This window comes from Salvelinus sp. IW2-2015, linkage group LG36, assembly GCF_002910315.2.
Source record: "Salvelinus sp. IW2-2015 linkage group LG36, ASM291031v2, whole genome shotgun sequence".
In the NCBI taxonomy this organism is placed as follows: domain Eukaryota; kingdom Metazoa; phylum Chordata; class Actinopteri; order Salmoniformes; family Salmonidae; genus Salvelinus; species Salvelinus sp. IW2-2015.
Genome location: NC_036875.1, coordinates 33991762 through 34058497, shown reverse-complemented (window position 1 = coordinate 34058497; position 66736 = coordinate 33991762). Strand labels below are relative to the sequence as shown.

The 66736-nt window shown below is 44.0% G+C and overlaps 1 protein-coding gene and 1 pseudogene across 2 annotated transcripts; both read left to right on the top strand.

The window, feature by feature from the left end:
* The first annotated feature begins 25658 nt into the window (after positions 1 to 25658).
* LOC111959636 (ETS translocation variant 5) lies at positions 25659 to 38515 on the top strand. 2 transcript variants are annotated; one of them, XM_023981357.2, is made up of 13 exons: positions 25659 to 25795; positions 27681 to 27813; positions 28320 to 28413; positions 28590 to 28637; positions 29567 to 29617; positions 31618 to 31741; positions 31876 to 32175; positions 33501 to 33805; positions 35675 to 35737; positions 36201 to 36269; positions 37122 to 37291; positions 37506 to 37607; positions 37804 to 38515. In XM_023981357.2, the coding sequence occupies exons 2-13, from the start codon at positions 27766 to 27768 to the stop codon at positions 38020 to 38022; spliced, it is 1593 nt and encodes a 530-aa protein (XP_023837125.1). In that variant the 5' UTR covers positions 25659 to 25795; positions 27681 to 27765; the 3' UTR covers positions 38023 to 38515. The 2 variants fall into 2 exon arrangements, with proteins under 2 accessions (XP_023837125.1, XP_023837124.1); XM_023981356.2 differs by having other exon boundaries at positions 37506 to 37613.
* Positions 38516 to 53320: 14805 nt separating this feature from the next.
* LOC139023783 (uncharacterized) lies at positions 53321 to 61326 on the top strand (annotated as a pseudogene).
* The last annotated feature ends 5410 nt before the right edge of the window (positions 61327 to 66736 follow it).

The window sequence follows — 66736 nt, the reverse complement described above, 5'->3', positions numbered from 1 at the left end:
ACCCCCTCTAAGCCATGCTCCTTACCCTCAGGTCCTTCCCACCCACCCCCTCTAAGCCATGCTCCTTACCCTCAGGTCTTTGGGCCCACACACATGCACGCAGCGGTTGTCTCAGCCCACCATAAAATTCAGCTTTGTTTTGCTTATGCCTGAGATGATTGTTTCGAAGTCTGATGAGGCCTAGAGCTTTAAGATACCCAAACTTAACATGTTTACTTTCCACTTACACCCTTCGAAAGAGTTATGAAGACTTAATGTTTATTCTTAAGCAACCCCATACTGTGCCCTCACCTTCAGTTAATCCCTAAAATACAGGCACTTGCACTGAGAACCCCAAACTATCTAATAAAATCTAATGCAAAGAATGCTGGGCTATTTCTTTGTCATGAGGAGTGTATGCATGAACATATGGAGAGCCCTCTCCTCTCTCCGGTGTGTAATTGCTTATTTACAGGCCCCTACAGAGACACTGAGACCGGTGTTTGAGCAGAAAGGGAGAGAAGAGCTCTCTCTGGCTGTGTCCAAAATGGCACCCTATTCCCTGTATAGTGCACTACTTTTGACCAGAGCCCAGTTACCTGTAAGTGCCCCGTGGTGTTACCCATGGTGTTACCTGTGGTGTTACCCGTGGTAAGGACTCTGACGATTCAAAAATCTATGCTTCAAGATTGTTTTGGTCACGAGGACTGGGATATGTACTGGGTTGCCTCTGAGAACAACATTGACGTATACATTGACTCGGTGACTGAGTACATCAGGAAGTGCATAGAGGATCTTTTTCCCATTGTGACGATTAGAAACCGTGGATAGATGGCAGCATTCACGCAAAACTGAAAGCGCGAACCATCACATGTAACTACGGCAAGGTGACTGGAAACATGGACAAGTACAAACAGTCCAGCTATGCCCTCCATAAGGCAATCAAACAGGCAAAACGTCAGTACAGAGACAAATTGTAGTCGCAATTCAACGGCTCAGACACGAGACGTATGTGGCAGGGACTCCAGACAATCATGGATTATAAAGGGAAAACCAGTCACGTCGTAGACACCAACGCCTTGCTCCTGGACAAGATAAAAACCTTCGCCCAGCTGGCATCGCTAGCTACATCCCCAGAGCATGTGCAGACCAGCTGGCTGGAGTGTTTGTGTTTATGGACATACAGTATTCAATCTCTCCCTATTGCAGTCTGTTTGTCCCCACTTGCTTCAAGATGTCCACCACTTTTCCTGTACCCAAGAAAGCGAAGGTAGCTGAACTATATGACTATCGCCCCTTACCACTCACTTCTGTCATCATGAAGTGCTTTGAGAGGCTAGTTAAGGATCATATCACCTCCACCTAACTCGCCGCCCTAGACCCACTACAATTTGCATACCGCCCCAACAGATCCACGGATGACGCAATCGCCATCACACTACACACTGCCCTATCCCATCCGGACAAGAGAAATACCTCTGTAAGAATGCTGTTCATCGACTACAGCTCAGCCTTCAACACCTTAGTGCCCTCCAAGCTTATCACTCAGCTCGGGCCCTGGGTCTGAACCCCGCCCTGTGCAACTGGGTCCTGGACTTCCTGACGGGACGACCCCAGGGGGTGAAGATAGGCAACAACACCTACACTACGCTGATCCTCAACACCAGGGCCCCACAGTGGTGTGGGCTCCGCCCCCTCCTGTACTCCCTGTTCACCCATGACTGAGTGGCCACGCACGTCTCCAACTCAATCATTAAGTTTGTAGACGACACAACAGTGGTAGGCCTGATTACCATCAACGACAAGACAGCCTACAGGGAGGAGGTGAGAGCCCTGGCCGCGTGGTGCCAGGAAAATAATATCTCCTTCAACGTCAACAAAAAAAAACAGCAGTGAAAAGCTTCAAGTTTCTCAACTTGCAACCTGAAATGGTCCATCCACACAGACAGTGTGGTGAAGAAGGCGCAACAGCGCCTCTTCAACCTCAGGACGATGAAGAAATTTGGCTTGGCCCCTAAGACCCTCACAAACTTCTACATATGCACCATTGAGAGCATTCTGTCGGGCTGTATCACCGCCTGGTCAGCCCAACGCATCACTGGGGGCACACTGCATGCCCTCCAGGACATCTATAGCACCCGGTGTCACAGGAAGGCCAAGAATATCATCAAGGACCTCAGCCATCCGAAACACAGACTTTTCACCCCGCCACAATCTAGATAGCGGACACAGTACAGATGCAACAAAGCTGGGACCAAAGTACTGAAAAACAGCTTTTATCTCCAGGCCATTACTGTTAAATAGTCACCACTAGCCGGCCTTCGCCCAGTACCCTGCCCTGAACTTTGGTCACTGTTACTAGCCGTCTACCACACGGTACCCCATGACTTTTTCCACATTTTGTTACGTTACATCGTTATTCTAAAAATATATATATATATTTTTAACACAACAATCCTCACACAATACCCCATAATGACAAAGCGAAAACAGGGTTTTAGAAAATTTTGCAAATGTATAAAAAAAACTGAAATACCTTATTTCCATGAGTATTCAAACCCTTTGCTATGAGACTCGAAATTGAGCTCAGGTGCATCCTGTTTCCATTGACCATACTTGAGATGTTTCTACAACTTGATTGGAGTCCACTGGTGGTAAATTCAATTGATTGGACATGATTTGGAAAGGCTCACACCTGTCTATATAAGGTCCCACAGTTGCCAGTGCATGTCAGAGCAAAAACCAAGCCATGAGGTCAAAGAAGTTGCTCCGAGATAGGATTGTGTCGAGGCACAGATCTAGAGGTGTGTTGGGTCATTGTCCTGTTGAAAAACAACAAGCGCAAACCACTAAGCGCAAACCAGGTGGGATGGCGTATCGCTGCAGAATGCTGTGGTAGCCATGCTGGTTAAGTGTGCCTTGAATTCTAAATAAATCACTGATAATGTCACTAGCAAAGTACCCACACCTCACACCTCCTCCTCCATGCTTCACGGTGGGAACGACACATGCAGAGATCATCCGTTCACCTACACACCGTCTAACAAAGACACGGCGGTTGGAACCAAAAATCTCACATTTGGACTCATCCGACCAAAGGACAGATTTTCCCTGGTCTAAAGTCCATTGCTAGTGTCTGTTGGCCCAAGCAAGTCTCTTCTTATTATTGGTGTCCTTTAGTAGTGGTTTCTTTGCTGCAATTCGACCATGAAGGCCTGATTCACACAGTCTCCTCTGAACGTATGATGTTTAGATGTGTCTGCTACTTGAACTCTGTGAAGCATTTATTTGGGCTGCATTTTCTGAGGCTGGTAACTCTAATGGACTTATCCTCTGCAGCAGAGGTAACTCTGGGTCTTCCTTTCCTGTGGCGGTCCTCATGAGAGCCAGTTTCATCATAGCGCTTGATGGTTTTTGCGACTGCACTTAAAGAAAATGTCAAAGTTCTTGAAATGTTCCGTATTGACTGACCTTCATGTCTTAAAGTAATGATGGACTGTTGATTCACTTTGCTTATTTGAGCTGCTCTTGCCAGAATATGGACTTGGTCTTTTACCAAATGGGGCTATCTTCTGTATACCACCCCTACCTTGTCACAACACAGCTGATTGGCTCAAACGCATTAAGAAGGAAAAAAAAATCCACAAATTCACTTTTAACAAGGCACACCTGTTAATCCAGGTGACTACCTCATGAAGCTGGTTGAGAGAATGCCAAGAGTGTGCAAAGCTGTCATCAAGGTAAAGGGTGGCTACTTGAAGAATCTCAAATATAAAATATATTTTGATTTGTTAAACACTTTTTTGGTTACTACATGATTCCATATGTGTTATTTCACAGTTTTGATGTCTTCACTATTATTTGACAGTGTAGAAAATAGTAAAAATAAAGAAAAACCCTTGAATGAGTAGGTGTGTCCAAACTTTTGACCGGTACTGAATATTTTTATATTCCGCACTCTGACATTTCTTAATTCCATTGTTAACATTCTGGGGATTTGCGTGTATTGTTTTGTATTGTTAGGTATTACTGCAATGTTGGAGATACGAACATAAGCATTTCACTACACCCGTGATAACATCTGCAGAATATGTGTAAGCGACCAATAACATTTCAGTTAATTTAATTGGTATGTTACTGTATAAAAAGGTACACCATTAAACTAAAGTAACTTACAGGTTACTGGCTACCAGGAAGTTACCTTAAAAGAAAGTTACAATTTTTACAGTGTAATTATACAACTGGAAGCCCCACAGAGACAAAGCCTTTGGCTGGGAGTCTTTTCTTCACCACACCACGCTGAGATAATAAGGTAGCAATTATCTCTCTGTGAAGTGTCCCAAATGGCACCCTATTCCCTATGCCCATAGGGCTCTGGTCAAGAGTAGTGCACTATATAGCGAATAGGGTGTCACTTGGTACGCAAACTTTGTGAAGCTATTAATAGCAAGGCAAGACAAGTCGCATCTCGTCTAGCGTCGCGGGGAGCATCAGTTGCCCTCAGCACTGATTTTGCCAGTTTTTCATTATCTTGGAAATAGCACATTGACAGTCAGGCATTCCCTTTGGTACGACCGCCAAGAAGACATTCAATGATTAAGATATGAGAGTGGTACTACAGGGGTACTACAGTATAATGATCCAGCTGTGACGGGACCTAGTTTGCTGGAGTGGGGAATGAGAGATGGGCCTAACAAGGGACCCTGTAGGAAGGACCGGGTGACTTTAGTGAAGGCTATTTCTCAAGAGCAGCTTCCATACTTTCATTACTTTATTGTATGAATGTTACTGTGTTGTACCTATATTTTGCCTCATTGTGGGCTATTAACAAACACAAACAGATCCCTGGTATACCAGCAGGAGTTAACGGGACATCACCTTGTGTCTGTGTGTGAGAAGACGAAGAGCTGGATTAGTTCATAAGGAGCAGAGATCTGCTATCCTAGTGGTTTGTTTGTGTCACGCTGACCCAGTCCCTGCTGACACCAGTAAGGTTGGCCCAGGACAGGGAACAGGAAATAATGCTGCTCACTGCAGGCCTCCTCCAGACGGACGCTCTCCGACACAGAGGTCCTTCAGGAGTGGGTTGTATTTGTACACACGCAGGACGCATAACTGTGGCATGCCATGTGGCACGTGTCACTGTGTGTGTTGCATTTATTTAAGGAAAGAATAGAAATAGAAACACAATATGCCCCCGCTACCTCCAACCCCGGTACACACACACACACCTCCCACCACATCCGCACCAACAGAGAGACAGGACATACAGATCAAATCAAATCAAATCAAGCTTTGTTAATACAGCAAATTTCAGACATGGAATGCAACGCAATGTGCTTTACAGCAAAAAAACTATTAAAATCAAGGAAAATTAAAGCTGAAATATTTACTACAGTACACAACAAACAGAAGATAAAAACAGGAGAATGCAACAAACTGAACAACTAAAAAACACCCTAAGGAAAAGCAAAGCTAAAAATATGTGTTTTAAGATCTCTTTTAAATATGTCCACAGTTTCGGCCCACTCAGGTTCTCTGGCAGGCTATTCCAGATGCTGGGGGCATCATAACTAAAGGCTGCCTCCATGCCTCTTGGTCCTAGGCTTTGGGATAGTTAAAAGGCCAGTGCCAGAGGACCTGAGGGACCTACTGGGTACATAACTTAAAAGCATGTCTGACATGTATTGTGGTGCACAATTGTGGATTGAAATAAAAACCAATAGAAGAATCTTAAAACTTATTCTAAAGCTCACAGACAGCTAGTGCAGAGATCTTAAAACCGGTGTAATGTGTGCTCTCCGTCTGGTCTTGCTCAGTACCCACGCTGCAGCATTCTGTATGTTTTGCAGTTGACCAATGGCTTTCTTGGGTAAACCAGACAGGAGAGCATGACAGGAGTCACGCCTGCTTGTAATAAAAGCATGGATGAGTCTCTCTGTATCAGCCTGAGAGAGAAACGGCCACACCGTGGCAATGTTTCTCAGGTGGTAAAAATATATTTTGGGCACATTCCGAATGTGTGATTCAAAATTCAGGTCAGAATCTAAAATAACACTTAGGTTTTTTACTTGGTGTTTTATCTTTATTGCCCGTGAATTAAAATTTTGCGGCTAGATTCTCTCTCTGTGCTTTAGCTCTAACAATAAGTATCTCGGTCTTGTCTTGATTTAGCTGAAGCAAGTTGTGAGCCATCCAAGTATTTAAATCACTAATTCAGTGTAATAGTTTATCCATGGAGCTAAAATCGTCTCGTAACACCGAAATGTAAAGCTGTGTGTCGTCTGCGTAGCAGTGAAAATCAATGCTGTGCTTTCTGATAACGCTGCCAAAGGGGTAACACAAACTCATCAAAAAAAGAAACGTCCTTTTTTCAGGACCCTGTCTTTCAAAGATAATTAATAAAAATCCAAATAACTTCACAGATCTTCATTGTAAAGGGTTTAACACTGTTTCCCATGCATGTTCAACGAACCATAAACAATTAATAAACATGCACCTGTGGAACGGTTGTTAAGACACTAACACCTTACAGACGGTAGGCAATTAAGGTCACAGTTATGAAAACTTAAGACACTAAAGAGGCCTTTCTACCGACTCTGAAAAACACCAAAAGAAAGATGCCCAGGGTCCCTGCTCATCTGCTTTAGCGTGCCTTAGGCATGCTGCAAGGAGGCATGAGGACTGCAGATGTGGCCAGGGCAATAAATTGCAATGTTCGTACTGTGAGACGCCTAAGACAGCGCTACAGGGAGACAGGATGGACAGCTGATCGTCCTCGCAGTGGCAGACCACATGTAACAACACCTGCACAGGATCGGTACATCTGAACATCACACCTGCAGGACAGGTACAGGATGGCAACAACAACTGCCTGAGTTACACCAGGAACGCACAATCCCTCCATCAGTGCTCAGACTGTCCGCAATAGGCTGAGAGAGGCTGGACTGAGGGCTTGTAGGCCTGTTGTAAGGCAGGTCCTTACCAGACATCACCGGCAACAACGTTGCCTATGGGCACAAACCCACCGTCGCTGGACCAGATAGGACTGGCAAAAAGTGCTCTTCACTGACAAGTCGCGGTTTTGTCTCACCAGAGGTGATGAGCGGATTTGCGTTTATCGTCGAACGAATGAGCGTTACACCGAGGCCTGTACTCTCGATTTGGAGGCGGAAGGTCCGTCATGGTCTTGGGCGGTGTGTCACAGCATCATCGGACAAAGCTTGTTGCAATCTGAACGCTGTACATTACAGGGAAGGCATCCTCCTCCCTCAATTGGTAGCCTTACTGCAGGCTCATCTTGACATGACCCTCCAGCATGACAATGCCACCAGCCATACTGCTCGTTCTGTGCGTGATTTCCTGCAAGACAGGAATGTCAGTGTTCTGCCATGGCCAGCGAAGAGCCCGGATCTCAATCCCATTGAGCACGTCTGGGACCTGTTGGATCGGAGGGTGAGGGCTTGGGCCATTCCCCCAGAAATGTCCAGGAACTTGCAGGTGCCTTGGTGGAAGAGTGGGGTAACATCTCACAGCAAGAACTGGCAAATCTGGTGCAGTCCATGAGGAGGAGATGCACTGCAGTACTTAATGCAGCTGGTGGCCACACCAGAAACTGACTGTTACTTATGATTTTGATCCCCCCCTTTGTTCAGGGACACATTATTCCATTTCTGTTAGTCACATGTCTGTGGAACTTGTTCAGTTTATGTCTCAGTTGTTGAATCTTGTTATGTTCATACAAATATTTACACATGTTAAGTTTGCTGAAAATAAATTCAGTTGACAGTGAGACAACTTTATTTTTTTTGCTGAGTTTATATAAACTGAACAGTACCGGACCCAAAATCGAACCTTGTGGAACGTCACATGTGATGTGTATTTTCTCTGAATTATGTTCACCAAAAGTGACAAAAAAACTCTTGACCGATTAAATAGGTCCTAAACCAATTTAGAACTGGACCGGAGAGGCCAACCCATGTTTAACATTTTTTTTTATATCACCTGTATTTAACCAGGTAGGCCAGTTGAAAACAAATTCTCATTTACAACTGTGACCTGGCCAAGATAAACCAAAGCAGTGCGACAAAAACAACAACACAGAGTTACACATGGGATAAACAAACGTACAGTCAATAACACAATAGATAAATCTATATACAGTGTGTGCAAATGTAGTAGGATTCGGGAGGTAAGGCAATAAAAAGGCCATAGTGGGGAAATAATTACAATTTAGCATTAACACTGGAGTGATCGATGTGCAGATGATGATGTGCATGTAGATATACTGGGGAGCAAAATAGCAAAAATAAATAACAATATGGGGATGAGGTAGTTGGGTGAGCTATTTACAGATGGGCTGTGTACAGGTGCAGTAATCGGTAAGCTGCTCTGACAGCTGATGCTTAAAGTTAGTGAGGGAGATTTTTGCAATTTGTTCCAGTCATTGGCAGCAGAGAACTGGAAGGAAAGGTGGCCAAAGGAGGAGTTGGCTTTGGGGGTGACCAGTGAAATATACCTGCTGGAGTGCGTGCTATGGGTGCGTGTTGCTATGGTGACCAGTGAGCTGAGATAAGGCAGGGCTTTACCTAGTAAAGACTTATAGATGACCTGGAGCCAGTGGGTCTGGTGACGAATATGAAGCAAGGGCCAGCCAACGAGAGCATACAGGTCGCAGTGGTGGGAAGTATATGGGGCTTTGGTGACAAAACGGATGGCACTGTGATAGACTACATCTAATTTGCTGAGTAGAGTGTTGGAGGCTTTTTTGTAAATGGCATCGCCGAAGTCAAGGATCGGTAGGATAGTCCGTTTTACATGGGTATGTTTGGCAGCATGAGTGAAGGAGGCTTTGTTGCGAAATAGGAAGCCGATTCTAGATTTAATTTTGGATTGGAGATGCTTAATGTGAGTCTGGAAGGAGAGTTTACAGTCTAACAAGACACCTAGATATTTATAGCATTCCACATATTCTAAGTCAGAACCGTCCAGAGTAGTGATGCTAATCGGGCGGACAAGTGTGGGCAGTGATCGGTTGAAGAGCATGCATCTAGTTTTACTAGCATTTAAGAGCAGATGGAGGCCACGGAGGGAGTGTTGTATGGTGTTGAAGCTCGTCTGGAGGTTTCTTAGGGCTAGGGGGCAGTGTTCGGAAGTTCAGATGACTGACGTCAGGCCCAGAATCTAGAATATGCATATAATTGATAGCATTGGATAGAAAACACTCTGAAGTTTCTAAAACTGTTAAAATCATGTCTGTGAGTATAACAGAACTGATATGGCGAGGAAAATCCAAGGAAAATCCTGAGAACCCGAGGAAAATCCATCCGGAATTTTTTTCTTGAGGTCACAGGCCATTTCAATGCTAGCCTATGGGATATACAAATAAAAAGGACCCAGATTGCAGTTCCTATGGCTTCCACTAGATGTCAACAGTCTTTAGAAAGGGTTTCAGGCTTGTTCCTTGAAAGATTAACAAGTACTTGTAGTTTTTCCAAGGTGTCCCTCATTAGAAAAGTAGTCTTGTTGCGCACTCTTCGTTATTTATCTTCCCTATTGAACATACTATTCTCCGTCTTAAATTGTATCATTTATTTAGATATTAGAGTACCTGAGGATTAATTAGAAACATCGTTTGACTTGTTTGGATGAACTTTACCAGTAACTCTTTGGATTTGTTTGTATGCATGTTGAACAAGTGGATTACTGAAATCAATGGCGCCACATAAACTGACTTTTTGGGATATAAAGAAGGACTTTATCAAACAAAACAACCACTCATTGTGTAGCTGGGACCCTTGGGATTGCAAAAAGAGGAAGATCTTCAAAGGTAAGTGATTTATTTAATCGCTATTTGTGATTTTTGTTACGCCTGTGCTGGTTTGAAAAAGTATTTTGATATGGGGTGCTGTCCTCAGATATTCGTATGGTATGCTTTTGCCGTAAAGCCTTTTTGAAACCTGACAACGCGGTTGGATTAACAAGAAGTTAAGCTTTTAAATGATGTAGGACACTTGTATGTTCATGAATGTTTAATATTACTATTTTGTCATTTGAATTTGGCGCGCTCCAACTTCACCGGATGTTGTCGATTTTGATCCCGGTAACGGGATCGGATCCCTTTAACACAGTATCCAAAGAATGGCCAGAAGTATACAGAATGTTGTCGTCTGCGTAGAGGTGGATCAGAGAATCACCAGCAGCAAGAGCGACATCATTGATATATACAGAGAAAAGAGTCGGCCCGAGAATTTTACCCTGTGGCACCCCCATAGAGACTGCCAGAGGTCCGGACAACAGGCCCTCCATTTTGACACACTGATCTCTATCTGAGAAGTAGTTGGTGAACCAGGCGAGGCAGTCATTTGAGAAACCAAGGCTATTGAGTCTGCCGTTAAGAATGTTGTGATTGACAGAGTCGAAAGCCTTGGCCAGGTCGATGAAGACGGCTGCACAGTACTGTCTTTTATCGATGGCGGTTATGATATCCTTTAGGACCTTGAGCGTGGCTGAGGTGCACCCATTACAACCTCGGAAACCAGATTGCATAGCGGAGAAGGTACGGTGGGATTCAAAATGGTCGGTGATTTGTCTTTCGAAGACTTTAGAAAGGCAGGATAGCTATAGGTCTGTAACAGTTTGGGTCTAGAGTGTATCCCCCTTTGAAGAGGGGGATGACCGTGGCAGCTTTCCAATCTTTAGGGATCTCAGACAATACGAAAGAGAGGTTGAACAGGCTAGTAATAGGAGTTGCAACAATTGCGGCGGATAATTTTAGAGAGAGAGGGTCCAGATTGTCTAGCCCAGCTGATTTGTAAGGGTCCGGATTTTGCAGCTCTTTCAGAACATCAGCTATCTGGATTTGGGTGAAGGAGAAGCAGGGGGGGGGGACTTTGGAATGTTGCTGCGGGGGGTGCAGAGCTGTTTTGCCAGGGTAGCGGTAGCCAGGTGGAAAGCATGGCCAGCCGTAGAAAAATTATTATCGAAATTCTCGATTATCGTAGATTTATCGATGGTGACAGTGATTCCGAGCCTCATTGCAGTGGGCAGCTGGGAGGAGGTGCTCTTATTCTCCATGGACTTTACAGTGTCCATAAAACGTTTTTGAATTTGTACTACATGATGCAAATTTCTGTTTGAAAAAGCTAGCCTTTGCTTTCCTCACTGACTGTGTATATTGGTTCCTAACATCCCTGAAAAGTTTCATATCGCGGGGGCTATTCGATGCTAATGCAGTACGCCACAGGATGTTTTTGTGCTGATCAAGGGCAGTCAAGTCTGGAGTGAACCAAGGGCTATATCTGTTCTTAGTTCTACATTTTTTAAATGGGGCATGCTTATTTAAGATGGTGAGGAAAGCACTTTTAAAGAATAACCAGGCATCCTCTCCTGACGGGATGAGGTCAATATCCTTCCAGGATACCCGGGTCAGGTCAATTAGAAAGGCCTGCTCGCTAAAGTGTTTTAGGGAGCATTTGACAGTGATGAGGGGTGGTACTTTGACCGCGGACCCATTACAGACGCAGGCAATGAGGCAGTGATCGCTGAGATCCTGGTTGAAGACAGCAGAGGTGTATTTAGAGGGCAAGTTGGTCAGGATGATATCTGTGAGGGTGTTAATCATATCCCATTTTAGGTCACCTAACAGTACGAACTCTGAAGATAAATGGGGGGCAATCAATTCACATATGGTGTCCAGGGCACAGCTGGGGGCTGAGGGGGGTCTATAACAAGCGGCAACAGTGAGAGACTTATTTCTGGAAAGGTGGATTTTTAAAAGTAGACGCTCGAATTGTTTGGGTACAGACCTGGATACCATGACAGAACTCTGCAGTTCTATCTTGATGGAAAATGTTGTATTTGGGGATGGAAATTTCAGAATATTTGGTGGCCTTCTTAACTTCTTATGGCTGCAGGGGGCGTATTGAGTAACTGGAAAGAGGTGCCCATTTTCAAACAGCCTCGTACTCAATTCTTGCTCGTACAATATGCATATTATTATTACTATTGGATAGAAAACACTCTCTAGTTTCTAAAACCGTTTGAATTATTTCTCTAAGTGAAACAGAACTATTTTTACTGCCCATTTCCTATCCGGAAGTGAGATTTCCAAAAGCGAGGTCTCTCTTCAAGAGCTTGTCTATAAAAGGGCATGTCACTTATGACTGTAGAAACACGTCATACACCTTCCCCTGGGTGTCATGCGGAAGTGAGAGCAGAAATGACTTGATTATCTCGTTCTGGGATTGAATACAACCTCTTGGAGTGAGAGGTACGCCATTATTTCTTTTTTGGAAGGCGCGAAGTTGGACCTGGAATCGCCTCCTGGAAAACCGTCGTTATAGGTGAATATGATCTCCGGCTTCGATTTTATTTGATACATGTCACAATATCATCCTAAAGTATGTTTTTTCAATATAGTTTAATTATATTATTGAAATTTATTCGGGACTTTAGACGTGATGCTTTGGAGGAATTTGTTCAAGAAGGAGAGGTTAGCGCCGCACGGCCAGTGTGCTTGCTAATTCAAGAGGGAAATAGTTCGTTCTGGATTCAAACAAAGACGGTTCTGAAGAAAGGACCCCTTGTACAACATTCTGATGGAAGATCAACAAAGATAAGGACCCAATTTGGGATGCGATTTCATATATCTGTCGAACTGTGCTATCGCTACCGTTTGTCTTGAATCAATGCTGCTGTGTGTTAGCTATTGTAGTAAGCTAATATAACGATATATTGTGTTTTCGCTGTAAAACACTTCAAAAATCGGAAATATTGGATCTTTGTCTTTCATTAGCTATCCACCATATATTTTTCTGAAATGTTTTATGATGAGTAATTAGGTAGTTGACGTTGGTGTCTGTATTTACTCTGGCTACTCCCGTGCTATTTCTGACTGTAGCTATGATGGTAGCAGTAATGTAAAACTGATTTATAGCTCAAATATGCACATTTTTCAAACAAAACATAGATTTATTGTGTAACATGTTATAGGACTGTCATCTGAGGTAGTTTTTTCTAGGTTATTTAGGTTAGTTCTAGGTTAGTTAGGTTGGCTTTGTGCATGCTACCTGCATGCTACCGGTGCTGTGAAAAATGTCTGTCCTCTTTTCTATTTGGTGGTGAGCTAACATAAATATACGTGGTGTTTTTGCTGTAATACATTTAAAAAATCGGACATGTTGGCTGGATTCACAAGATGTTTATCTTTCAAATGCTGTATTGGACTTGTTAATGTGTGAAAGTTAAATATWAAAAAAAAATAGATTTTGAATTTCGCGCCCTGCACTTGAGCTGGATGTTGTCATAGGTGTACCGGTGTCGGGCTTGCAGCCATAACAGGTTTTAAGCCAGGATTCAGACACAGCTAGGACATCAGGATTGGCGGAATGTGCTAAAGCAGTGAATAAAACAAACTTAGGGAGGAGGCTTCTGATGTTAACATGCATGAAACCAAGGTTTTTACGTTACAGAAGTCAACAAATGAGAGCGCCTGGGGAATAGGTGTGGTACTGGGGGCTACAGGGCCTGGGTTAACCTCTACATCACCAGAGTTACAGAGGAGGAGTAGGATAAGGGTACGGCTAAAGGCTATAATAACTGGTCGTCTAGTGCATTGGGAACAGAGAATAAAAGGAGCAAATTTCTGGGTGTGGTAGAATAGATTCAGGGCATAATGTACAGACAAGGGTATGGTAGGATGTGAGTACAGTGGAGGTAAACCTAGGTGTTGAGTGACTATGAGAGACGTTTCGTCTCTGGAGGCACCAGTTATTAAGCCAGGTGAGGTCTCCACATGTGTGGGGGATTGGACAAAAGAGCTATCTAAGGCATATTGAGCGGGACTGAGGGCTCTACAGTGAAATAAAACAATAAGAACTAGCCAAGACAGCAGTAGACAAGGCATATTGACATTAGAGAGAGGCATAAAGCAATCACAGGTGTTGATCAGGAGAGCTAAGAAACGGGTAAATGGAGATGAATGGGCAGAGCGGGTCAGCTAGGTACATACAGGACCTGAGTTCGAGGCTGGGGCCGACAGATAAGCAAATGAGGTACCGTGTTAGTCCAGGGGGCTTCAGCTGTGTAGCCGAGTGATCATAGGGTCCAGTGAGCAGCAATAAGTGAGTCAGGGAGCCGTTCGGTAGTCACTACTACGCTAGGCGAGCAGGAGACACAGCGTTCAGAAAGTTAGCGGGCCGAGGCTAGCAGATGGGTCTTCGGCTACATCGCAAAGGAAAAGCCTGTTGAAACCACATCGGACGATTACGTCGGCAGACCAGTCGAGATGGCGTGGCTCCGTGTCGACAATAAAGGGTCCAGGCCAATTTGCAAAAGAGGTATTGTAGCCCAAGAATTAGCTGGTATTTGGGCCTAGCTCGAGGCTAGCTCAAGGCTAACCAGTGCTTGCTTCGGGACAGAGGCATTAGCTAACAGTAGCCACTGCGTGGCAGCTAGCTAGCTGCGATGATCCAGTGTAATGATCCAGAGTGGCAGGAATCCGGTGATGTGGTAGAGAGAAGCAGTCCGATATGCTCTGGGTTGATATCCCACTGTGCAGACTGGCAGGTATTGTCCAAGCTAAAGCTGGCTGGTGTCCGAGCTAAAGGTGAAGACCGCTAGCCATGGCTAACAAAGACTAAAAGCTAGTAGCTAGTTAGCTGGCTAGCTCCTGATGGAGGTTATAAGGAATAAAAATAGCAGATCTGTACCACATTGGGTGAGGCGGGTTGCAAGAAAGCATATTTAGTTCGTAGATAGAAAGTGAGATTAAAATATATGCCAAAAAAATGGCTATTTACACGGGATAAGACAAGGGATAAGACAAAGACAAACACATGTCCGACTGCTACGCCGTCTTGGAAAACAGTGTACTTCACTTAAATCTAAGAGTACAAGGACAGAGAGCTGTTTGGCACCTGTGTTTGCTTTAATTAAGATCATTTACCACTTTAACTAAGGCTGTCTCTGTGCTGTGGTGGGCACAAAAACCAGATTGGAATTTCTCCAGAATTTTGCTTAAGAATGGAAAGTTGGAGATTGGCCAAAAATTGTTAAGAGCTGAAGAATCCAGATTACTTTTCTTCAGAAGGGGTTTCACCATAGCAGGCCAATAATAAAAAGGCCCGCTACTGTAAGTTGACCTCTCCTCCTGAGACCTTAGGGGCCAGGCAACAAAGAAGCCACTATCCATGTATTTATCTATTCCTACTATTCACATTTCCCTGGATATTTCTAAGTTTATATACATAACTCCCAATTTAGTGGCTTTGGTGGTAATGACAAGGGTTTACTACTGTGACCCCTGTCCCTTAGACACTAATCCTACCACCACGTCACATACACACATATGTGCACAGACACACACACAAGCGTGGATGCACGCAGGCATGCACACAGGTACACACACACATAGGCAGGCACACACACACACACACACACACAGGGTTCAAGTGGCTCCCTTCTGGGTTTATACTGTATAAAATTATAACATGAGAGTGGAACAAGTACATTTTCAAACAAGAAAGAACATTTACAGTTTGTCCTTTCTGGCCACCCGTGAGAGTGAATGTCATTCCAGGTAATGTGTTATTTTTTTTAATTATTATATGTTCCCTGCCAGCACTGAACCTTAAATGATATATGCGTATGTAGTGTGATACTAATGAGCCTGGAAAGGTTTTCATTGACAAATAAAATAAAATAAAATCAACTGTGTCAAATGCGCTGAATACAACAGGTGTAGTAGACCTTACAGTGAAATGCTTACTTACAAGCCCTTAACCAACAACGCAGTTTTTTTTTTTTCAATTTAAAGTTTTATTAAGTTTTCAAACAACCAACCAAACACATTCCACATTCACAGATGTGACAGACTTTAAAAAAAAACTAATAATAATAATAATAAAAAATAAAAAAAATGTTATATATATATATATACATATATACATACCTACATATACATACATACACACATACACACAAATAATAATTATAACAAAATTTAAAATGTAGAACTTGCAGCAGCACTATCAAGGTTCTTATTTGCTATTTCCAGCCTTAGCTGAGATGACGAGCCAATGATTAGTTTTTAGATTTTACAGCACCTTACACAACACGCATCTGCTCACCTCCCCGATCCCCCCATTCACTCTGTCCAATTTGAGATATAGTGGAGTAGTGGAGACCAGAGTCTATCAAACTTGGGCTGAGGTCTCTTGTGGAGGTCATAAGTGAGCTTTTCAAGAGGGAGAAAGTCAACAATCTGGTCAATCCACATTTTAAATGTAGGAGAGGTACTAGAGGCCCACAATAGAAGGATACATTTCTTAGCAAAGTAATGATATATTGGTCATGAGCAAATTTTCTCTGTCAGGAAGAACAAAAGTCCTGCTGGGCATTAAGAAGATAGAGACACGGGGTCATATCAAACTGTACATCTAGTATTTTCTGTGCAGCAGTATGTATAGATTGCCAAAATCTGGCAATCTCTCTACAGCTCCAAAATACATGCATATAGGTTCCACTTTCAGAGGTACATCTTTTACAGTTAGAGAAATGTCTGTTTTCATTTATGGAGTCTCAAAGGAGTGTAATAAAATTTGTACAAAAAATTTGTTTAATTCGATTCTTTCATTTTTACATTAGTAGAGGAGCAGTATACCCTGTCGCAAACTCCGCCCATAAACTCATACATGATGAAGTCAGACCAAGGTCCTTTTCCCAGATTATTTTCAAAGGAGTAAAGGAGAGAGCCTCTTTCTCAGAAAGGTGTCTATAGATATGGATATTTTGCCTTTAATGGATTGTGCTGTGACAAGAAGGGTTTCAACTTCGTTTCAACTGAGTTCTAAACCTCCTCTTGGAAGTAAATGAGGAGATGACATGTCTAATTTGAAAGATATTGGATCTGTGGCACATTGATTACTGGCAGAAGCTCTTGAAAGGATTTCAGTGTAGTGGTCTTCTGAGTGAAATAGCAGCTCTAAGAAAAGGTCCTGAGTTCCTAGAGTATGCCAAAGATTAAAGTTGGCATCCCTCAGGGCTTTTGGCAAGTCTGGGTTGCCTACTATAGGCGAGTGAGAGCATATTTGGGAGGAGATGCCCAGGCCTATATCTCTTACCAGTCGCCTCCTACCGCCTGTAGCGTCGGCGTGTAATCACACAAAATGTTCTTTAGGCTCAAATGTTGCCTAACCTCTCATCCTTCACTAAAGTTCATATAATGAATATTACGCAATCGACCTCAATGGCTTGACAACGCGCAGTTAGGTGTTGCATCATCCTGAACCCTAGGATGGAGCTCTATGAGTCAGTTATCTTCGTCATAGGTTGTTAACGCACATGTGCGATTCTCGGGCGAGACGGATCAGCTAAAGATACACTTGATAGGTAGCGATAAGGCAGTACAGCCCTAATTCAGAGTTTCCATAGAGTGGAAGAGCTTGTAATCCTAGTTTTTTTATTGCCCATATAAATTGGTGATGCTTTGGTTAATTGTTTTGAAAAAGGAAGTGGGAGATAGCATGGGAGCATCTGAAATAAATAGTTCAGCTCTAGAAGGATGTTCAACGGATTACATTAATTCTTCCTACTAAGCTAATTGGGAGGAGATCCAGGTTTGGAGGTTGTTTTTGATTCGATCCAGGAGTGGAAGATAATTCTCCTTGAAAAGCCTTTCAGATCTGGTGTTTATGAATATCCAAGGTATTGAACCCCTGTGTACTGTCCATTGGATGGCATAGTGTCTTCATAGACTGTGTGAGTGTAAAATTGCAAGAGGGCAGACAGTGGTTGTTACAAATTTATCTTATAACCTGAAAACGTGCCATACTGAGCAATTGTGTCTAAAATGGGAGGAAGGGATTTCTCAGGGTTGGATATGTAGAGCAAGACTCATCCGCGTAAAGCGAAAATCTTGTGCTGCAGGCCGCCTGCAGGACACCCTGTAATACTTGAATTGCTCCTTATAACTCTGCCAGAGGCTCGCCCACCAACAGTAGAGCAGGGGGATAGCGAGCACCTGTGTCTTGTGCCCGTCCCAAAGAGAATCTGTCAGAGTTCATCCGTTAGTAGTCACCATGGCATTTGATGAAGTTAGTGATTTGATCCATTTATAAAGTTTGGGCCCATATTGAACTTTTCTAAGACTGAGAAAAAAAGCTCCACTCCATCCTGTCGAACGCCTTCTCAGCATCCAGTGAAGCCAGCAGGACAGGGGTCTTCTGTGCGTTTACTTGATCAATAATATCAAAAAGACGGCGAATGTTATCAGAAGAGTATCTGTCTCTAATAAATCCAGTTTGGTCCGCTTTTATTATTTTGGCAAGAAGAGTGTTAGTCTTTTGCCAGCAATTTGGTAATTATTTTGTAGTCGAATCCAACAAGCTTATGGGCCGGAAGGAGGAGCAGGATAGGGGGTCTTGTCTTTTTTGAGCAACACTGTAATGCGAGCTGTGCACATTGAGTCTGGGAGAACTCCGTTTTGCAAAAATCCTCCAGCATTGGCATGAAAATAGGGCTAAGCTGGGCCAAAAAGCTTTGTAGAACTCTCTGGGGAATCCATCTGGGCCTGGGGACTTGTTAGGTGGCATGGAGGTAATTGCCTCCAGGATCTCTCCAGGAGTGAAGGGGGAGTTGAGAATCTTCTTGTCAGTCTCTGATAGTTTAGGTAGCGAGATTCCCTCTAGGAAGGAGTGGAGTTCTGCTTCCGTGTGTTTTCTCTCAGAGGTATATAGTTTGCAGTAAAAATCATGAAAAGTTAAATTGATCTTTTTTGGGTCATATGTGACCTCGTCCTCTGCTGTTCGGATAGCCATAATTGTACGCTCTGACTGCTCTTTTTTTAATTGATAAGCAAGCAATCTACTAGGCCTATTGCTATACTCATGGTATTTCTGTTTAGTAAAGAAAACTTTTTTTTTATCTCCGAGTATAGTCCAAATTCGTTTGGCTTTGGCTGCTTTAAGTTGACTCCAGGAGGTGCTGTCTGTGGATTGTTTATGTACTTTTTCACAGCGTTCCAGCTCCCTTCCAGATCTAGCTGTGTGCTTCCATTGCTTTTTTCTTAGAGGAAGCATATGCAATTAGATGACCTCTTAGTGTGGCTTTAGCAGCGTCCCACATTGTGGCCGGAGAAACAGGAGAATTTGTTGTCTTGTGTGTAGTTGTCTATCCATGTAGTTACCAATGTATGGAATGCTTCGTTTGATAGCATGGAGGTGTTGAATTTCCAGCTCTTTGACCTCGGGATGTTTTTGCAGAGGTCAAAGCGGAGGTGGACAAAGGCGTGATCCGAAAGCGCTATGGGTCCGATTCTACACGTGGCTGAATTTATGAAACTCTTTGGATAAAAATGTAATCTATACGGGAGTAGGTGTTATGGACATTAGAGTAGTATGTATAGTCCATAGATGAGCTATTAGTCTCTCTCCAGATATCTATCAGTCCCATCTCTTTAGTAAGAGAGTTAACATCTTTGCAGATCTAGGATTTGTGGTGGGGACTTGAGATGATTTGTCTAGGGTTGGGTCAGGGTACAATTAAAATCTCCGGCCAACACTCCAAAGGAAACACAATGCTCATTGAACAGGGTTATCATTTCGACATAAAAGCAGGAGTATCTGTGTTAGGGGCGTATATGTTTAAGAGAGCAATTGGTTGCCCATACAGTGACCCAGTTATCAAAATAAATCTCCCCTCCGGACCAGATATGTTTTTGTCAATTATGAATGGAACATTCTTATGGATAAGTATGGCGTGTGCCTCTACTGTTGATTGAAAGATGAGAAATACACCTGTCCCACCCAAGCTCTGCGGAGTTTGGCATGTTCAGCATCACAGAGGTGTGTCTCTTGCAATAGGCGCGATGTCTGCTTTTTTTTTTTAGAGCACATAGTATCTTTTTCCGTTTTATTGCATGACCTAGACCATGGCAGTTCCATGTCAATAGATTTAAGGTACTAGTCATCGTCATCGAACAGTAATCGAACTTTAGTGCAAGTCATCTCTGGGTAAAGGTTGGATAGTAGTTACAGCTGCGTTCACATAAAAGGAAAATAAATGGTTTACATAAAAATAACAGTCTCTGAACACCCCAGCGAGTTCCCAAACAACTCGACATATCCCGTTGGATCTATTACCTCCCCGCTCAGTCACAATTCTGTGTTCCCACAACAACAACAAAAAAAACGGGAACAGTTAGCAACGCACAACGTCTCCCCCTCCCCACCAAAAGAAATGCCTCATCCTCTCCGCCCCGCATTGGGTAAATGACAACGTAGCCCCGTCCAGACCACATTAAAAATGGGAGAAAATAATCATATAGCCCAGCCTACATATAAGTAGGCCTAGGTTATAATATGGAGCCTATCCTCTCAGCTAAGGAACATAAATATAGATTAGACGGCTATAATGACATTTAGCAGGGCGGGTGGGTCTTTGGATATCGGCTATATGTTGTCTTACCTCCTTTAGTAATAATAGTAATCGCATTTAGTCATTGGTCCATTTCTCATTGACCGGGGTTGTCTTTCAAAAAACGTTTTGCCTTTCGGAGTTTTGAAGTGCGCAGGGCTCCTTGTAAAGAATCCTGAGCTCGTTTGGGTATTTGAATCCCCTAAAGATGCCTCGGTCAATGGAGCATTTCTTCACCTCGTCAAACTCTCGGCGCTTTCGGCGTATTCCAGCTGACAGTCCTGGAGCAAGATGAGTTTGGCGTTTCCCACTGTAATGGTGTGGTTTTCGCCGCCTGTAGGACTCGTTCCTTGTCGGTGAATCTCAAGAAACGTATGGTGATTGGGCGCGGTGTTGTCTGGCTGCTGGTGGGGGCCTCATGCTCGGTGAGCTCTCTCGAGTTCTATGGGTCTGTCGGTGGACAGGTGGAGCCACTCGGAAGTTTGTCTTGCAGGTAGCGGATCAGTGGCATGTTTCCCTCTTCTTTTTCGCCCAGATTTAATAGAACAACATTTATTCCTTCGCCCCCTGTTTTCCAGTCCTCTGTTTTCTCTTCACAGCTGCTCTATTTTTTTTTAGCATATGCTATTGTTTCCATGGCGTCTGTCAATAGTTTCGTGGATAGGATTCGCCTCTCTGCCTCGTCCAGGCGCCCCGCGTTTATGGTTATCTTGTTGTTTATGTCAGGCAAAGCATTTCCAGGATTGTCACCTTGCCCCCTATCGCACTGAGCTGAGCGTTAATGGCATCTAGTTTAGTGTTTTGAGTTCTGTACGTTGGGATCTCAGCTCAGAAAAGATGTCTTCGACAAAGTGCGAGGTTGGCCTTCGTTGGGCCTCGGGGGGGAACGGGTCCTCTTGCTCCTGGCTAATGGCGCTAGCTTTTTCTGAAGCTAGCTGCTTCTGGAGGCTTTTTCCGTCGCTAGTGCTCGAGTCCGGGTAAAAATGTCACCTGTAGTGTCGCCTTTTGTAGCCGCCATGACTTTTTGACTAAAGCTAAATGAGTTTAAACTTGAAGTGGAGGTAGATTAGGAATTGGAAACTACTTGTGCGGAGCTCCTAGTTTCATCGCGGCCATCTCGTTCAGGGGTCACGTGATCCCTCAACAACGCAGTTTTAAGAAAATACCTTAAAAAAGTAAGAAAATAAAACAAACAATAATTAAAGAGCAGCAGTCAAAGAACAATAGCGAAGCTATATACAAGGGTACCGTACAGAGTCAATGTGCGGGGGCACCAGTTAGTCAAGTAAATATGTACTGTAGGTAGAGTAATTAAAGTGACTATGCATAGATAATAACAGAGAGTAGCAGCAGCATAGAGTGGGAGGGGGGGGGGATGCAAATAGTCTGGGTAGCCATTTGATTAGATGTGCAGGAGTCTTATGGCTCAGGGTAGAAGCTGTTTAGAACCTCTTGGACCTAGACTTGGCGCTCTGGTACCGCTTGCCGTAGCAGAGAGAACAATCTATGACTAGGGAGGCTGGAGTCTTTGACAATTTTTATGACTTCCTCTGACACCGCCTGGTATAGAGGTCCTGGATGGCAGGAAGCTTGGCACCGGTGATGTACTGGTCCACACCAGTACATCTGGGCCACACTCTCTGTAGTATCTTGCGGTCGGAGGACGAGCAGTTGCCATACCAGCAGTGATGCAACCCGTCAGGATGCTCTCGAGGGTGCAGCTGTAGAACCTTTTGAGGATCTGGGGACCCATGCCAAATCTATTCAGTCTCCTGAGGGTAATGGGTCTTGTTGTGCCCTCTTCACGATCGTCTTGGTGTGCTTGGACCATGTTAGTTTGTTGGTGATGTGGACACCAAGGAACTTGAAGCTTTCAACCTGCTCCATTACAGCCCGTCGATGAGAATGGGGGCGTGCTCGGTCCTCCTTTTCCTGAAGTCCACAATCATCTCCTTTCTTGATCACATTGAGGAGAGGTTGTGTCCTTGCACCACACGGTCAGGTCTCTGACCTCCTCTCTATAGGCTGTCTCGTTGTTGTCTGTGATCAGGCTGTCATCGGCAAACTTAATGATGGTGTTGGAGTCGTGCCTGGCCGTGCAGTCATGAGTCAACAGGGAGTATGGGGGGGACTGAGCACACACCCCTGAGGGGCACCCGTGTTGAGGATCAGCGTGGCGGATGTGTTGTTACCTACCCTTACCACCTGGGGGCGGCCCTTCAGGAAGTCAGGAATCAGTTGCAGAGGGAGGTGTTTAGTCCCAGGGTCCTTAGCTTAGTGATGAGCTTTGAGGGCACGATGTGTTAAACGCTGAGCTGTAGTCAATGAATAGCATTCTCACATACAGTTGAAGTCGGAAGTTTACATACACCTTAGCCAACTACATTTAAACTCAGTTTTTCCACAATTCCTGACATTTAATCCAAGTAAAAATTCCCTGTCTTAGTTCAGTTAGGATCACCACTTTATATTAAGAATGTAAATGTCAGAATAATAGGTGAGAGGAGGATTTATTTCAGCTTTTATTTCATTCATCACATTCCCAGTGGGTCAGAAGTTTACATACACTCAATTAGTATTTGGTAGCATTGCTTTCAATTGTTTAACTTGGGTCAAACGTTTCGGGTAGCCTTCCACAAGCTTCCCACAACAAGTTGGGTGAATCTTGGCCCATTCCTCCTGACAGAGCTGGTGTAACTGAGTCAGGTTTGTAGGCCTCCTTGCTCACACATGGTTTTTCAGTTCTACCCACAACTTTTCGATAGGATTGAGGTCAGGGTTGGTGATGGCCACTCCAATACCTTGACTTTGTTGCCCTTAAGCCAACTTTGGAAGTATGCTTGGGGTCATTGCCCATTTGGAAGAACCATTTGCGACCAAGCTTTTTTATTTTTTTTATATTTCACCTTTATTTAACCAGGTAGGCTAGTTGAGAACAAGTTCTCATTTGCAACTGCGACCTGGCCAAGATAAAAGCATAGCAGTGTGAACAGACAACACAGAGTTACACATGGAGTAAACAATAAACAAGTCAATAACATGGTAGAAAAAAGAGAATCTATATACAATGTGTGCAAAAGGCATGAGGTAGGCAATAAATCGAATAACATCCCGACTGATGTCTTGAGATGTTGCTTCAATATATCCACACAATTTTCCTCCCTCACGGTGCCATGTATTTTGGGAAGTGCACCAGTCCCTCCTGCAGCAAAGCACCCCACAAACATGTGCTGCCACCCTCGTGCTTCACGGTTGGATGGTGTTCTTCGGCTTGCAAGCATCCCCCTTTTTCCTCCAAACATAACAATGGTCATGATGGCCAAACAGTTTTATTTTTGTTTCATCAGACCAGAGGACATTTCTCCAAAAAGTACGATCTTTGTCCCCGTGTGCAGTTGCAAACCGTAGTCTGGCTTTTTTATGACGGTTTTGGAGCAGTGGCTTCTTCCTTGCTGAGCGGCCTTTCAGGCTATGTCGATATAGGACTCGTTTTACTGTGGATATAGATACTTTTGTACCTGTTTCTCCAGCATCTTCACAAGTCCTTTGCTGTTGTTCTGGGATTGATTTGCACTTTTTGCACCAAAGTATGTTCATCTCTAGGAGACAGAACACATCTCCTTCCTGAGGCGGATATGACAGCTGCGTGGTCCCATGGTGTTTATACTTGCGTACTATTGTTTGTACAGATGAACGTGGTACCTTCAGGTGTTTGGAAATTGCTCCCAAGGATGAACCAGACTTGTGGAGGTCTACAATTATTTTTCTGAAGTCTTGGCTAATTTCTTTTGATTTTCCCATGATATCAAGCAGAGGCAGGTACACCTCAAATTGACTCAAATGATGTCAATAAGCCTATCAGAAGCTTCTAAAACCATGACATCATTTTCTGGAGTTTTCCAAGCTATTTAAAGGCACAGTCAACTTAATGTATGTAAACTTCTGACCCACTGGAATTGTGAAACAGTGAATTATAAGTGAAATAATCTGTCTGTAAACAATTGTTGGAAAAATTACTTGTGTCATGCACAAAGTAGATGTCCTAACCGACTTGCCAAAACTATAGTTTGTTAACAAGAAATTTGTGGAGTGGTTGAAAAATTAGTTTTAAAATAACTCCAATCTAAGTGTATGTAAATTTCCAACTTCAACTGTAGTTGTTCCTTTTGTCCAGGTGGGAAAGGGCAGTGTGGAGTGCAATAGAGATTATATCATCTGTGGATCTGTTGGGGTGGAATGCAATTTGGAGTTGGTCTAGAGTTTCTGGGATAATGGTGTTGATGTGAGCCATGACCAGCCTTTCAAAGCACTTAATGGCTACAGACGTGATTGCTACGGGTCGGTAGTCATTTAGGCAGGTTACCTTAGTATTCTTGAGCACAGGGTCTATGGTGGTCTGCTTGAAACATGTTGGTATTACAGACTCAGTTCTTGATTAACAGGAAATAAACAGGAATTTAACTGAATTGCTGTAACACAATTGAAGAATAATTAATAGGTAATTCCAACGTGAAAGTCAACTTGGTACAAAATGAAAAATGGGTTGCATAGATATTAGTTTGCCTTTATTTTCTTTATTAGGTTTAACCAAAGGGGGAAAGTAAGTTGAGTGTTGAAAGAAATAGGTTGCAACTTGAAATATAGGTTTACCAATATTGAAATATAACACTTGGCATTGAATCATATGGTTTAAACTAATTTACTTATAGTCAGTTAACACATTTTTAAAAAGTTGATACTATGGGTATGATCTGTCTAGAATTTATATTTGTCTTATTTAAGGAACAGTTAGAGCAGGAAAGCAGCTGTGCATAAACTGTGCCACGTTCACCGTCCGGGTCAGTTGAATATTCCCAGGATTAAACTATCCATTTGTTTGGATCCGTTTTCAAAATGACTAGCCTATCTGTCTTTGATAAAAACATACAAACAGTGAAACTGTAACCATAGGTTTGTAGATTTCCACTGTCTGTTATTAGCCTACCAGGTTATTACACAGCTGGCCCTTTAAACATCTCACAGCGGTGACGAAAAGTGAATGAAAGGAATGAAACACAGCCATTCATTAAAAACAAATAATAGGACCGATCCACCTTTAGTCATCCACGTTTCCATTGGTCCTCGAGCACTTTAAATATAATTAATACATTTCTAATGCCCATTGGTTACTCGCAAAAATGACAATGCCGACGAGCCAATGAGCGTGTGCCTCTGTGTACCACTCGAGCCCCAGGGAAAACCAAGCCATCGTTATCTAAAAGCTCAGTCAAGTTGTGTTAGTCGGATGGAACGCGTCAATTGATCATTGAACAGAGACGTTTCGGTCTTTTTTTTTTTGTGTGTGTGTGGATTTTTCTATTTCGTTCTTGCCATACTGTAACTGAACTGAAACGCGCACAGGGTGAGTAGTCTGAAATCTGAATTGTAATTTTTGCCTGGATATCCATCTGGCGATGGAATATCAATAAGTTTACGAGCGCCTGCAACAGCAAATTTAGATCTCTGCCATGGGCGAAAACGGATCGCCATCTTTCTCCAAGAAAACATTTACTTTGGCAACCATTTTCTGTCGCTTTGTATTAATTGTGCTGTGTAGTATTGCTCGTTCTTTATCTGAGTGCATATTTATTTGATCTCCGAGTCGGTCGACTGTTTTCTGATTTTATGAATGGAGAGGTTCAGGTTATTTTCTTCGCAGTGTTTCACACGGATCGAGTTTCACTTCATTAAAAAAAAAAAAAAAAGGGGGGGGGGGTTGTCGGTCGGATGGATGTTATTCATCAACCCCTTCAATTGCTTTGAACTAGCTACTATTTAGTGGATCATTTTGCATTAACTATTGGGGAAATAAATTACGTTAGCGTTTTCAAATACTTAATCAGTTTTCTCAATAGGAGGATTGATTTTCATCAGCAGTCTGCAATATAGGCTATTTTTCTTTTTTGTTTGCCTACAACTTTCCACTTGCTGCTTTTATTGGACAACTACCGATTTTTACTCCAGATAATGATTTAACAAAGATTTTTGGTATCCATTACTGAGAATTTTCAGAAATTCTAAAGCACCATGCAACTAGACACGGACATTTTTTGAATATACATATTTGACCGAATCCATAACGAAGCCTGTATGGCCAAGTTAAGGTTGGTCAAATTCTCTGTTTCACAAAACAGTACCTATCCTGTAACTCCCAGTAATTGGATACCAACAATCTTTGGTTAGATCTCATTATCTGGAGTAAAAATCTGTAGTTACGTTTAGGCTACACCAAGTTACATGATCAAATGTGGGAACTTTAATTACATTTGGGAGGGGGAATACAAAACGGATCACCTGCTACTTTGGATTTGTGGCCATTGACAACGCCACTGTTTTCAAAACTTGATTTAAAATATGCGTAATGTTGTACCCTATGATTTGTCCAATGTTTTACTACCATTTTATGCATCAGTAAATGCATATTTTCAATGTATCTACTGTGTCGCTTTAATGGCCAGTTATCGCTTTATTAGTCATCCATTTAATATAATAAACGGGTGAAAGTATAGTGACTCGTGTCAAGCTCAAGGAGGTTTGGAGTGGGAGGGCTATCCACGTGGAATGTAAGGTTATGAATTTACTATTTGTTTTATTCCCAGCCCATTCTCTGCCACTTTCTGTCGGGTTTCACGTGCAAGTGCACTTAACTTCCCTATGCCCAGGGGATATGGAAGCTGTGCTAGGGTTTTATATTTAAAGGTCACTATGAAACCAGTAGTTTGCCTCAGTATGGAGAGGTATATTGTAACAAGACGTTTCTATTGGATTTATTTATAGACTGGCTTTTCTGTTGTCTAATATTCTTCAGTAATTCGTTAATGAGTAAACTAAAAATAAAATAACACTCGTGCTCTATACAATACGGTGGCATCAAATGCCTCAGTGTAGGGTTAAAGACCCATCCTTGAAGGTTTCCCCCTGCTCAGTCATAGTTGGTTATGATTGCAGTCTCCTAATCGCCTGAACAGATGGCTGGCTTTGCTTTATGTAAGAGTTACATACGTCACACAACTACAGAGTGTATTTAAGTTGTGCATGCAGGACATGCTCTAAACCAGCATGTTCAGAAGAGCTGTTGTTGCAATAGGAAACGGCGTCGGGCAACAAGAGCAAGAGGTGCGGGTTATATGGGTTCTGATAGGACTCTAGTGAAGTGTCTGTCTATTTTTGTGAAAGAAACTGGATGATGGAGTACTCTAGCAGAGTTGAACTACTAACATATGGTTTCTATTTGTTTTTGTCCACAGTTGAACAGCTAGTACATAAAGTGACTTTTGCGATATCGCTTTAAGCGAAGACCCTTTTCTGGGAACCTTTGAAGACCTGGATAACATGGACGGATTCTACGACCAGCAAGTGCCATTTATGGTCCTACCCAATGTAAGCACGCCCCTCATATCTTCATAGAAATATAATTACTAGAACCGTTGAATGGGAATGCCCATTCTAATTATTCGATTTGTATGGTTCTCTTGGATGTCGATTTAAGGCAGCCCCCCCCCCCCCTCTCTGATTCAGAGGGGTTGGGTTAAATGAGGAAGACACATTTCAGTTGAATACTTTGTTGGACCACTGACTAGGTACCCCCCTTTCCCTTTATCAATCAGGAGCATGGTTGTCATTGGCTCTGTTCCAATATCCAAACTTCCATACTGCTTGCAATACAGAATCAGAATGTATTGGCCATGTATTCTAAAATGGTTTGCTAGTGTGGCTATTCAAACAGAGCAATAGATTGAGGCTTGTCAACATTTCAACTAGAAGTGGAGGTGATGTAATATTCTCAAGACAATTGACTCACACCAGAGGCATATTTACATGTATACACAGCTGAGTCACACTAAACAGCTCTAACTAATAAGTTGGTTATGTTTTCATCATTGCAGCAAAAATCGCATGTGGAGGAACCATACAGCAGACCAATCATAGACAGCAGGAAAAGGAAGTTTGTAGACACAGTACTCGCCCAGGACACGGAAGGTAATTGGACAACTACGTCTTCGTTACCCTTTGACATCAGCATGAGCCACCCGACACAGCCATACTTTTTATACCTATCATATGTAATGTGGATTGTTAAAGTGCTCTCTACTTACCAATCTGACATTTGAACAGAGGTCTGTAGGCTCAGTTTTTAAAATATTTTTCTGTTTCAGACCTCTTCCAAGACCTCAGTCAGTTGCAGGAGATCTGGATTGCAGAAGGTAAGTTATCTAGTAATTATAAAATGGGTGGTTCAAGCCCTGAATGCTGATTGGCTGACAGCCGTAGTATCAGACAATATACCACGGGTATGAGACAACATTTATTTTTACTGCTCTAATTGGTAACCAGTTTATAATGGCAATAAGGCACCTCGGCATATTGGCCATATAACACACCCCCCTCGTGCCTTATTGCTTAAGTATACCACAGAGTTGATACTGAATGCTTCCCCTTTTCTGCTGAATTTATTTTGATGTATTCTGTTGCTATCAGCACAACCCGGCAGTGCTTGCCCTCTGGTAGACATTGGTTATGTTAATTCAATCTCATCCATAATCTGACGACTTTGGAAAAGTAATACAATTCCCCTTGAAGTAGCTGTCGTCAATACAGGCAGAAAAATAAGGATATTCTTTGGAAAGAGGGTGACCAAATGGAGAAAAATGTTTTGGGTGATTGAATTGTGTTCACAGATGGTTTTTGAGATGCATTGAGCAGGTGGGCAGATTAACCTAAAATGAGAATTTGAAATATTCATATTTTTTTACCCTGTGCATTAAACTAGAGCGAAGTCCCATAAATAAGCAACTATGCTGACCTAAGAGTCCTTGAATTTAAATACAACATTTCTTTCAATGTTCACTTTTTTATTTATTGTCGCACTCTAAATTAAATGACAAATCTTGACAGGCATTTTCTACCCTTGAACCACTGCAAGAGTGGTATTACTCATCCATTGTCTTGAGATTTTAACAAAGTTCCTAAGTATTTCCCAATGTTTTTTTACATTTTTTCCGTGGATTGAACAAAATAGCTTTGGTTCCTTTTGAATAAAGACATCAAGATGAGATTTACAGTTTGTTGTTCACCCAGTGGAGGCCCAGTTAGTATCCACTTGTTTAACGCTTTCTCTCTTCTCCCTCCACAGCCCAGGTGCCTGATGATGAACAGTTTGTCCCAGATTTTCAGTCGGATAGCTGTGAGTACCTGAGATGTATTATTTATACCAGGCTGGGATGTAGAGGTGTCAAGTTCCCCGACGCACACAATGTAGCAAGATCTGATCTCGGGACTGCTGCTGTGCTTGTCTGAAAGGCCTTCAGGATTAAACAGAGCTGCACTGAAGGAGCCATTTGCCCATAGAAATGTTATTAACTCAGTTCATTCTTTGTCTTTACTCTGCTCCATTGACTGGGTTCAGAATGTTTAAGATAACAAACCCTGACGATCACTCTCTCTCTCATTCTCCTGGTCTCTCTCTCTCTCTCATTCTCCTGGTCTCTCTCTCTCTCATTCTCCTGGTCTCTCTCTCTCTCTCATTCTCCTGGTCTCTCTCTCGCTCTCATTCTCCTGGTCTCATTCTCCTGGTCTCTCTCTCTCTCGCTGCTCTATCCTTCCATCCTTAGAGGGCTTTCATCCTGCCAGGGCTTGACGCCATTCTTCTTACACTAAAACATCCTGCTTTACTCTGGGGAGACTTTCCCCTCCTCCCATTTTGGGTTTAATCAGGCGATTGGCGTGGGGCATCACATGAGCCAAGCTCATAATCTGATTTCACACTTTCATGCACTCAAATCCAGCCTCTGGAGTGGGATGGATTCCAGCGGGTGGGGGTATCCAATAGTCCCAGTCCACACAGCCCTTCTCCCTCACCCTCTCTGACTGTACAGCTTCACCTCCCCCCATTTGTCAGCAGTGCACAGAGCCTTTTATATGGCAGCCAAGGGAAATATTTGAGTTATGTTCAGTGGAGCGTTTTATGATTCTCCCCTTTTACAGTTTGTTTTTGTCTGATGTGGCATCAGAGACAGGGTGTGGTTGCTGGCATCTGTCTTTGTTGCTGTTTTGGACCCCGATCTGCATGGTAGCCTAGCATACTGTAAATGACTGCCGAGGTGCTGCAATGTATTATTAAGGTTGCTGCTGTCATGCGTGTTTAGACAGTGAGGCCCATGCTGGGGTGTGTAGTAGGGCTTGCTATAGTCTGCTCACAGTGAGGTCTCTGTGCAGTATAGTTCTTGACCTAGCCGTTTGGGTGCATGTGTAAGTGTGCAGGATAGTGTGTTTAGCAGCGACCCCATAGCCAAACGGGCCAGGCTCTCTATTCACCAGCCCTGCGTGGCCCCTGTCCTGCGTGGCCCCGGCCCTGCCTTCAGTCATCTGGCTGTCACATGGCAGCCAATGTGCTCCACACACACTCCTCCTGTACTGAACCTTGCCCTCCAATCATCTCGACCCCTGTCTAGGAGAGTTTTCTCTCGCTTTCATGTGTTCCATCTGAGGCAGTACTGCATTTTGTCCTGCTCTGAGCTTTTATAGCATGCATGAGCAGGGAGCTCTGCTCACATGCCTATTGGTTCCCTGTCACCCCTCCCTTCCCTGGTCCATCAGTTAGCGTGATGTATCCAGCTCATGTTACGCCTCTCGCCCCCATATGCGGTTTCACTGGCCCATTATGTGGTGCGGGAAATGGGAGCCGACTGGAGATCTAATGGTTAGAGAGGAGAATTATTGAATTACGGCCACAGTGATTCATGGGTAATGACCAGGGCTCCCCCTATTCCATATAGTGCTAACCTTTTGGCCAGAGCCCTATGGGTGCCATTTGGGAGGGAACCTGTGTCCGTAATGGACATTTGACGGGTGAGGACGGTGATGATGGTATGATACTTTCTATTGCGCTGCCAGCCGTGGTTAGGATGCGACGTGGTTAGGATGCGACGTGGTTAGGATGCGACGTGGTTAGGATGCGACGTGGTTAGGATGCGACGTGGTTAGGATGCGACGTGGTTAGGATGCGACGTGGTTAGGATGCGACGTGGTTAAGTGGCTCACTGTGCTGATTGATATTCTTGTTTTCCCCCAATGTCCATTCATTGAAAAATGGAGGATATTGAATAACCTCTGACTCTTGTTTTCTAGGTTGATTTTAAGTAGCGCTAACAGTGTTTCTAATGTGTTTCCCCTCTCTCTTCTCAGTAATGTTTCATGGCCCCCCACCATCCAAGATTAAACGGGAACTGAGTCCTTCCAAAGAGATTTGTCCTTGTAACCAGGAAAGGAGTCCCATGCCGTATGGAGAGAAGTGCCTTTACAGCGACAGGTATGGACCGTTATATATATATATATATATACACACACACTTTGTTACCTTTCACCACACCAACAAAAGAGCCAAGTATTCTGACCATGCTGAAACAAGCCTTCTGTCTGACCGGCCTCTGTCTCCCTCCACAGTGCCTATGAGAGGAAACCCGGTTTGGCCTACAAGCCATTGACCCCTCCCTCTACACCCGTGTCACCATGCAGCTCTACCAACACCCCAAGGACACACCCAGTCAGCCAGCAGACTCCTCCCCCTCATCAAATACACAATCGGAACCAGGCGCAAGGGCCACACCCCCTGCAGCCTGACCACCAAGCAGTTGGCCCAGCCCACAACCAGCAGAGGCCACTCCCCCTCCAGAGCCCACCCTACGCTGTGCCCTGCCCCCCCTCACTCCTCAGTCAGGATGGTAACTACAGCCCTGAGCACAGGTGATTGGTCCTATCCTGCCATGCTGCACTGCAACACCTTTCACCCAGTCACATCAGTCAGACTCCGAGTTGGGGTCACTGTAGTCTCGCAATGCCATCCTTTCAAGACTTGAAGATTCTGTTGAAGGCCAAAACGTCATTCTTTTAAACTTGTCTAATAAAACTGGGTATTTTTATGGTGAGCGATGTCCAATGACGTCTACACATTTTTAGGTTGCTTCTCTACTCATGTTGGTTAAGCACCTTCTACTTATTTCCAAGTCTTGAAGGTGAGAGTTTGATGCTTACTGGTATAGGAGTTTATCATGAGAGAGCCTAAGGGTTACTGGTATAGGAGTTTATCATGAGAGAGCCTGAGGGTTACTGATATAGGAGTTTATCATGAGAGAGCCTGAGGGTTACTGGTATAGGAGTTTATCACGAGAGAGCCTGAGGTTTGGCTTACTGGTTTAGGAGTTTATGCAAATATGGAGATTAACATCCAACATTGCTGAACAGGTGAATGACTCCATCCAGGTGTTTACTAACATCCTAACTAATGAGCCTGTCTGTATAGATAACTGCTGATCCTAGGTTGACCTCTCTAAATGTAAACATCCATCTCAATAAGACAGGTGTTCACGTTTCCATTGCACTCTGAGACACACCGTGCAATTTAACACATTAAGACCAGTGGAGAGGATCAGGCTTTGTGACTAATGCTGCCTTTAGGAGGTGGAGGGGTGGGGAAGGTCCCCTATATTGAGGAGTGAAAGGTGCTGGCAGCGTTGGAACCCCCGTGGGAACAGCCCACCGCTCTGTCACCCCCACCTGTGACAGGACTCCTGGTGTGATGTGTTGGAACGCAGGGCATGTCATCACCAGCCAGTAATATGGAATCTTTGTGTAGCCAGAAGCCGTTGGCCTTGTCTCTATCTTACTGTCACTGGAGGATCTTTTATACCTGCTAGCTATTGACACCTGCCCCCAACATCTCATTTACAGCTTGTATTCGCAGGCTTGATTGCACTGAGTACATTTGGCTCCTGAGTGGCGTGTGCGTTGCGTTTTGGTCTAAAGCTGGACGCTCAGTAGTTCCTCAATGGTTGAAGACTCTAACTCAGATTTACTGTAAATGTATGCCTCTTATATTTAAACAGTTTTCATCAAGTTTCCATTCTCTTTAAATCTGAAATGTTTTTAAGCTACAGTTTTCATAGCCATCAGTAGTATAAGAGTCTAATGAACTTAAAATTAATCTCTCTGTTCAGACATTTGTTTATAGCCACAGTTTTCATTAATAATAACCTTCCACCCACCCTCTCCCATGTCTTCCTCCACCCCAGGTTCCAGAGGCAAATGTCGGAGCCATGTCTACCCTTTCCTCCCTCTGAGAGCCGGACTCACCCTCAGTTCCTGGCCCAACCGCAGGCCCCCAGCCACAGTGCCCTACCCAGGGACGGGAGGCCCCCCTACCACCGCCAGATGTCTGAACCCCTGGTCCCTGGTCCCGTGCCTCAACACGGCTTCAAGCAGGAGCTGCTGGACCCTCGCTACACAGAGCAGGGTGTCCCCTCCATGGGCCCCCCTCAGGCTGCCTTCCACCCCATGGCCATCAAGCAGGAGCCCCAGGACTTCTGCTTTGACTCTGGTGAGTGGCTGGCTACCTTCAGGCTCCTCTGGATCGGTCGGCTACACTACACAGACTACAGCATTACAGCTGACCCACAGGGTTGTAATAGGGTTTGAGGGGTGTGAGTCTTGACATTGGCTCCAAATCTTTACCCTTAAGTGTGCACTCCTTAATGCATTGGATTGGTGTAAACATGAGTTTCCACCATATTTCTTCCACCGTTCCTTTCTTTCCATAAAGTGGAGTGAATAAGTGCACCCTTAGGACAAAAGGAAAGTGAAACAGGAAACAACCTTGGTGCTCTCTGATGCAGGTTGCTGTCCTAGGAGAGTTAGTCCCCTCCAGACAGGCTGCATTGGAGCAGACTGGTTATATGGTGGGGAAAGTGTCCGTTCCTGTTGATTTTGCTCGCTGGCACGCGGTTGTTAGTTTTAGCGCAGCAAATCCTAGAAACCATTAACAAACACAACCGTGTAGACCCTTGCCTTACACCGCACTGCGTCAGCAGTCGTAACGCACACACAGACATGACCATGTCACTTCCAAATACGTCAACCACTCTGCTCTGACAGTCAGGCCAGTAAAAATGGGTCTCTTAGCCTGACTTGAGCCTCTGCAGGACAGAAGGGATAAGCAAATGGGTCAGTCATCCCCAAGCCCAGGCACAGGGAAACTTACTTCACAAGTTTAGGGCTACCTAGAATAGATTTGGGCCACTACGCTGTGTTTACAGAGGGCGCTAGAAGGCAAGTATGAACACTACATGGATGCTCATCAACATGGATGCTCATTTCAGATTTACACTGAAATGAATGCAATGGACTTATGCCGATTTACTTATTGCCGCATGTCCTTGTCCCAATAGAAATGCTGTGTACCTAATAAGTAAGCCCACGAGAAGTAGAATTCTGTTTTACTTTTCATTTCGATGCCCACGCACCCCAGCTGTTGTCCCTATTCTGCCACCAACACCCACCTTTCCTTCCCTCCTCTGCCCAGGCCAGCTTTGCACTGTCCCTCTCTCATTCTCCCTCTAAGCTTTATGATTGGGGGGCCAGTGATGTAATGCCAAATCCTCTTAGCTTCTTACAACCTATAAATAAATACATACGTCAGCATAAAGGTCCACTGGCCCAGCCTCTGGCTGTCTCTCTGGATGGATGTATAAGAGCATAGCCAGTAGCCACCATAGTCACATCACACTTTTGGCTCTCCTGGTTGGGACTGCTCACCACAACGGATGTGTCTGAAATTGCACCCTGTTCCCAATACAGTGTACTACTTTTGGTTTCTGGGCAGAATGTGTGCACTATAAACTGAATAGGGTGCCATCTAATGCAATTGGATAGAGGTTCCATGATTCTTTAACAAGCCCAAACTTGAGAATACCAGTGTAAATGCTTTGTAGATATGGCCCTAAAGTGTGATAAAGATCTGATCCTTAGGAGAGGACAGGAAACAGAGGGGTGGAGTGGGACCCTGGGGGCTTTTCCAACTCAGCAGATCGGGGGGGTGGGACTTGACCACATGGGGGCCAGCCAAGCATAACTTGATTTGTCATGATTTGATGTGGGATAGCTAGTGGACATCTACAGCCCAGCTGATTGGTTGCTAAGTCGAAGTCAGTTGTATAAAAGAGGAAGTGCTGCAGCAGCAGGTTGATAAGAGGTGAAGAATGCATCGTGTTCATCCTCATGTCACCAACCACGGGAATGGGTTGTTGCACCACACATAGAACAGAGACGGAACGTATTCCAGCCACATGCAGTAAATGGATACTGCTTGTATGTACAATCTCCGTTTACTAGCGTGCAAGCAGAGCAGTGTTCTAAATATACTCATGTCAGAGGTCGATGTTGATATGTTGTCTCGTCCTCCCTCTGTTAGAAGTGCCTATCTGTCAGTCTACATTTGGAAGAGCCGGGACCTTCTACCAAAACAACCATGAAAGTAAGTATCCATTTCCGTCTTAGCAGTGGCATGTTTCAAGTTGAATTCCTCTGTAATAAATACATAGGAAATCCTACTCAAAGCTCTCACAATAAAAATGTTACGAGGGCTTACTGGTAGCTGTTGCCTCTCTAGTTGTGACTTATTGAGCGCTTATAAAGTGCTGCATGGTTGGGGAATAGGACATGCCGCAAGGTAGAAGTCAACATTAGCATGACGTCTCTTGAGATGTTGCATCTATCAATGAGGCCTGTTTAGGGTTTCACTGTTTCAACACCGCTCAGCAGCACTGCTGTCTGCATATTGTTAGCACAACATCATTTTCCACTCTTGTGAAGCTGCCTGGCTATATTGCTTTGTGAGCAGTTTAGTCTCCCTGGATATAGTAGTTGGCCTCCACAGCAAAATGTAGACTGTATTGCCATGCCCTCCCCTGGCTAGCTAATCTCTCTCTCTATCACAGGTTTCTCCTTTGACAGAGAGCCTCACCTGTACTACGATGATACCTGCGTGGTTCCTGACAGACTTGAAGGTAAGAAAATACTTTACATTAGTAGCTCTCGCCCGTCCTTGGGCCGGGCGAGAGCTATTTGAGCAGCATGGGGTTCATCCTGTCCTTGGGGGGGGGGGGGGGGGGGGGGGGGGGGGGGGGGGGGGGGGGGGGGGGGGGGGGGTCTTACAAGCATCACAGAGGACTCTGTCTCTTCTCAGCTGCTGGGAGCATTTGAAAGGACAGGATTATTAGTATGCCTGTTGCATCACTGACTAGAGGGAGGAGAACTGTAGAAAGTCTCCATTGAGCAGCAGGGATGGCAGGCGGGTGCAAAATGAGTAGCCTGCTCCCCTTCACAGTCCACAGCTTATAGGAATGTCTCACCACACTGTAACTAGCTGTCGGGTGGACTAGCAATTTTAACTCGCTAGTTATAATTGAGACCCCCACTCGGCTCATTTCTCCCCTTGAGGCCCCCATGATTAGCCAGATAATTAACATTTTGCACTAAAACCCAAGTTAGACATTGATAGTCAAAACTATCTTAATATCCTTTTTGTGCTAGTTGGATGTACCTGCACTAAAACTTTTCCTTCATAGCTTGTTCTCCTTTTATAATACGGGGCCAATTTTATTATCAGCTCTTTTATTTCCATGACTGGTCAAATTATTTTCTCACGGCTCTCTTGTCCATCTGCAGCAGACATATGGTGAGGAATATGTTCGGACCATGAAATGGCAATAAAGTCACATTATTGAATCGTAATACATATTGTATCGGCACCTAAGTATTGTGGTAATTGAGGTCCCTGTAAAAATTCCCATGCTAGATGGCCAGGCTGCCCCAGAGTACAGTGCTCACTCTTTCCCCTACCCCCCCCCCAACCACAGGGAAGGTCAAGCAGGAGCCCTCTGTGTACCGTGATGGCCCGCCCTACCAGCGGCGTGGCTCTCTGCAGCTCTGGCAGTTTCTGGTCACCCTATTGGATGACCCGGCCAACGGTCACTTCATTGCCTGGACAGGCCGGGGCATGGAGTTCAAACTCATTGAGCCAGAGGAGGTCAGTTGTAAATGTTTAAATAATTTTTTTGTTGATGAACTTGACAGATTCTCTTACAAATGACTTTTTAGAGGTCAGTTCCTTACCCTGGTCCTAGTAGTAGTTCAGGCCATTAAGTCAGTGTACTCATTCAATCCCTCTTCTTCTCTTCTTTTTTTAAGACGTTCAATCAGGCATTGTGACTGATTTAGTGTTTTCTGCCTTGTCTCTTCAGGTGGCTCGCCGCTGGGGCATCCAGAAGAACAGGCCAGCCATGAACTATGACAAGCTGAGTCGTTCTCTGCGCTACTACTATGAGAAGGGAATCATGCAGAAGGTAAAGGCAGGTTCACCCTTTCTATCCTTCCCCATTTCTCCTCAGCAACAGCCTGATGCTTCCTTGGCTCATTTGAATACAACCTTGGAGGGTGATGCAGCCATAGAAATCCATATGATATAATGTTAGAACTATTGTGTTCTATTTGATTCTGTGGGTCTAACTAACTTGCTCTTCTCCGATTGGTCCTTTCCAGGTTGCTGGCGAGAGGTACGTGTACAAGTTTGTGTGCGACCCTGAAGCCCTGTTCTCCATGGCCTTCCCTGACAACCAGAGGCCCAACCTGAAGGCCGACCCAGACAGCCTGCCCTGCGTTGGGGTGGATGATGACACCCTGCCCCTCGCCCACTACAAGAACACCCCTTACTTGGTGGACTCTGGCGAGCAGTGTGTAGGTCTACCCTACGGGTACTGACTGCCCCCCCCTGCTGCTCCTCAACCCAACCCAGAGATCAAGCTCCAACTGCTGAGGCTGAGCAAGAAACTGGATCAAACCTGAACCCGAAACCTCCCTCTCTCTGCTAAATTACTCCTCCAATCCTGCCCACTTACGGATTAACTTAACACTCCCCCTAAAATGACTGAGGAGAAACCTGCACCAACCACGTTCCTTGGCTTCATCTATAGTACCAAGAGAGAGGGCACCGTGGAAGTAAGGGTGTTATGGACTGCAGTGGCTCCGCCAACTCTCAACTCAAGGTGAACTGGCGTCATTGCTATGGAGACGAAGAGGAAGTGATGGGCCAGGGGCCGTGTTATGGCAGCATGCCGGAGGACTGACCGATAGATCTCTGTGTAGACTGCAAGAATTGTAGCAGTTCTGATTTCGGACAACCTGCTTTTTCTAAAATAATTATATTAAAAGTTAATTCTGACAAAAGTATCTATAAATAAAGCACTATTCTGTAGTTTCCTTTTTGGTCCCCAATAATTATGTATTTTTCTGCCACATATTAACAATAAGATCTGTGTAAGTAAGGGCTTTGATTTGCAAAAATAAATAGTAACATTTGAATATTTCTAAACAAACCCACAGACCTGTTGGTTTCTGTAGACTTGGTATAGAAACGTATGCTGGCTATTCTACAATTGGTTACACTCCTTTACAAAACCCATGTGGCTCTGGTCAAAAGTAGTGCACTGAATAGGGTGTCATTTAGGATGCAGACTCTGTCTGGTGGTCCATTCTCATTTATACTGACACTCCACAACATTTAATTTTTTTCATAAACTACTTATATTTCCTAAAGGTTGTAACTAATCAGCGCTCTACCTAAAACAATAAATCCCCTGCAGGAGTCTTTCATTTTCCAAAGGGGACAACTGTGTCAATATCTTTCCCATAGATTTTGAATTTTTACATAACTTGGGTTATAGCTTTTTTTCATTTTTTTGGGTGCTTGATGTTTCCTCGGCAGTGAGTACTAGATTCTTAAATGCACCAGGATGGCATCTTTCAGGACATTGCATGCGAAGGTGTGGAATTATACACCTTTCCCTGGAGTCCTCTTTCTACCAATTGCAGGTTGTCAACGAGAGACCTCTGCTTCTCTTTGCATGACAGTGTATTCAAACAAACTGTCCACTAACATATGGCTTTACTCTACTCTGGACAAAGAAGACAAATTGTGAAAGTTCTCTGCATTTTGTTTGTTTCTTAAATGGGGGGGGGAAAAGACAAACTTATATAAATATATATTTTTGCTAAGTCTGCATCTGATTTGATTGTATAGTTCTGCCTATAACACATGTATCCCTGTGACGTGATTATTACTGCAGATAGTTTTCTTTTTAGAGGCTGTAATTGGTGAGTGAAATGGTAGGATGAAGAGCGAGAAAATAGTATTAGGTATAAAGAAGTAGTGTGGCTTGGGTTCCATTCAGTGTGGTGCAGCGGTCTAAGGCACTGCATCTCAGTGCAAGGAGTGTCACTACAGTCCCTGGTTCGAATCCAGGCTGTATCACATCTGACCGTGATTGGGAGTCCCATAGGGCGGCGCACATTGGCCCAGCGTCGTCCGGGTTTGCCCTGGGTAGGCTGTCATTGTAAATAAGAATTTGTTCTTCACTGTCTTGCCTAGTTAAATTTAAGGAGGGAAAAAATTCCCTATATAGTGAACTATGGGCCCTGGTCAAAAGTAGTGCACTATATATATAAGGTGCCAATTCAGGCAGTTAAGAGATGTGAGTATCCACCTCTAGTCTCTACCCTGACCTGACCAAGGGTTGTCTGAACTTGTATAGGCTTCACCTTCTCTCCCTCTTCACAATGTGTACCTTTACACTGCAAAGTTTATAATGATCTGTACTGGGTACAATAAACTCTTCTTTCTGCTTCACTTCCTGTGGTCTGGTCTGTTTCGTCGTTCCCTGTTCCCGCTCCGCCTCATCCTCACACAGACTGCGTTACCAAATGGCACCCTATTCCCTATAGTGCACTACTTATCTAGGGCCCTGGTCAAAAACAGTGCACTATATAGGGTGCCATTTGGGTCTAAGCTGATGTTCTGCACTGAAGTGCTTGGCTTTGCTAATTACTGAGTCACGTGCTTTTTTTTTTCTTTTTCTCCCTTTTTGATATTTCCTTTGTTAAATATTACCGTCTACTCTCCTATTGCAAATGGTTTAGCAACACTGACAAAAGAATATGGCAGGACTCCCTGGAAATCAGTGGCAATTGTTACATAATTTACAGATGAATCATTGATCATCGTGCTCTCATGAATTGCACTTTTTCTACCTGTACATGTCCTTGTTTATGCTTGAATTGTGTTTTTATGTATGCACAGTGGTGAAACCAAAATTCCCCCACAGAGACAAAGACTACTTGCAGTAAAATGAATGAAAGCAGTGAGTTTGTTTGGCTCTTTTTTTTTTTTTTAGGCTGGCATGACATGTCCAAAGGATTCTTGAAAGTTGGATTATTCTTCAAGCAGGCTAGTTTTAACTTTGCGTAGGAGTGGAATATTCCCTGAGCCGGTACAAGGACAAAAATTTGCTGAGCCTGTACAATGACAAACATTCCCTGAGCCTGTACAAGAGCAAACATTCCCTGAGCCTGTACAAGGACAAACATTCCCTGAGCCTGTACAAGAACAAACATTCCCTGAGCCTGTACAAGGACAAACATTCCCTGAGCCTGTACAAGGACAAACATTCCCTGAGCCTGTACAAGAACAAACATTCCCTGAGCCTGTACAAGGACAAACATTAGCTGCTGTTCAGCTGAATGCATTTTCATGATTTGGTTTACAATACAGTAGTCTTGAAAATACCATCTTTTTAAATACAGTACTAGCATAATCATGGCATATTTTTATAAAATGACGCAGTAAACAAGTCAACCTGCCAATACGTAACAAGAATGCAATCTGTGTATTAAATATTTCTATGAATGAAAGATTCATGCTTTCCTCAGTTGAGTGTAAAAACTAACTAGGATTACATGGAGCTGTTAAGGATAAAGGAGTGATTTACAGATAGTGATTCTGTTACTAATACTACCTTTTCAAAAGAGACCAACCACAAACTACAGCTGGTCTACTTCAGTAAGGAATACTTCAGAAGGGAGATTCAGTTTTAAACATGATCTACATATCATTTTGAAGTGTTATTCTATTGATACGCTCCCTCCACCACCACTGTGCATTCAATGGTGCGGTTGGTGGAATCTTATCCATTTGCCTGTATGTTCACTAGCTACTGACTGTTGATGGAGGCCCTCTGAACCTGTCCAGCTCTTTATTCTTCAGTATTCCAGTGCTCTCTAAAAGCTCAAAGTGATGGAGGGCCAGAGATGGGTAGGCCCTCCATCACTTGTCTGGCTCGCTGCTCTCTTTCTCTCACACATTATTTCTTCATCTCTCGCTCTCGCTGAATCTCCATCGATTGGCAGAGAAAAGAGAGAAGAGTGCTTCTCAGTGCTGTTAAAGGCCCCAGTGGGACCCTGACATCAACTGCATCTGGACAGCTAGTAGGGTTGGCTGGAGAGCCCATTGTGTCAGCATCGCAAATGGCACCCTATTCCCTATATAGTGCACTGCTTTCGACCAGGGCCCATAGGGTGCCATTTGGGTCGCTGACTGTGAGTCTGCCTACGCTGAAGGTATGGAGCATCACTCAGTCATAACTGATGTTTATTTAATCAACTCTGCTACACTCTCGGTTCTCACCCTTGTGTTTCAAAATCTAGACACAGATGTTAGGCTATGTATGTCAAGACGTTGAGTTTCAATGATATATTTTCACCTCAGTCTTGAAGGAAAGTACCAACGACCTATATAACATACACTACATACCGTTACACTAGTCTACAACTTTCTTCATAAGTCTATAGTTAAGGATAAAATGGCAGTTACGAATACATTTATTCTTAAGAAGGTTTTGGGATGCACAAAAGGAGACTAGTTCAACTTACAATTACATCACTAAAACAATTACCCAGTTTGAGGTCAAACAATAGGAGATAGAAAAAAAAATAGTTTTCATGTAAAATGCATGAAATGTATGTCTCAGATGTACGGGTCTGCAAAATATACTCTGAGGTCCTGGACAACAGCACTCTGTGAACTACATTGGAAGAACAGTTGCACTTTTGTATGTAAAATAGATGAGTGAGGGGTAGTTTTTTAACTTTCTTGGAAAACCTGCTTGAGAAGGCAGTTGACTATAATCACTGCAGTGGTAGGCCAGGCCTACTCAAAAAATAAGACCACAAATTCAATGGTGAATAAATACAATCTAGTTTATTTTCAGAAATTGATTACCAAAGTCTTATCAATGTACGTACCTTCCTTCACTGTAAATCTCTTTCTAATAATGCAAGTCTTCCCTCCCCCTCACACACCGTCCCTTCACTCACCCTCTCTCCCAATTAGGATTTAGCACTGATCCCTATTTGACGGGCTTGATCCACTTACTGAGGATGCACTGATCAGATTGAGTCTGATCAGATGACACATCACTGTGGTAACATCCACTCTTAGAAAGCCACTTAACCTTCAGCCCCACCCTCTTCAATCCTCCCTGGAAATCTTAGTGCGGGCCAGATAGCAGACCTGGGTTCAAATAGTATTTGAAATCATTTCAAATACTTTATCTGTGCTCGATTGAGCTTGCCTGGCTTAATACACTAACCAAATATCCCCAAAACTCGAAACCCAGCCCATCTGGCACTACAGGCCAGCTAGAGCAAATGCTCAAAATATTTAAAATATTTCGAATACTATTTGAACCCAGGTTTGCCAAATAGAACTGGCCCACTAATCACAATCAACAGAGTCAGAGTCAAATATCACCCCCGGTTTCTCACACCTCTATACAGTCATATTATGTGGTGAAAAGACGGTCGGAAAAACGCTCAGAGAGCAATTTATGACAGTGTGCACAAACTAAATGGACGGTCCATCAACATACATTTGACCACACAGACAGCTAATGACTACATCCAAAGCGACTTATTGATCCTCTCTCTGAAAAACAAGATGTGGGACAGGCAGCTAATGCATATAGAGGTTTTAGTTACAGGGCCAGGACTCACTACAGTTTCCTGCTTTCAATGCAGTAGGAGCGGTAAGAGACACACCCTAATCTGACTCAGAGTGGTTCCTGGTTTTAGAAGAGGAATGTTTTATAGTAACATTTTAACAATGTAACTTAATTGGGGAGGACGGGCTCGTGGTAATGGCTGGAGAGGAATAGGGGAATGGTATCAGATACATCAAACTCATGGTTTGATGCCATTCCATTGACTCCGTTCCATAAATTATTATGAGCCGTCTTCCCCTCAGCAGCCTCCACTGGTAATGAGGCTGCTGAGGGAAGGCTGCTGGGGAGGGACGGGTCATAATAATGGCTGGAACAACATGTATTTGATACCATTCCACGTGTTCCACTCCAGCCATTACCACGAACCCGTCCTCCCCAATTAAGGAGCCACCAACCTCCTGTGGATGTCACATTGTAACAGGCGAATCCTCTTTTTGAGACTAAACTAGGCTATTTGAAGCCTTGGCTTTTGGGACAACACAAAGTGTTTTCTTTGGGTTATCTGCAGATTTTTTGTATTATTTCATGAAATAAAACGAATGATGAAATGTGGTCTATTAGCTGGATTTAAATACGAGTGAGGAGAATACAGGAACATACGTAGGTAGAGAGAGTGAGATGTTGATCTTCACATGAACCCCTGATTAGACCCAATCCTGATCTCTCTCAAGGAGCTGTAACAACTGCCCTTAATCCTGTATTGCACAACATACTTTACCTAGTGGACACACATCAGACTCTTCAACCTCAGGAGGCTGAAGAAATTCAGCCTGTCTCTGAGGGCCCTCATAGTGGTCTACAGGAACACCATCAAGAGCATACTGTTGGACTCCATTCCAGCCTGGTACGGCCACTCCACCGCCGCTGACTGCAAGGCTGCTGAATAGCCGCCACTAGGCAGTTACCTGCTCCCCCTCCTGTAAATATGAAATACCTGTCGGTCAAACAACCTTACCTGGCTTTACTAGTGCTTTCAGTTCCAGATCTAGTTCTTATACCGTTTCCATCCATATTTTTGCTGATTAAACTAAAAGCTGTACATCAAGGTTCCCCAAATGGCAGCATGCCACCCCCCCCCAAAAAAGTTTTCTTAGCAAAAAATATATATCAAAAACATTTTTTAAATAAATACAGTTGAAGTCGGAAGTTCACATACACTTAGGTTGGAGTCATTCAAACTCGTTTTCCAAACTATAGTTTTGGAAATTCGGTTAGGACATCTACTTTGTGCATGAAACACGTCAATTGTCCAACAATTGTTTAAAGACAGATTATTTCACTTATAATTCACTGTATCACAATTCCAGTGTGTCAGAAGTTTACATACACTAAGTTGACTGTGCCTTTAAACAGCTTGGAAAATTCCAGAAAAGGATGTCATGGCTTTAGAAGCTTCTGATAGGCTAATTGACATAATTTGAGTCAATTGGAGATGTACCTGTGGATGTATTTCAAGGCCTACCTTCAAACTCAATGCCTCTTTGCTTGACATCATGGAAAAAATCAAAAGAAAAAAATTGTAGACCTCCACAAGTCTGGTTTTTTTATTTATTTTTATTTAACCTTTATTTAACCAGGTAGGCAAATTGAGAACACGTTCTCATTTACAATTGCGACCTGGCCAAGATAAAGCAAAGCAGTTCGACACATACAACAACACATAGTTACACATGGAGTAAAACAAACATATAGTCAATAATACAGTGAAAAAAAAAAAAAAAAGTCTATATACAATGTGCAGCCGAAGTGCAGGCTGCAATTATAAGACGGTGAAGGCAAACAAATTATGTATAAATAAATAAAAATATAAAAGGCCATGGAGGCGAAGTGAGTACAACACAGCAAGTAAAATAAAAACTAAAAAAAACAATGGAATGGTTGGTTTGCAGTGGAAGAAAGTGCAAAGTAGAGACAGAAATAATGGGGTGCAAAGGAGCAAAATAAATTAATAAATAAATACAGTAGGTAAAGAGGTAGTTGTTTGGGCTAAATTGTAGATGGTTATGTACAGGTGCAGTAATCTATGAGCTGCTCTGACAGCTGGTGCTTAATCTAGTGAGGGAGATAGGTGTTTCCAGTTTCAGAGATTTTTGTAGTTCGTTCCAGTCATTGCAGCAGAGAACTGGAAGGAGAGGCGTCCAAAGGAAGAATTGGTTGGGGTGACTAGAGAGATATACCTGCTGGAGCGCTGCTACAGGTAGGTGCTGCTATGGTGACCAGCGAGCTGAGATAAGGGGGGACTTTACCTAGCAGGGTCTTGTAGATGACCTGGAACCAGTGGGTTTGGCGACGAGTATGAAGCGAGGGCCAGCCACAGGAGAGTGTACAGGTCGCAGTGGTGGTGGTAGTATATGGGGCTTTTGGTGACAAAACGGATGGCACTGTGGATAGACTGCATCCAATTTATTGAGTAGGTAGGAGTTTGTGGAGCTATTGTATTAGTAAATGACATCACCGAAGTCGAGATTGTTAGTGGATGTCAGTTTACAGGGTATGTTTGCAGCATGAGTAAAGGATGCTTTGTTGCGGAATAGGAAGCCAATTCTAGATTTGACTTTGGATTGGAGATGTTTGATGTGAGTCTGGAAGGAGAGTTTACAGTCTAACCAGACACCTAGGTATTTGTAGGTGTCCACATATTCTAAGTCAGAGCCGTCCAAAGTAGTGATGTTGGACAGGCGGGCAGGAGCAGGCAGCGATCGGTTGAAGAGCATGCATTTGGTTTACTGTATTTAAGAGCAGTTGGAGGCCACGGAAGGAGAGTTGTATGCATTGAAGCTCGCCTGGAGGGTTGTTAACACAGTGTCAAAAGAAGGGCCAGAAGTATACAGAATAGTGTCGTCTGCGTAGAGGTGGATCAGAGAATCACCAGCAGCAAGAGCGACATCATTGATGTAAACAGAGAAGAGAGTCGGTCCAAGAATTGAACCCTGTGGCACCCCCATAGAGACTGCCAGAGGCCCGGACAACAGACCCTCCGATTTTACACACTGAACTCGATCAGAGAAGTAGTTGGTGAACCAGCGAGGCAATCATTAGAGAAACCAAGGCTGTCGAGTCTGCCAATGAGGATGTGGTGATTGACAGAGTCAAAGGCCTTGGCCAGGTCAATGAATACGGCTGCCCAGTATTGTTTCCTATCGATGGCGGTTACGATATCGTTTATGACCTTGAGCGTGGCTGAGGTGCACCCATGACCAGCTCTGAAACCAGATTGCATTGCGGAGAAGGTGTGTGGATTCGAAATGGTTCGGTAATCTGTTTGTTGACTTGGCTTTCGAAGACCTTAGAAAGGCAGGGTAGGATAGATATAGTCTGTAGCAGTTAGGTCAAGGGTGTCCCCCCCTTTGAAGAGGGGATAACCGCAGCTGCTTTCCAATCTTTGGGATCTCAGACGACACGAAGAGAGAGGTTGAAAAGGCTAGTAATAGGGGTGGCAACAATTTCAGCAGATAGTTTTAGAGAAAGAGGTCCAGATTATCTACCCGGCTGATTTGTAAGGGTCCAGATTTTGCAGCTCATGTAGAACATCAGCTGACTGTTTGGAGAAAGAGAAATGGGGAAGGCTTGGGCGAGTAGCAGAGGGGAGGGCAGTGCTGTTGTCCGGGGTAGGGGTAGCCAGGTGGAAAGCATGGCCAGCCGTAGAAAAATGCTTATTGAAATTCTCAATTATAGTGGATTTGTCGGTGGTGACAGTGTTTCCTATCCTCAGAGCGGTTGGAAGCTGGGAGGAGTGTTTCTTATTTCTCCATGGACTTTACGGTGTCCCAGAACTTTTTTGAATTTGTGTTGCAGGAAGCAAATTTCTGCTTGAAAAAGCTAGCCTTGGCTGTTCTAACTGCTGTGTATATTGGTTTCTGGCTTCCCTGAAAAGTTGCATATCACGGGGGCTGTTCGATGCTCAATGCAGAACGCCATAGGATGTTTTCTTGTTGGTTAAGGGCAGTCAGGTCAGGAGAGAACCAAGGGCTATATCTGTTCCTGGTTCTAATTTCTTGAATGGGGCATGCTTATTCAAGATGGTGAGGAAGGCATTTTTAAAAATGACCAGGCATCCTCTACTGACGGGATGAGATCAATATCCTTCCAGGATACCCCGCCAGGTCGATTAGAAAGGCCTGCTCGCTGAAGTGTTTCAGGGAGCGTTTGACAGTGATGAGTGGAGGTCGTTTGACCGCTGACCATTACGGATGCAGGCAATGAGGCAGTGATCGCTGAGATCTTGGTTGAAAACAGCAGAGGTGTATTTGAGGGGCAAGTTTGTTAGGATGATATCTATGAGGTACCCGGTTTTACGGAATTGGGGTGGTACCTGGTAGGTTCATTTATAATTTGGTGAGATTGAGGGCATCAAGCTTAGATTGTAGGGTGCTGGGGTGTTGAGCATGTTCAAATTTAGGTCGCCTAGCAGCACGAGCTCTGAAGATAGATGGGGGGCAATCAGTTCACTATAGTGTCCAGAGCACAGCTGGGGCAGAGGGTGGTCTATAGCAGGCGGCAACGGTGAGAGACTTGTTTTTAGAGAGGTGGATTTTTAAAAGTAGAGTTCAAATTGTTTGGGAACAGACCTGGATAGGTATAACAGAACTCTGCAGGCAGTCTTTGCAGTAGATTGCAACACCCCCCCTTTGGCGCCTTCTATCTTGTCTGAAAATCTTGTAATTGGGGATGAAAATGTCTGAATTTTTGGTGGTCTTTCTAAGCCAGGATTCAGACACGGCTAAAACATCCGGGTTGGCAGAGTGTGCTAAAGCAGTGAACAAAACAAACTTAGGGAGGAGGCTTCTATGTTAACATGCATGAAGCCAAGGCTATTACGGTTACAGAAGTCATCAAAAGAGAGCGCCTGGGAATAGGAGTGGAGCCAGGTACTGCAGGGCCTGGATTCCCTCTACATCACCAGAGGAACAGAGGAGGAGTAGGAAGGGTACGGCTAAAAGCTATGAGAATTGGTCGCCTAGAGCTACTAGAGCAGAGAGTAAAAGGAGTTTCTGGGGGCGATAAAATAGTTTAAAGGAATAATGTACAGACAAAGGTATGTAGGATGTGAATACAGTGGAGGTAAACCTAGGTATTGAGTGATGATGAGAAGATATTGTCTCTAGAAACATCATTGAAACCAGGTGATGTCATCGCATATGTGGGTGGTGGAACTGAGAGGTTGGATATGGTATAGAGAGCAGGGCTAGAATCTCTACAGTGAAATAAGCCAATAAACACTAACCAGAACAGCAATGGACAAGGCATATTTACATTAAGGAGAGGCATGCTAATCGAGTGATCAATAAGGGTCCAGTGAGTAGAGGTTGGTTGGGTCGTGGCGATCCAGACAGCTGGCCGGGTATATGGCTATCGGTAGCAGCATAGGATGGAGTCTGTTTGTAGATACCTCGTGGTTTTCCGTCGGTAGGTTAGTGGGGTTCCGTGGTGGGGTTCCGTGTAGAGGGGATCAATCCAAATTGGCAAAATAGATATAGTGACCCAAGGAAAAAATAAAATAAATAAATAATAATAATAGTTGTCCAATATACTTGTTCAAATAGCAGCCGATAAGACAGCTAACGATTACGGGCCTCAGATGAGCGTTCAGGTAACGTCGGACGGAGGTGCCAGTTGGATAAATCCCTCGCGGCAGATAACGTCGGCAGTCAGTCGCGCATCAGTCGTGAAGGCCCGGTGGGGTTCCGTATCTGCAGCAGCAACAAAAGAAACGGGTCCGGATGGTGATGGAACTCTCAGCTGGCTAGCTCCAGAATGATTAGAGTTTGCTCCGGGTCGACGTAAGCCAATAGTCACACGGTTTGCAGCTAGCTAGCTGCGAAATCAAGGTACAAGTGTCCAGAGCCTGCGGCTGGAATCCGGGAACTGAGAGAAAAAAGAGTCCCGGAATGCTCCGGTCCGAGTCGCGTTGCCACAAAAGTGCCGGTAGATTATCGAGCTAAAGGAATAGCTGATGACCACTAAACGTGGGCAGCTGAAACACCAACGCTAGCAGCCAAACCGGCTAATTTCGGGCAGCTACAGATTAGCTTCTGGCTAGCTATCGGAGTAGCTTCTGGTTAGCTTTCAGGCTACTTCTGAATTAGCCCCTGGCTAGCTTCCCGATGGATTTTCAGATTGAGGTAAATAATACTTTTTGTAATTGGTGAAGCGGTTGCAGGAAAGCTTTTGCAGGAAAGCTTTGTAGTTGAGTTCTTGGATAATAAATAAATAAAAAAGATATGCGGAAGAAAGGTGTAAATATATATATATATACAGGACACGAACAATACGGAACAGAAAAAGACGTCTGAACTGCTAAGCCACCTTGGACGAGGATGAACCTTGGTTCATCCTTGGGAGCAATTTCCAAACGCCCTGAAGTACCACATCATCTGTACAAACAATAATACGCACGTATAAACACCATGGGACCACGCAGCCGTCATACAGCTCATGAACGAGATTGCGTTCCGTCTCCTAGATGATGAACGTACTTTGGTGCGAAAAGTGCTAATCAATTCCAGAACAATGGCAAGGGACCTTGTGAAGATCCTGGACCAAACAGGTACAAAGTATCTATATCCACAGTATAACGAGTCCTATATCGACATAACCTGAAATGCCGCTCAGCAAGGAAGAAGCCACTACTCCAAAACAGTCATAAACCATGAAGCACGGAGGTGGCAGCATCATGTTGTGGGGGTGCTTTGCTGCAGGAGGGACTGGTGCACTTCACAAAAGATGACATCATGAGGGAGGAAAAATTAGTGGATATATTGAAGCAACATCTCAAGACATCAGTCAGGAAGTTAAAGCTTGGTCGCAAATGTCTTCCAAATGGACAATGACCCCAAGCATATTTCCAAAGTGTGGCAAAATAGCTTAAGGACCACAAAGTCAAGGATTGGAGTGGCCATCACCAAGCCCTACCTCAATCCCATCGAACATTTGTGGGCAGAACTGAAAAGTGTTGCTAGCAAGGAGCCTACAAACCTGACTAACTTACACCAGCTCTGTCAGGAGGAATGGGCCAAAATTCACCCAACTTATTGTGGGAATCTTGTGGAAGGTTACACAAAACGTTTGACCCAAGTTAAACAATTTAAAGGCAATGCTACCAAATACTAATTGAGTGTATGTAAACTTCTGACCCATGGGAATGTGATGAATGAAATAAAAGCTGAAATAAATCCTTCTCTCAACTATTATTGTGACATTTCACAATTCCCTGTCTTAGTCAGTTAGGATCACAACTTTATTTTAAGAATGTGAAATGTCACATAATAGTAGAGAGAAGGATTTATTTCAGCTTTTATTTTTAGAGAAAAACTGAGAAAACCTAAATTATATTTTTTCAACTTGAAAAAGTGCCTTTGTTCATATTTCATGAAAGCTGTACACACACCAGGGTACAAAGATTGTCTTAGGGTCATTTTGACCCAGCAGTTATAAAATAATTACACACCGCATGTCACACCCTGACCTTAGAGAGCCTTTTTATTCTCTATTTTGGTTAGGCCTCCTGCGAGGGTTCCCAGTCCAGAGCCTTCAGCGAGGGTTCCCAGTTCCGGAGTCCCCGGCGACGATCCACGGTCCGGAGTCCCTGGCGATGATCTACGGTCCGGAGTCTCCCGCGCGCGACGATCCACGGTCTGGAGTCCCCGGGCAACGATCCACAGTCCGTTTCCTCCTGCGATAATCCATGGTCCGGAGCCTCCGGCGACGATCTACGCGTCCAGAGCCTCCGGCAACGATCCACGGTCCGGATCCCCGGCGACGACTCTACCGGTCCGGTTCCTCCGGCATCAATCCACGGTCCGGAGCCTTTGGCGACGATCCACGGTCCGGAGCCTCTGGCGATGATCCACGGTCCGGAGTCCCCGGCGACGATCCACGGTCCATTTCCTCCGGCGACAATCCACGGTCCGGCAGCTCCGACGACGATCCACGGTCCGGAGCCTCCGGCGACGATCCACGGTCCGGAGTCCCCGGCGACGATCCACGGTCCATTTCCTCCGGCGACGATCCACGGTCCGGAGTCCCCGGCGACGATCCACGGTCCATTTCCTCCGGCGACGATCCACGGTCCGGAGTCCCCGGCGACGATCCACGTCCGGAGCCTCCGGCGACAATCCACGGTCTGGTTCCACGCAAGCGGAGGGATCCGCGAGCGGAGCAGGGTCTACGTCCTGAACCGGAGCCGCTACCGAAGCTAGATGCCCACCCGGACCCTCCCCCATAGAGTCAGGTTTGCGGGGGGGGGGGGGGGGGGGGCGTTGTTTGGCTTAGGATCAGGTTGTAACTAGGCTGGGTACTCTAGTTTGTGTATTTCTATGTTGGCCTGGTATGGTTCCCAATCAGAGGCAGCTGTCTATCGTTGTCTCTGATAGGGGATCATATTTAGGCAGCCTTTTTCCACCTGTTGTGTGTGGGATCTTGTTTTTGTATTGTAGCCTTTGCACTACAAAGCTGCACGTTCGTTTTGTTCCTCTTTATTGTTTTGTTGCTGGTTCACATTAATAAATATGATGAACGCCTTCCACGCTGCACCTTGGTCCAATCCTTCCAACAACGACCGTTACACCGCAAAAACCACAAAGACACACACACAATGAGAAATTGACATTGAACTCAGCCAGTAGCTCCTGAAGAGGAAGATCACCATGGTTGCCACAGTTAGAAAGAACAAGCCTGAGCTCCCCCCTGTACTACTCGCAACAAGGGGGTGAGAGGCCTTCTCATCAAAGTTTGCCTTCACCCCCACCACCACTCTAGTTTCTTACCTCCCAAAGAGGAACAATAATGTGGTCCTCCTGAGCACACTGCACAAAACGGCTGAGATCAGTGATCGTGAGGACAGGAAGCCAGCCATCATCCTGGACTACATCCACAACAAAGGAGGCGTGGACAACCTGGACAAGGTGATTGGAACTTACAGCTACAGGAGGATGACTGCCCGCTGGCCCCTGGTCATCTCCCATAACATCATTGATGTGTCCTAATACAATGCCTTTGTGATATGGAACAAGATCAACCCTACCTGGATGCCTTATAAGCGGAACAAGAGGAGGGTGTTCCTGGAACAGCTGGGAAAGGCATTTGTAACCCCACACATTCAAAGAAGGGAGCGCCTCCCCCGCACAGCAGCCTCTGCAGCGCTTGTGAAAGCTGTTCAGTGGGCTGAATCTTGTCCTGATCCACCTGAGGCTGAACTCATCTGTAAAGTCCATGGACACACACTGCATACTGTCCTACATGTGCTAATTAGAGTTGATTGATTTATTTTCTTCAGGTTTTTGTTTTGTATCTATTATCTTATTTTATTCTTTCTTGTTTCTTCTTTCTTGTTGTTGTTTATACACCTTGTGGGTGGGGGCAATGGTTAAAAAAATGGGAGAAGACTAGTATTTTGTGGTTGAATTCCTCATTGTACAGGATATAAGAATTTATCACTATGCTGCCAAAAAAGTTCAAGACTGTTATTGTTTCTGACCATACCCTGACCATACCAAATAGAGACATAAAAAGGATCTCTAAGGTCAGGGCGTGACACTATGTCACAGATCCCCTATGCATCAGGGGTGATCCAGATGCATATTGTGCCTTATAACCAACGTGGGTTTCAAAATGCAATGAACAACTTGGCTGGTAAGTCAACGGGAATCGCTTCAAAATGTTCAAAACACACTATTCAAAGTAATAAGCAAAAGAAGAATGCTTCCTCTTACAACACAAATCTCATAACCAATGGAATGCATGTTCACTTTTTAACTTGAGCTAGGCCATATTAATACAAAATAAATAATATTATGTCCAACCCATTTATCTAGTCTCCCTCTCATTGCTTTGGTACATGACATGCATTAAGTTCCTTTACTTCAATACAGCCCCTCTGTCTTTGTCGATAGAGGACGGCAGGAAATTCCTTCTCAACAGGTATAGACCATGTCTATCAGTCCCAGCACTTTCTCTGTACTATAATTAGATAATGATGAACATGAAATAGTCTGTTTGTACGTCCCATTTCTCCACCCTTCTCCAGAAGTGTGCACTTGCAAACTCCCTGTCATGGATTTAACAATGGTGGAAACTCTGTCCAGGCAATACTTACACCATTCCAATCCTTTTAAATCTAAGAAGGGAGTGTTCAAGTGCACATTTTGGGAGAAGTTTGGAGAATCGGGATGCAACGTAGACCTAACTCTGTACGTTACAGGTCTGTGTTTGACCTGGTGAAAGTCACCCGTTTCCAGGAACTGACCCCAAGCTGCTGGGTTGGTACTTATCCCTGCCTGTAGAGGACAGGAAGTTTATACAAAGTACAGCAGGGACCAGGAAATGTATTACAGAGCAACACAAGCACGAAAGCTCCCATTTGTGTCATTATAGTTTGGCAGTCGATTTACAAAACAGTTGTATAGAATCCCTACCCAGTGATACCAAATGACTGTAAAATATTAATTATATTGACATAGCCTACTTACTATAGACTCAGTAAAAACTGAGCAACGGATTAGTTGTCCTTCCCCTCAACTTTCTTCTCCACAGAGGAAGGAGTATTCCATCAGTTTCTGCAGAGGCATCCTGCTCTGGAAGTAGCCAGACAACTGGTTTATGTGAAACGTAATGGCTCTGCTTGAGTTATGGCTCTGCTTGTCTTTGAACTATTTTCTGTTTTAACACAGGTTGATTTATCCTTAAGGAAGAATAGCCTACATACCATACTCACGTTACTCTGTATATTTTACTCAATTAATCATTTTCTTATACTTTATTAACAGTTTATATTTGATAACATAACATTTGCTTTTTTAGGAGGAGGAGGAGTATGAGGGGGAGAGTACAAGGGGAGGAATACGAGGGGAGGAGTACAAGGGGAGGAGTACGAGGGGAGGAGGGGAAGTAGTAGGAGGGGGAGGAGAGGAGGAGGAGGAGGAGGAAAAGGGGAGGAGGAGGGAGGAGAGTAGGAGGAAGAGGGGAGAAGGAGGTGGAGTAGAAGAGGGGGAGGACGAGGAGGAGGGAGGAGGAGTAAGGAGGAAGAGGGGAGGAGGAGTGAGTAGAAGGAGGGGAGGAGGAGGAGGGGAGGAGGAGTAGGAGGAAGAGGGGAGGAGGAGGTGGAGTAGAAGGAGGGGGGGGGAGGAGGAGGTGGAGTAGGAGGGAGAGGAGGGGGAGGAGGAGGATGAGGAGGTAGGAGAAGGATTAGTATGAGGAGGGATAGGAGGAGGAGCGGAGGGGGAGAAGAGCAGGAGGAGTAGACAGTAGTCGTGGTAGGAGGAGGAGGAGAGGAAGTATGATGAGGAGTAGACAGGAGGAGGAAGAGAAGGTGTAGGAGAGAGGAGGAGGAGGACGAAGAGGAAGAGGAGGAGTAGACAGTAGAGAGGAGGAGGAGCCAGAGTTGTAATAGTAGTAAACTGTAGTAGTAGACAGTAGTAGAAGTAATAGTAGTAGAACAGAAGTAGTAGTAGTAGTAGTAGCAGTAGTAGTAATAGACAGTAGTAGTAGAAGCGTAGGTAGTAGTAGTAGTAGTAGTAATAGACAGTATAGTAGTAGTGGTAGTACTAGTAGAAGAAGTGGTAGTAGCAGGAGTAGTAGTTATAGTAGTAGCGGGTAGTAGTAGTAGTAGCGTTAGTAGTAGTGGTGTAGTAGTAGTAATAGACAGTAGTAGTAGAAGAAGTGGTAGTAGCAGCAGTAGTAGAAGTAGTAGTAGTAGCGGTAGTTAGTAGTAGTAGTGGTAGTAGTAGAAATAGACAGTAGTATAGCCAGTAGTAGTAATAGACAGTTAGTAGTAGTAGCAGTAGTAGTAGTAGCGGGTAGTAGTAGACAGTATAGTAGTAGTAGTTGTAATAGTAGAAGAGTAGTAGTAGCAGCAGTAGTAGTAGTAGTATAGCGGTTAGTAGTAGTAGTGGTAGTAGTAGCAGTAGTAGTAGTAGTAGTAGTGGTAGTAGTAGTAGTAGTAGTAGACAGTAGTAGTAGACAGTAGTGGTAGTAGTAGTAGTAGCGGTAGCAGCAGTAGTAGTAGTAATAATAGACAGTAGTAGCAGTAGTGGTAGTAGTAGCGGTAGTAGTAACAATAGTAGTAATAGATATTAGTAGTAGTAGTGGTGGTAGTAGTAGTAGTAGTAGACAGTAGTAGTAATAGTAGTAGAAGAAGAAGTAGTGGTAGTAGTAGTAGCGGTAGTAGTAGTAGTAGTGTTAGTAGTAGTAGTAGTAGTAGTAGTGGTAGTAGTAGTAGCGGTAGTAGTATCAGTAGTAGTATCAGTAGTAGTAGTAGTAGTGGTAGTAGTAGTCGTAGTAATAATATACAGTAGTAGTAGTAATGGTAGTAGTAACAATAGTAGTAATAGACAGTAGTAGGAGTAGTGGTAGTAGTAGCAGTAGCAGTAGTAGTAGTAGTAGTAGTAGCAATGTTAGTAGTAGTAGTAGTAATAATAGACAGTAGTAGCAGTAGTAGTAATAGACAGTAGTTGTGGTAGTAGTAACAATAGTAGTAATAGACAGTAGTAGTAGTGGTAGTAGTAGTAGTAGTAGTAGTAGTAGACAGTAGTAGTAGTAGTAGTTGTAGTAGTAGCAGCAGTAGTAGTAGTAGTAGTAGTAGCAGTAGTTGTGGTAGTAGTAGCAGTAGTAGTAGTGGTAGTAGTAGCAGTAGTAGTAGTAGTAGTAGTAGACAGTAGTAGTAGACAGTAGTGGTAGTAATAGTAGTAGTAGTAGCAGTAGTAGTATTAATAATAGACAGTAGTAGCAGTAGTAGTAATAGACAGTAGTAGTAGTAGTGGTAGTAGTAGCGGTAGTTGTAACAATAGTAGTAATAGATAGTAGTAGTAGTAGTAGTAATAGTAGTAGAAGAAGAAGTAGTGGTAGTAGTAGTAGTAGTAGTAGCGGTAGTAGTAGTAGCGGTAGTAGTAGTAGCGGTAGTAGTAGCAGTAGTAGTAGCAGTAGTAGTAGTAGTAGTGTTAGTAGTAGTAGTAGTAATAATATACAGGAGTAGTAGTAGTAGTAATAGACAGTAGTAGTAATAGTGGTAGTAGTAACAATAGTAGTAATAGACAGTAGTAGGAGTAGTGGTAGTAGTAGTAGTAGTAGTAGTAGTAGCAATGTTAGTAGTAGTAGTAGTAGTAATAATAGACAGTAGTAGCAGTAGTAGTAATAGACAGTAGTAGTAGTAGTGGTAGTAGTAGCAATAGTAGTAATAGACAGTAGTAGTAGTAGTAGTAGTAGTAGACAGTAGTAGTAGACAGTAGTGGTAGTAGTAGTAATAGTAGTAGTTATAGTAGCGGTAGTAGTAGTAGCGGTAGTAATAGTAGCGATAGTAGTAGCAGTAGTAGTAGCAGTAGTAGTAGTAGTAATAGTAGTGTTAGTAGTAGTAGTAGTAATAATATACAGTAGTAGTAGTAGTAGTAGTAGTAGTAATAGACAGTAGTAGTACTAGTAGTCGTAGTAGTGGTAGTAGTAGCAGTAGTAATAGACAGTAGTAGTAGTAGTAGTAATAGACAGTAGTAGTAGTAGTAGAAGTAGTATTAGCAGTAGTAGTTGTTGTATCAGTAGTAGTAGTTGCAGTAGTAGTAGTAGTAGTAGTAGTAATAGTAGTAGTAGCGGTATAAATAGTAGCAGTAGTAATAGACAGTAGTAGTGTTAGTAGTAGTAATAGACAGTAGTAGTAGTAGTAGAAGCAGTAGTAGTAGGAGTAGACAGTAGTAGTAGAAGTAGTAGTTGTAGTAGCAGTAGTAGTAGTAGTTGTAGTAGCAGTAGTAGTAGTAGTAGCAGTAGTAGTAGTTGTAGAAGTAGTAGTTGTAGTAGCAGTAGTAGTAGTAGTAGTAGTAGTAGACAGTAGTAGTAGAAGTAGTAGTTGTAGAAGTAGTGGTATAAGTAGTAGTAGTAATAGACAGTAGTAGTAGTAGAAGTAGTAATAGTAGTAGCAGCGGTAGAAATAGTAGTAGTAGTAGCAGTAATAGACAGTAGTAGTACTAGTAGTAGTAATATACAGTAGTAGTAGTAGTAGAAGTAGTAGTAGTGCTAGTAGTATTATTAGACGGTAGTAGTAGTAGAAGTAGTAGTAGTAGTAGTTGTAGTAGTAGTAGTGGTAGTAGTAGACAGTAGTAGTTGTAGTGTAGTGAGTCGAGAGTGGTAGTAGTAGTAGTAGTAGTAGAAGTAGAGTTGTAGTAGTAGACAGTAGTAAGCGTGTAGTACAGAGAAGTAGTAGCAGTAGTAGTAGTAGTGGTAGTAGTAGTAGTAGTAGTAGTAGACGGTAGTAGTTGTAGTAGTAGTAGTAGACAGTAGTAGTTGTAGTAGTAGTAGTAGACAGTAGTAGTAGTAGTTGACAGTAGCGGTTGTAGTAGCAGTAGAAGTAGTAGTTGTAGTAGACAGTAGTAGTAGTAGTAGTGGTAGTAGTAGCAGTAGTAGTAGTGGTAGTTGTAGTAGTAGTAGTAGACAGTAATAGTAGTAGTAGTAGTAGACAGTAGTAGTTGTAGAAGTAGTAGTAGTAGTTGCAGGAGCAGTAGTAGTAGCGGTAGTAGTACTGGTAGTAGGAGGAGGACTTTATTAATCCCACGAATGGACATTGATTTCATCACCACAGCATCAAAGTTATTTTACTTCAGCTTCATTGTTTCTTTATTTTGATACAACCAGGTTATTTTGTTCCTCTTCCCAACAACATGAAAGAGGATCTAAATCTGTTCAACTGTTCAGGGCACAGAGGAGTCCAGACAGTCCAAGTCTCCACCAGGTGGCAGCAGGAACAGTGCCGCAGTTCAGGGCCTGTCAGCCTCAGCAGCCCTTCACTACCCCAGCAGTGGGCTGTCTAGTCAGCCTACAGGACAACTTCCAGTCAGCCTGTGGTGATACCAGTGACGGCCATATTGGAGCCACAGAGAATTCTCCAGGCCAACAGGAGGGGCACTGCACCTAGGTCCAGCTGTTGTCTCACCTGTGGGAGGAAGGAGGGTGGCAGGATGGCAACAGCAGTAGTTTGATGGTGTGTTAGGACCCGTCAGCCCAGGCTAGCTTCTCTCCGGATATAGAGCTGGAGATGCAGAGCCTGTCTGCCATCCATGACCAATATGAGTCCATGGTCATCTCCATGTCCATGCACGACCAGACGGCAGACTTCCCCATGTTGGACCAGGAGACTCCTCCAGAGTACTATAGTTTCAACAGCACTAGGGTGGACCACGCTGAGTGTAACAACAGGGGTGCAACTTTGGTTTTAGAAGTGGGGAGACATTATTATTATTATAAAAATGTATGTCAGATCAACACTCCAAACAGCCTACCCGACCGCTCTGAGGCGTACGCATGGTCCTAAAGCACACCATTGCCTTGTTTGTATCACATTCCATTGATAAAACCTGGGGGGACCCATCCCCAGTGAAAGTTACGCAACGGTGTAACAACACCACCAACACCAGCATCAACACCAGCCAGTCAGCGGAGCCGGACTGTGACGACTCACTGTCACTCGTGGTCACCAAGGGAAGCACTGAGCAGCCCAGAGGAGCAGAGGAGGCGGCACCACCTGAAGGCGGTATAGTGTCTTCCTGCACAGGAGACTGCAGCGAGTACTGTGATTGGATCATAGCTAATGAGGAGGAGGCCTCGAGGTACGAGCCAGCAAATAACAATGTTAACTATCACAGTCTTATGGAATAGGATGGGATTGTTCTCATGTAAAAAGCAAGTAATGAGCGGACACCTGATTCAAACGAGACACCCCCACTAGGCCAAACCAAGATGGATCAGTCCGCTTGGTTCCGAGAGAGTCTCAGTGCACACCAGACTCCACCAGAAGGTGCCGCAGGTCCTGAAGGTGGACGACAGAGAGATGAGACAGGTCCTGTCGGGTACCCCTGGACCAGCTCAGACCCCTGTCTGTCGACTCCCAGAGGATCACCTCGGGGACCAGCTACATCCACCCAACAGGTGAGCACCCTCTGGTACCCCTCCTTCCTCTCAGTACATTTAGGTTTGTACTATGCAGTCAGATTATTGACGAGTCTTTGGGAAATGCTCTGTCTGGGTAGGTATATTTAGGAATTAAAGAATGAATGGATGAATAAATTAATCGAGTTGGCTGTTGTTGAAATGTTTTTCTTTCTATCCTCCAGTGCCTCAGATAGGAGATCCCAGTAGTTGCAGGTAGGGGATATTCTCGTAGAGGACGTCAGTGTAGGTGGTGAAGAAAAGGGAGAGTTAAACAGACTGGTGTCCCAGTCTCTTTCATCGGTTCTTGGGACAGGAGGGTCCTATAGGGGGAAAGGTCCAGTGGTCCACCCGAAGACTGAGGGAAGCAAGTCTGGGAAGGCAGTCATCCTCCTCCCAAAGCAGCCTATGGCCAACTGGGGGGGCAGGTAACGAGACCTATTCACGCATTCATCCATGGACATGTTGAATGAATTAACATGCAATGCATTGCACTATAGTGTTCCACAGTGTTCTCAGAGCTGGTTCAGATCCACCTGGATTGACTAACTCTCACACTCAACAGGTGGAACCAAAGACCACAACTCCAGCGAGGCATGGTACAAGGCAGCGGAGGACCTTGGGCCTGAAGGTGTGGCACTGAAGGAAGGAGGTCTGGCTGTGGTCATGGACGAGGGTGAAAATGGGGGCCTGGTCACAAGCATTTCGCTACACTCGCATTAACATCTGCTAACCATGTGTATGTGACAAATAAAATTAGATTTATTTGATTTGAGTAGTGGAAAAAGCTGCATGACGGAGAGAAGATTTTCCATTCACAGATGTTTGAGTTTCAAGTGTTTCAAAGTACATCGTTTGGGATGGGTCGTAGTTCAGTATTTGACTGAATATAGCTGAATTTGATGTTTCGGTAACACAGAATCGGTAGGTACATAAGGTTTTCATAACACATTCATAACACAAACACAACACGTTCATAAGAAGTGTTTAAACATTAATTTATATTTTTCTTTATGAGTCATTAGGGAAAGGAGAAGGATCAGAGCTCCTTCCTATGCGTCACAGACCTACCCTGTGATGTAACGGAGGTAAGCCTCAGTATGAGACAATGTCTCTTACTCAATTAATATTTTCTCAATTCCTTGCATCCATTGCATCAACTGTGTTGGAGAAGGTCCAAGGTCCCTCCCCTTTGGCCTTCTTCTCCAATTCTATTTGAAAGGAAGCAAGGTGCAAGGTGATAGGATGTGAGGAATCAAGTAAAGAATGGAATTGGGAAAGTGTGAGTAATGTGGCCACGAGAGAGCAGCAGATCCTAATAAAAGTTCACTGTCTGTCCGATTTTACAGGGAGAAGTAATGTTCTGGTTTGAGAACTATCAGGCATCTGAAGTGAGCAATAACCTCAGGTAAAATTAAACCACAGTGACACTGTAGACTGAAACTACATAACTGTTGTTACACAAAGATTTCAACATAATTACAACTAGATCAATAGCAGGAAGACTTTTGTATTACAAGGGCTTTATCCCTCCACATGAACGAATGGACTACATGTCAATGTTTTCACCTACGTTCTCTATTCCTGCAGAGTTGCCAGTGACTATGAGTGGTCCAAAGATGGCTGAGCGTGCAGTGCGTGAGATGGACGGGTACAGTATGCCGGGACAAACTGTGCATGTCGTTCACATCCACTGACCCAGCAACACTGGGAGCCAGGGTCAGAGTCAGGGCCAGGGGGGCAAACCCAACAGCAGCAGTCAGGTCCCACAGCCAGCACAAAGACAGGGATATCTGGAGACGCCCCAGGCCCCCAAGACTACAAGAGCAACAACACCTAGACTACCACTTGACTGAAGGTTAGGGGGATAAGGACTCTTCCTACCAATGGTAGAACGTTTCTCTACAGCTTTTGTTATTGTTTTGGTTTGTAATCAGGGATTGTAGATATAAATATTATTTGTTTTCAATATGTTGCAATGCGTGGATTGCTCCCAAATTGATTTGTCCATAATCCTTGTCTCTCTCTCATGTCTTTGATCTCTTTTCTCATCTGGCGTTTCTCTCTCCAGCCCCTGCAGCTCAGCCTCCAAAAGAGGACCACCATGGGCAGCTTCAAATCACTGATGGCCCCGCTGTCAGAGCGCCACCCCGAGGCGGGGAAGCAGAGGATCATAGACGCGCTGCTGGAGCTGAGGGCCAAGCAGCAGGAGTTCCTCAGCAGCCTGCCCCTCAAGACCATCGTAGACATGACCTCTGACCTGCTGACACGATAAGCACGTCCTTTGTTTTTAAACACAGGTTACTATATTTATTGTCAATTTTGATTCATTTGAATGAGGTAAGCAACTCATCCACTATGTTTAGTTTACTATGGTACGCAGGCTATACCACCTGTTTTCAAGTCCATTCCCTAATGTTTCACACCTCTGACATGCAGCAATGATTAATAATGGTGTAATAGCCTACAGTTGTCTTGACATTTTGTTTTATTTATTATGATAGGCTGTTTTACCAGTACGCCTTACTTTCACCCCTGCACATCTCTCATTATCGTGTATGTTCTCGCATGTCTCTGTTTATGGCCAGCAGGTGGCGCAAGCTTCCAGGTTTTTGTTGATCACCGAATACTTGACTAAATATTCGACTGAGCCATTCTAGTGAGGTGTGAACCGTTGGGGTATCAATGCATATGTAAAAGGGGTGCTGATTACATGCGCTCCCTGGATAATGAGGATTCACTGTACACACGCTCTATTGTATTACTTAACAGAGATCACATCACATGACTGCTGACTGTGCTCATTAGGCAATTAGGTTATATATTGACTAAGCAGAGACAGTTTTTGTGGAAGACATTATACTGTATAGCTTAATTCTCACTTTATACCATCAATAGACTGGGCCAAGAGCCTAATTCAATATCCTCAATAAGCCTATTTCCTCAAATGGCAGTCACAGCCCTAAATGTAAAATGTATGGTGACCTTACTGCTGTTACAGTAGCATACTGCCTATTCTTTGTTGACTATTGTAGGTCAATATCATGGATTTGTGTGTCAGCTACCAAGTTTTCAATGCAATGTGTTAAAGCAGGGTTTTCAAACTCATTCCATGGGGGGCCGAGAGGCTGCTGGTTTTTGGTTTTTCCTTTCATTTAAGACCTAGACAACCAGGTGAGGGGAGTTCCTTACTAATTAGTGACCTTAATTAATCAATAAAGTACAAGGGATGAGCGAAACCCAGAGACACTCGGCCCTCTGTGGAATGAGTTTGACAGGTATGTTACATGCTGATCACACCGGCTGCGTTGTGCACCAGCCTTGCAAAATCATTTTACACATACATGTTAAAGGCCCTGCATGGTCAATCCGGCATCTGCATTGGCCGTGCAACATTTACAGTGATACGGCCTCTGCAGAGCATTTATACTTCTTACGTTTCACAGAGCAGCGTGGAAGTTGTCAAGGAAGTGAGTTTGTGTTTATACAGGACCTGCCCTCACCTACCATCAATCAATCATGTCAATGCGGAGCTATACGGAGCCCTCCGCAATGTTACAAAATTTGAGAAGCGCATGGCAATGCGGTTCGGAGCTCAATTGGCCTCTGCGTGCCTCCGGAGGCTTCGCAATTGCGTCACACCATCCATATGGCGGCTCCAACCACATTGTCAGATCAAGCATAAATTGTCTCTTACACATTGCATTCTGAAAGTATTCAGACCCCTTGACTTTTTCCACATTTTGTTACTTTACAGCCATATGCTAAAATGTATTAAATAGTTTTTTTCCCTCATCAATCTACACACAATACCCCATAATGACAAAGCAAAAACAAGTTTTTAGAATTAAAAACACATATTTTAGAGGCAGTAACGTAACAAAATTAGAAAAAGTCAAGGGGTCTGAATACTTCTGACTGCACTGTATACGGAGCCTTCCGCATTTTCACAAATATGGGTTTTTACATTTATATAAGTATTCAGACCCTTTACTCGGTACTTTGTTGAAGCATCTTTGGCAGCGATTACAGCCTGGAGTCTTTTGGGTATGACGCTACAAGCTTGGCACACCTGTATTTAGGGAGTTTCTTCCATTCTTCTTGCAGATCCTCTCAAGCTCTGTCAGGTTGGATGGGGAACGTCGCTGCACAGCTATTTTCAGATCTCTCTAGAGATGTTCGATCAGGTTCAAGTCCAGGCTCTGGCATAAAGGCCTGATTTTAGAGCGGCTGCAGAGATGGTTGTCCTTCTGGAAGATTCTCCCATCTCCACAGAGGAACCCTGGAGCTCTGTCAGAGTGACCATCGGGTTCTTGGTCACCTCCCTGACTAAGGCCCTTCTCCCTCGATTGTTCAGTTTGGCCAGCTATCAGCTCTAGGAAGAGTCTTGGTGGTTCCAATCTACTTCCATCTAAGAATGATGGAGGTCACTGTGTTCTTGGAGACCTTCAATGCTGCAGAAATGTTTTGGTACACTTCCCCAGATCTGTGCTTTGACACAATCGTGTCTCGGAGCTCTACAGACAGCTTAGTGGAGTCTGCCACTAGCACAGTCAGTGTAGTCAGCTCAGCTATCCCCATTGAGACCATGTCTGTGCCTCGACCTAGGTTGGGCAAAACTAAACATGGCGGTGTTCGCCTTAGCAATCTCACTAGGATAAAGACCTCCTCCATTCCTGCCATTATTGAAAGAGATCGTGATACCTCAGATCTCAAAATAGGGCTACTTAATGTTAGATCCCTCACTTCAAAGGCAGTTATAGTCAATGAACTAATCACTGATCATAATCTTGATGTGATTGGCCTGACTGAAACGTGGCTTAAGCCTGATGAATTTACTGTGTTAAATGAGGCCTCACCTCCTGGTTACACTAGTGACCATATCCCCCGTGCATCCCGCAAAGGCGGAGGTGTTGCTAACATTTACGATAGCAAATTTCAATTTACAAAAAAAATAATTACATTTTCGTCTTTTGAGCTTCTAGTCATGAAATCTATGCAGCCTACTCAATCACTTTTATAGCTACTGTTTACAGGCCTCCTGGGCCATATATAGCGTTCCTCACTGAGTTCCCTGAATTCCTATCGGACATTGTAGTCATAGCAGATAATATTCTAATTTTTGGTGATCTTAATATTCACATGGAAAAGTCCACAGACCCACTCCAAAAGGCTTTCGGAGCCATCATTGACTCAGTGGATTTTGTCTAACATGTCTCTGGACCTACTCACTGTCAGTCATACTCTGGACCTAGTTTTGTCCCATGGAATAAATGTTGTAAATCTTAATGTTTTTCCTCATAAACCTGGACTATCGGACAACCATTTTATTACGTTTGCAATCGCAACAAATAATCTGCTCAGACCCCAACCAAGGAGCATCAAAAGTCGTGCTATAAATTCTCAGACAACACAAAGATTCCTTGATGCCCTTCCAGACTCCCTCTGCCTACCCAAGGACATCAGAGGACAAAAATCAGTTAACCACCTAACTGAGGAACTCAATTTAACCTTGCGCAATACCCTAGATGCAGTTGCACCCCTAAAAACTAAAAACATTTGTCATAAGAAACTAGCTCCCTGGTATAAAGAAAATACCCGAGCTTTGAAGCAAGCTTCCAGAAAATTGGAACGGAAATGGCGCCACACCAAACTGGAAGTCTTCCGACTAGCTTGGAAAGACAGTACCGTGCAGTARCGAAGAGCCCTCACTGCTGCTCGATCATCCTATTTTTCCAACTTAATTGAGGAAAATAAGAACAATCCAAAATGTATTTTTGATACTGTCGCAAAGCTAACTAAAAAGCAGCATTCCCCAAGWGAGGATGGCTTTCACTTCAGCAGTAATAAATTCATTAACTTCTTTGAGGAAAAGATCATGATCATTAGAAAGCAAATTACGGACTCCTCTTTAAATCTGCGTATTCCTCCAAAGCTCAGCTGTCCTGAGTCTGCACAACTCTGCCAGGACCTAGGATCAAGAGAGACACTCAAGTGCTTTAGTACTATATCTCTTGACACAATGATGAAAATAATCATGGCCTCTAAACCTTCAAGCTGCATACTGGACCCTATTCCAACTAAACTACTGAAAGAGCTGCTTCCTGTGCTTGGCCGTCATATGTTGAACATAATAAACGGCTCTCTATCCACCGGATGTGTACCAAACTCACTAAAAGTGGCAGTAATAAAGCCTCTCTTGAAAAAGCCAAACCTTGACCCAGGAAATATAAAAAACTATCGGCCTATATCGAATCTTCCATTCCTCTCAAAAATTTTAGAAAAAGCTGTTGCGCTGCAACTCACTGCCTTCCTGAAGACAAACAATGTATACGAAATGCTTCAGTCTGGTTTTAGACCCCATCATAGCACTGAGACTGCACTTGTGAAGGTGGTAAATGACCTTTTAATGGTGTCAGACCGAGGCTCTGCATCTGTCCTCGTGCTCCTAGACCTTAGTGCTGCCTTTGATACCATCGATCACCACATTCTTTTGAAGAGATTGGAAACCCAAATTGGTCTACACGGACAAGTTCTGGCCTGGTTTAGATCTTATCTGTCGGAAAGATATCAGTTTGTCTCTGTGAATGGTTTGTCCTCTGACAAATCAACTGTACATTTCGGTGTTCCTCAAGGTTCCGTTTTAGGACCACTATATATTTTAACTCTTGGGGATGTCATTCGAAAACATAATGTTAACTTTCACTGCTATGCGGATGACACACAGCTGTACATTTCAATGAAACATGGTGAAGCCCCAAAATTGCACTCGCTAGAAGCCTGTGTTTCAGACATAAGGAAGTGGATGGCTGCAAACGTTCTACTTTTAAACTCGGACAAAACAGAGATGCTTGTTCTAGGTCCCAAGAAACAAAGAGATCTTCTATTGAATCTGACAATTAATCTTGATGGTTGTAAAGTCGTCTCAAATAAAACTGTGAAGGACCTCGGCGTTACTCTGGACCCTGATCTCTCTTTTGATGAACATATCAAGACTGTTTCATGGACAGCTTTTTTCCATCTACGTAACGTTGCAAAAATCAGAAACTTTCTGTCCAAAAATGATGCAGAAAAATGTATCCATGCTTTTGTTACTTCTAGGTTAGACTACTGCAATGCTCTACTTTCCGGCTACTCAGATAAAGCACTAAATAAACTTCAGTTAGTGCTAAATACGGCTGCTAGAATAAAAAAAATTGATCATATTACTCCAGTGCTAGCCTCCCTACACTGGCTTCCTGTTAAGGCAAGGGCTGATTTCAAGGTTTTACTGCTAACCTACAAAGCATTACATTGGCTTGCTCCTATCTATCTTTCCGATTTGTTCCTGCCGTACATACCTACACGTACGCTACGGTCACAAGACGCAGGCCTCCTAATTGTCCCTAGAATTTCTAAGCAAACAGCTGGAGGCAGGGCTTTCTCCTATAGAGCTCCATTTTTATGGAATGGTCTGCCTACCCATGTGAGAGACGCAGACTCGGTCTCAACTTTTAAGTCTTTACTGATGCCTCATCTCTTCAGTGGGTCATATGATTGAGTGTAGTCTGGCCCAGGAGTGTGAAGGTGAACGGAAAGGCTCTGGAGCAATGAACCGCCCTTGCTGTCTCTGCCTAGCCGGTTCCCCTCTCTCCACTGGGATTCTCTGCCTCTAACCCTATTACAGGGGCTGAGTCACTGGCTTA

Bases quoted from the DNA above. Each gene is read 5' to 3' on its own strand.
- LOC111959636 (XM_023981356.2), top strand. From the start codon at position 27,766: ATGGACGGATTCTACGACCAGCAAGTGCCATTTATGGTCCTACCCAAT. The intron at 31,742-31,875 runs GTATGGACCGTT...CTCCCTCCACAG, and splicing joins AAGTGCCTTTACAGCGACAG to TGCCTATGAGAGGAAACCCG. The intron at 35,738-36,200 runs GTAAGTATCCAT...TCTCTATCACAG, and splicing joins CTACCAAAACAACCATGAAA to GTTTCTCCTTTGACAGAGAG.